The 72,089-nt window shown below is 39.4% G+C and overlaps 1 protein-coding gene across 1 annotated transcript; it reads left to right on the forward strand.

Annotated features, from left to right (window-relative positions):
• Positions 1–18,900: 18,900 nt before the first annotated feature.
• LOC127136421 (ferrochelatase-2, chloroplastic) lies at positions 18,901–57,819 on the forward strand. Its single transcript, XM_051062977.1, has 3 exons — positions 18,901–18,923; positions 19,068–19,132; positions 57,212–57,819. The coding sequence occupies exons 1-3, from the start codon at positions 18,901–18,903 to the stop codon at positions 57,817–57,819; spliced, it is 696 nt and encodes a 231-aa protein (XP_050918934.1).
• The last annotated feature ends 14,270 nt before the right edge of the window (positions 57,820–72,089 follow it).

The raw sequence follows: 72,089 nt of genomic DNA on the forward strand, positions 1-72,089 counted from the left end.
TATCTGAGGTAGCTTCCTCAATTGTGCTTGCCGCAACAACTCATTTTGCGCCTACTATGCCATCCGGGTTCCCGTGGGGGATGCCCGCCAATTTTGTGCCTGAGGGTTTTGCTCTAACTCTCGCTTCTCCGCCGGCATCTAGCCCGGTCCTTTCTGTGCCACCTCCCGTTGTGCACACTTTGCCAAGAGTTGAAGACACCGTCTATCATTCTGAGCCATCTGCGGGCCTAGATGTTTATAAAAAGATGGATGAAATGAAAGACCAATTCCTTGAGCTGCGCAAGGAACTGAAGACTCTGAGGGGTAAGGACCTCTTTGGTAAGAGTGTTGTTGAGTTATGCCTTGTGCCCAACGTGAAGGTCCCTGTAAAGTTCAAAGTACCTGACTTTGAAAAATACAAGGGAAACACATGCCCTCTCAGCCATCTTGTGATGTATGCTCGTAAGATGCCAACACAAACAAATAACGATCAACTTCTTATCCACTACTTCTAGGACAGCATGTCTGGTGCTGCTCTCCGATGGTACATGGGTTTGGAGAGTTCGAACATCTGCTCTTTCAATGATCTTGGCGAGGCCTTCGTCAAGTAATATACGTACAATGTGGATATGGCTCCTGATAGGGACCAACTAAGGGCAGTGTCCTAGAAAGAGAATGAGACTTTCAAAGAGTGCGCCAAGAGATGGCGCGAACTGGCGACTCAGATAGTGTCACCCCTTGAGGATAAAAAATGACAAAGATCTTTTTGAAGACTTTGAGTTCTTTCTATTATGAGAGGATGATAGTCAGCACTCCCTCAGACTTCACCGAGATGGTGAATATGGGAATGAGGCTGGAAGAAGGGGTCCGCGAGGGACGTTTGACTAGAGATGAAGGCTCTTCGGCAAAGAGATATAGGGGCTTTGCGAAGAAGAAGAAGGAGGGAGAGGCACATGTTGTATCCTCCTATATTAAGAGAAGACCCTCTGTGAAGAGGAAGAACGTGCGTCCTGCCGTTAACCAACACCAGGTGGCTCATATAGCACCTGCCTTTCAAGAAGTCCATCATCAACAACAACAACAAAAATATCAACAACAACATCGTCAGTAACAACAGGCCTACCAGCCTCGAAACAACAATAACAGCAGCACCAGTTATGAGAGGAAGGGGGTCACTTTTGATCCAATTCCGATGTCATATGCTGAACTCTATCCATCTCTGATTGACAGAAAATTAATTACTCCATGAGACCCTCCCGCTGTATCGACTAACCCTCAGTGGTGATACAAGCCTGAATTACACTGTGTATATCATTCCGGTGCTCCAGGACATGATGTGGAGAATTGCTATCCCTTGAAGACCAAGGTGCAAGACCTTGCGAGAAGTGGGATTTTGTTTTTCGAGGACGTAGGTCCTAATGTGAAGAAGAACCCATTGCCCGAGCATGGGAAAGCTATTGTGAATATGGTCCAGGGTTGTCCTGGCAAGTATAAAGTCTTGTATGTCAATGATATCAAGCAATCTTTGGTCGAGATGCACAGACTGTTGTATGGATACAATCGTTATGAGCATGACCATGATAGGTGCCAGGTGTGCACTATCAACGAAAGAGGATGCCGACAAGTAAGAAAGGACATCCAAGAGATGCTGGATCAGGGTATGATCGAGATACTTCAAAATCGCAATGAGGATGAAGTTGATGTAATTTCTCCTGTATTCAGGATTCCAGAGCCTGTTGTTGTCAAATATGATGGCAGCAAGAAGAAGGTTTCTCCCACTCTTGTGATAAAGCCAGCGGGCCCTGTCCCGTATTCATCAAACAAGGTTGTTCCCTACAAGTATAATGCAGTTATGCTAGAAGATGGGAAAGAGGTGATGTTCCCCTCGACTTCCGTAGTGAGCATTTCTGATGTCAATGGTGTGACCCATAGTGGTCGTGTTTTCTTAGCGCCGCCGAAACCCCACGAAGATGTCGTGAGAAGAACAGTTGTTAATCCTGCCGGTCCTGTGGGGACTTCTTCTTCTAATCTGGCACTTGTTGTGAAGGGTGCTGACCATGTTGTTGATAAAACTGTTAAAACTCCTGTCCTGGTTGGCCAACATGGCATTTTGAGAGAGGACTGTGATGAGATGATGAGGCTCATCAAGAGGAGTGAATATAATGTTGTTGATCAGCTGCTACAAACTCCATCAAAGATATATGTGTTATCTTTGTTGATGAATTCTGAGCCACACCGCGAAGCTTTACAGAGGGTGTTGGACGTGGCATACGTGGACCACGATGTCACTATTGAACAGTTTGATAGCATTGTTGCAAACATAACTGCTTGTAACAATTTGAGCTTTTGTATTGCTGATCTTCCCGAAGAGGGAAAAGACCACAATTTGGCCTTACACATTTCAATGAACTGTAAGGATGACGCCTTGTCCAATGTGTTGGTGGACACATTATCATCACTTAATGTGTTGCCAAAATCCACTATGGCCAAAATTTCTTACCAGGGGCCTCCCATGAGGCAGAGTGGAGTGGTTGTTAAAGCTTTTGATGGATCGAGGAAAACTGTGAAAAGGTGAAGTAGAACTCTCGATCAAGATTGGACCTAGTGATTTCCAAATCACTTTCTAGGTCATGGATATCCATCCATCATACAGTTGTTTGCTTGGCATACCATGGATTCACGAGGCAGACGCCGTGACATCCACCCTACACCAGAAGTTAAAGTTTGTCAAAAACAAGAAGTTGGTGGTGATAGGGGGAGAGAAGGCTCTCTTGGTTAGCCATTTATTTTCCTTTTCCTATATTGATGATGAGAATGAGGTTGGGACGCCGTTCCCAGCCTTGTCTATTGTTGAGCCTTCAAGGAAAAGACTTTCTTCATTTGTTTCCTACAATGATGCTAAGTTGGCCATTGAGCATGGTGCAACTACTAGTTTGGGGCAAATGATCAAGATGGAAGATAATAAATCCCGAGCTGGCATAGGGTATTCTTCAGGTATTTCCAATGAGCGTGGGCTGTTCCAGAGTGGTGGTTTCATCCACACGGTTGAAGATCAAGAGGTTGTTGCCATAGTGGAAGATGATGAAGAGGAAGACCTGGGCAACTTCGTCATACCTGGTGGAATCTGCAATAATTGGGTCGCGGTTGATGTTCCAATAGTTATTCACAAGTCCACGTAATATGTTCATTTTGTTTAAAAACCCTTCTCCCATTCTAAAAGGAGAAGTGATGACATTGTTGGCACATTTTGATTAATACAATGATATTCATTCAATAATCACATGTTCAATGTTTGTTTTTCCAAATTATTTTCCCTTTTTTCTTTTTGCATGAAATTGGTGATCACCATAAATCCCTAAAAAGAGAATAAAATCAATATTTTCATCTGCATAATGATTTGCCTTGTTTGAATTCTAAAATCTCTTTTATACTTAAAATCATTATGTAGGTTGATCAAACCCATTGAACATAATGACCCAACACCATCTCCCAACTTTGAGTTCCCTGTATTTGAGGCAGAAGAAGATGATGTTGAAGAGATTCCTGATGAGATTACCCGTCTGCTTGAGCACGAGGAGAAGATCATTCAGCCACATCTTGAGAATCTGGAAACAGTCAACTTGGGGTCTGAAGACTGCATTTGTGAAGTGAGGATTGGGACACTCCTTGAAGAGTCTATTAAGAAGGGGTTGATTGAGTTGCTACGAGAATATGTAGACGTCTTTGCCTGGTCGTATGAAGACATGCCTGGTCTAGATACCGATATCGTGTAACATTTCTTGCCGTTGAAGCCTGAGTGTGTGCCTGTGAAGCAAAAGCTCAAAAGAACTCATCCTAATATGGTAGTGAAGATTAAAGAAGAAGTTCAGAAGCAAATTGATGTAGGGTTTCTGGTGACTTCTACATATCCTCAATGGGTGGCCAATATTGTGTCTGTGCCTAAGAAAGATGGAAAAGTCCGAATGTGTGTGGACTACCGTGACTTGAATAAAGCTAGTCCGAAAGATGATTTTCCTCTACCACACATTGATATGTTGGTAGATAATACAAATAAATTCAATGTCTTCTCATTTATGGACGGATTTTCCGGTTATAACCAGATTAAAATGGCACCCGAGGATATGGAGAAGACAACATTCATCACACCTTGGGGAACATTATGTTATCGAGTGATGCCCTTCGGTTTGAAGAACGCCGGAGCCACGTATCAACGTGCTATGACTACCTTGTTTCATGATATGATGCATAAGGAGATCGAGGTGTATGTTGATGATATAATTGCGAAGTCGAGAACGGAAGTTGAACATGTAGAGCACTTGTTGAAGCTTTTCCAGCGTTTGAGGAAGTACAAACTCCGCCTGAATCCGAACAAGTGTACATTTGGAGTCCGTTCCGGAAAGTTATTGGGCTTTATTGTCAGTGAAAGAGGTATTCAATTTGACCCTTCCAAGGTCAAAGCAATACAAGAGATGCATGCGCCCAAAACTGAGAAGCAAGTTCGAGGTTTTCTTGGTCGCTTGAATTATATTTCCAGATTTATATCCCACATGACTGCCACATGTGCGCCTATACTCAAGCTCCTCTGGAAAGATCAACGTCATGATTGGACCGAGGATTGCCAAAAGGCCTTTGATAGTATCAGTGAATATCTGTCCGAGCCTCCGATTTTGTCTCCGCCTGTTGAAGGGAGACCATTGATTATGTACTTGACTGTGCTTGATGACTCCATGGGTTGTGTATTGGGTCAGAAAGATGAATCAGGGAAGAAAGAGTATGCAATAAACTACTTGAGTAAGAAGTTCACTGATTGTGAGTCTCGGTACTCAATGCTTGAGAAAACATGTTGTGCTTTGGCTTGGGCTGCTAAGCGCTTACGCCAGTATATGTGAAATCATACCACTTGGTTGATATCCAAAATGGATCCAATCAAGTATATCTTTGAAAAGCCTGCTTTAACTAGGAGGATTGCCCGTTGGCAGATGCTGTTGTCTGAGTATGATATTAAGTATCGAGCTCAGAAAGCTATTAAAGGTAGTATCTTGGCTGACCACTTGGCACATCAACCAATTGAGGATTATCAGTCTGTTCAGTATGACTTCCCTGATGAGGAGATTCTGTATTTGAAGATGAAATATTGCGATGAGTCTATGCTCGATGAAGGGCCAGAACCTGGTTCTCGATGAGGTATGGTGTTCGATGGCGCTGTTAATCAATATGGAAATAGTATTGGGGCAGTGATTATTACTCCTCATGGCACACATTTTCCTTTCACAGCAAGGCTAACTTTCAAATGCACGAATAATATGGCAGAGTATGAGGCCTGTATTATGGGTTTGGAAGAATGTATTGATCTTAGGGTCAAAGATCTTGATGTTTATGGTGATTCGGCCCTTGTTGTTAATCATATTAAGGGTGAATGGGAGACGAATTAGCCTGGCCTCATTACATACAGAGATTATGCGAGGAGGATTTCAACTTTCTTTATCGAGGTTGACTTCCATCATATTCCTCGAGATGAGAATCGAATGGCAGATGCTCTTGCTACACTTGCTTTAACGATTATGGTGAAATATTGGAATAAAGTCCCTAATATTACGATGATACGCTTGGATAGACCAGCTCATGTATTTGCAAATGAAGAAGTGAAAGATGATAAGCCATGGTATTATGATATCAAATGATTTCTCCAAAGTCAGATTTACCCGCCTGGGGCATCTGTTAAAGACAAGAAGACTTTGAGGAGATTATCTGGCAGTTTCTACCTTAATGATGATATGCTTTATAAGAGCAATTTTGACATGGTTTTGCTCAGATGCGTGGATTGACACGAAGCAGACCTGTTGATGACTGAAGTCCATGAGGGTTCATTTGGTACTCATTCCAATGGACATGCCATGGCAAAGAAGATGTTGAGAGCAGGCTACTCTTGGCTGACAATGGAGTCTGACTACTGCAAATATGTGAAGAAATGCCACAGGTGTCAGATTTATATGGATAAGATTCATGTTCCCCCGACACTTTTGAATGTTATTTCATCACCATGGCCTTTCTCCATGTGGAGAATTGACATGATTGGCATGATAGAGCCAAAGGCGTCGAACGATCACCGTTTTATTCTCGTAGCAATTGATTACTTCACCAAGTGGGTTGAAACGGCATCGTATGCGAATGTGACGAGGCAGGTAGCTGTGAAGTTTATCAAGAATCAACTCATATGCCGTTATGGTGTGCCAGACAAGATCATTACTGATAATGGATCTAACTTGAACAACAAGATGATGAGAGAGCTGTGTAGCGAGTTCAAGATTGCACATCATAATTCTTCTCCCTATAAACCCAAGATGAATGGGGTTGTTGAAGCTGCTAACAAGAACATCAAGAAGATTATCCAGAAGATGGTTGTTACGTACAAAGATTGGCATGAGATGCTGCCATTTGCTTTGCATGGCTATCGTACATCTGTCCGCACTTCAATAGGGGCAACCCCTTTCTCTCTTGTATATAGCATGGAGGTTGTGCTCCCCGTGGAGGTTGAGATCCCATCGATGAGAGTCTTGATGGAAGCTAAGTTGAGTGAGGCTGAATGGGTTCAGAGTCGTTATGACCAACTGAATTTGATAGAAGAGAAGAGATTGACTGCCATGTGCCAAGGTCAGTTGTATCAGTAAAGGATGAAGAAAGCCTTTGATAAGAAGGTCAAGCCTCATGTGTTCTGAGAAGGTGACCTCGTGCTCAAGAAAGTTTTGTCTTTCGCGCCTGATTCCAGGGGCAAGTGGACTCCAAACTATGAAGGTCCATATGTTGTTAAGAGAGCCTTTTCAGGTGGTGCTTTGTTGCTTACAACTATGGATGGGGAGGATTTCACTCATCCTGTGAATTCAGATGCAGTCAAGAAATACTTCGCCTAAAATAAAAACAGAATAGCTCGCTAAGTTGAAAACCCCAAAGGGCGGCTTAGGCAAGAATGAGCGTCTCAATGGATTGAAAACCCGAAAGGGCGGTCCAGACAAAAGTTAGAGACATAAAAAAATGAATATATATCCCGCTAGATTGAGCACCTCACCCTGGGGAAATCTAGGCAAAAATTAGGGATTTGGCAAGTAACTGCATCTTGGCAAGACTTTGTTCTTCAAGTGTCTTCTGTCAAAGATTCTTGCTCAGTCATCGTCAACTGAAGCTTCGATACATTGGATTCAGAGTTGGTGGAGAAATGGTCATTATGTTCAATGTAGTCCTTTTTCTAATATATATCACCAATTTCAAATTTGTAAAGATCCATGGAGTCTCGCCATTTACGGACTACCATTCTATCAAATAAATTTGAGCCTTTATCCAATTCTTTGCACTCTTATTTGTTTCTGCTTAACAAATGTTTGCATGTTTTAATTGATAAATATCATTGTTTTAAACAAATAAAGTTTTTATAAACTGTTTTTAAATAAAGTGAACATTCACAATGACTGAAAGGATAAATGGGATGTCTTCAGTGCTCTCCCAAGGATAGTATGATCTCCCAAAGGGTAAGACATTTGTTCATATTCTGGCATGTTTGTATCCTCTTCATCATCTTTCAGGTTGTCTCCTCAACGAGCGCAGAAGGAACAAAACATTATCAACTCCCGAGTGAGTCTGGAGTTTTGGTCTCGATCTTTTAGAGACGTGTATACCTCTATATTAGGCATTAGCATTTGTGTTTTATCAATCATATGGTTGTCATCCCTTGTGTGGACTGACCTAAAATCCCTTATAAATTGATAAAAGTTAATATGATATCTATTTACAAGGAAGTTTGTCTTTCCCCAGTGAGCATAAATTCTCAGTATGAGTAGAAGTCCTCAGCAGGAGTAAGCATGTGTTCCCTGCAAAGCTATCTTTCAGATATCTCCTCAGCAGTACTTGCTTAGAGCAGTTGGTGAAGGGTTTGTTCCCATTTTCATCCCTAGCATAACACGTGTTGACGAAGGATTCATTTTCGATCCCCTTAGCCCGGACAGTTCCTCCGGAGGCACTTGTAGTTATCCCCAACAGGTTGGCTTACAACTCATCCCCAGTAGGGTTGCTCACAGCAGACTATCCTCAGTATGGTCGCCTGCAGTCTATCCCCAGTGGAGTTGCCTGATCAGAGCCTGGTATTTTGTTTTCCCCTCCTTATTGGAAAGTTTCCTCTAAGTTGAGCTGGTGGTGAAGATGTTGTGTCCTTCCCCGGCGGAGCATTGGTTCTCTCTCCTGTTAGCAGAGATGTCTCTTCAGCAGTTAGAAGAAAATGCGTGATTGATGTGTATCTATTTGGTGGTTGTTCCCCACGGAGTTTCATATCATCCCCTGATAAGTTCCCCAGTAGAGTTTCTTCTATGACAGATCTTATCTGTGTTGATCTCCATAGTAGAGTTTCCTCTACGATGGATCTTATGTCTGTTCAACAACAGATCTTATTGACATCTCTGCATGTTCCCCAGTCGAAACTTTGCCTATCCTCGGCGGTTGATACCTGTGACCTTTGCTTATCCCCAACAATGGTCTTTGTCCCCAACGATGATTGGTGTCTCCTGGTATTCGATGCTTCCCACCAGAGTTGATTTCTCCCGTGGGCCTGGCCTTTCTCTTTTGAGATGTTATACTGGAAGTATGTCCATTGATTCTTGGACTTGTTTGTGTTAGACATGTCTGTTTGTCAGCATTAATCATACATAAACCACGCATATACATGCATAATTATAGCATTAAGATATTCATGTTTCATTCTTTGCCATATATCTTTGCTTGTTATCTCCTGCTGTTGGTGAAATATTCTTCCCCAAGCAGATGTTTGTGTCTGATCTCTCGATATAGAGTCAGCCCCCATAAGCAGAAAGTGTCTATCTTTTCTTCTATATTCCCTACTGAGTTATTTCCTCGTGGATGATTTTTGTTTCAGTTTTCTCCCAGTTGTATATCTGGATAAAATTACTCCCCTTGAGTTATATCCTCATTGGGTTGAGTCTTGTTTTATTGTGTCTTTCTAGTTTGTTCCTAGATTGACTCCTTTCTTGTTATTCCCTGCAGTTCCCTGTGGTTTAGCTGTTCAATTTCTCAATAACCAGTAATTGTTCATCTTTTCCCCAGTGGACTTTGTGGCCTTCTACCCAGTAATCGGTAGTTGTAAGTCATATTTCTGTGGTTTTCTATCCAGTAACCGGTAGATGTAATCCACTCTTTGATGGTTATCTTTATCCAATATTCGGTATTGATATTCCTTTGTTTTTTAGTATACCACCCAGTAACCGGTGATATATCTCTCGGATGATTGCTTTTGCTAAGCAATTCCTTCCCCGCGAGTCATCTTTCATTTACCCTTGTTTGGTAATGATTGTTTCTCCTTTGGATTGGTTATCATTTTATACCCAGTACTCGGTATCCCGATGTCCTTTCTGTTTCTGTCGATTTATCCTTTATTAACCCAGTAACCGATTGTGGGTAATCTTCCATGCGAGTATATTATCTATGTTCTGACGGTAATAGATAATATATCTCATGCGCTCTTCAGTCGAAGTTGTTTTCTTCCCTAGTTGAGTAAGATTCGTATTTCCTTGTGGAATCGAATACCCATCCTGTAAATTGAGTTTGCTTTTTCATCCCTCCTTTTCGGATGATGAGTGTCTTGGATATGTTCCCAAATCACGTCTGGTTGGTCACCTATTATATGCCCAGTAACCGGTATCCCTGGTGTTCCTTCCTTCTGCTCCCTATTATGACTTTTTGTCCCCTGTGGAGTCAGATTTTTCTGAGATGAGATGTGCCTTTTAGGTCCTTCTCGGATGTTCGGATGATTGATATCTCTCACCCTTATACCGGTCTTAGATATTCTTTCTCCCTAAGCATGTTGTTCCCTCACCCAGTAACCAGTGTTTTGATAACATGTCTCTCTTTGAGTTTATTACCCAGTAACCGGTAATATCTCGTTGTTTCTTCCTCAGCTGAGTCCTTTGTGGATTTCCCCGTCTGAGTCCGGATTTTTTATCCGAAGTATCCTTTATGGATAGTTTCGATGTATTGGCATATTCCCCAATACATGCATCTTTGCGTCAACTCGAGTTTTTCCATTGATTTATTTTCATGGAATCCCTTCGTGTCTCCCAGCAAGTTTTTAAGTCGTGACTTGCTCACGCATTTTTACGTTATTCTCCCTAGAGTCTCTGTCTCCTTAGTAAGTGTGCTACTCCTATGGACTTTCGGTCTCTCTCTGATTTCTTTTTCCTTTGTGTCCATATTTCCTCACAGAGTATTAACATTTTCATGCATACATCTGCATCATGAGGTCTCTTAGGGACCAAAATTTGTCTCTTTGTTATTATTTAAGCCCATTCTACCTCGTCGAGACGAAGATTTTAACCTTCATATCTTTGACTAGAATGACCTTAAATAGGGGCATCTGTAAGACCCTAATTTTGACCCTAAGATTCCTCATGGCATCATATCATTGCTCATTGCATTGCCTCAAGGATCATAGCATGTGTGGCTCCTTAACCCTAGGTTGGGACTTGTGTGAGTTAGTTTGAGACCACCAAGCATGCTTGAATTGTATATTATTTCTTTTCTTATTTTTTTTACTCACCAAAAGCACAAAAATATGTCACTAACTCTTTTTGTTTTGAAGCTAAAGTAAACATGTGATCCCCTGCTCCTAGGAGACTCCTAAGCTCAAAGAAGTGGCTAGATGAAGATGAGAACAAGCATGACAATGGTCCACAAAGTTCCCATCATCATACATGTCTCCCAAGTATCTCAATTTTCCAATTTGATCAAGATGAACCAAAGGGCTTGAGGATTGTTTCCCAAGGAAACCCTAATTCAACTATGCATTGACTCTGCCTTGCTCATGAAGCAACCTCAGCCTATGATCAAATTAAATAAAGGTAAGTTCTTTCATTCATTATTTTATGCATATATGAGCCTATGTGAGTATCCTAAATCATTCATTAATCAAGATTTGAAGTTTGGCCTTGAGAAGTTGACCAGTCAAGTCATCTAACCAAACTGAGATCCACTGAGACCTAACATTTTATGTGTTCGTCATATGAAGATTACCCCAAGAGCCAAAATGTTCTTAAGAACCATATGAACAACTTTCATGTTCATCAAAAATTCATTTGAAACTTGTAAGGTCATCATTTATTTCAAAACATTATAGGTCATTTTGACTGAAACCCTAATTTTTGGTCAACTTCCTAAGGACCTAACTTCCTTATTTTTTATGATTTTTAGGTGAGACCAATTGCATTAGAAATCATAATATGTCTACTTCCAATTATATGTTGGACAAAATTTCATAATCCTAAAAGAAACGCATGTGATCATACAAAACATTATAGGTCACTTTGGACCAAAACCATTGAATTAAAAAAATGTCCAACTTCAAGTGCCCATAACTTTCTCATTAAAAATCCAAATGATGCAAAATTTAAGTCTAAACTGATTCTCTTGAAAATATATACAACTTTTATGTTGGAGGTTTTTCCATTTGTGGCTTGCATCACTGAAACAGAAGGGCTTGAAGTTGATCACTTTTGGCAAAAAAATTCAAAGGAAACCTAGACATGTTTTGTACCTCAAGCTTCAAGGCCAATTTTCACAAAATTCCAAGCTCCAGATGGATTTTTGCACAACATAACTTTTGTTCCTTATTCAAAAGTCTTTCCAACCATTACTCACACCACCATGTTTGGATTTTCCATGTGGGACTTTCGAAGAGGTGAAGATTTATGTTCAAATATGCAATTCACTCTGTAACTTCATGCATAAGCTAACAACAAGCTAATTACACGTCCAAACCATCTGCAAATGATCTCAGATTGCAATTACATTCAATTTTGGGCCTCACATATGCATGTACAGGCCTATGCATGGAGGACCCAATTCTCATGCACACGAGTATTGCACATCATTGACTCATCTCCAGCTATAAATACATGGCCTTGCTCATTCAAATCTTAACCTCAAGGTGATCTGAAAGGCTGCTGAAGTGAAAACCCAACCTTACTCAAAGGAATTTTCATTTTCATTTTTCAAATTCAAGCTTGAATTTCAACATAATCAGTTGATCTTTAAGTTTCAATTCCTAAGCCTTGCATCCTCATCATCTCCTGATCAAATTGGAATCAAAAGCTTGAAGGAATCGTGTTGTTCAAAGCCGCTCTTCAAAGGTATAACACCAAACTGTTTTGATCTAAAGCTTGCTATACAATGTGAGTTGCTTGTGTTTGAACTATTTTCTAAAGTCCTCGAGCAAGAGGCATGCCAGTGGTGGTCTTGATTTCATGATTTGAGCCATTTCAGTTTGCATACCTGGATTTTCAAGCTCAGATTTCTCACTTACTAGAAACATTGAGCATAATCCAAGGTTCCAGGGGTGATGTACATCACCCTAGCTTCATTTTGGTACCACGCTTGTTTATTTTCATTGAGGTGCAAAAACCTGCGCGTGGTGGCCGGAGTTTGTTCTCTGGCCGGAGAAGATGGTGGTTTCCACCACCATCCCCACGTGGATGCATCTGAGTCCTTGGATCCCATTAAAATGATCTAATCGTGACCATGCGTTTTGTTTACTTGTTTTAAATACATGTGTGACGCGTTTGACTTGAGACCATGGTGGGAACGCGCTTCTGGACCGCTGGATAAGGCCACGTCATTTAATGAATTAGATCCAAGCGCTCCTGATTTTTCTTATTTTCTATTTTCTGTCTTAATTTCTTTTAATTCCTTTTATTTTCAAAAATTCATAACTATTTTATTTGAAGTCACAAAAATATGAGACCAATGGCAAAAAAATTCTTGAAAAATCTAGTTTCATAATCTAATTTTTAATTATTTTTGTGACTTCATTTATTAATTTTTGTGAATTATTTTGTTTTTAATTCATTTTAAATACTTTTTGATATCTGAAAATTCCAAAAATATTTTCTTAACACATATGGATCATGATAAGTCAATGAAAAATTGTCTCATCAATTTCTTAATTGATTTGAGATTTATTTGAGATTTTAATTCATTTGTGTTATTTTTATTTGTTTTTTTAACTGTTTTAAAATAGTTTCTGTTTTCAAAAATTGTTGAAAATTTTTGTCAAACCTTGTTTGACCATGTTAGACCTATGATGATTCAATTGGACTTGTTGAAGTTAATTTGAATTGAATTTGAGGTTTGACCATATTTTGTCCATTTTAACTTTGCATTTATTTTAAATTCCAAAAATACCAAAAAAATATGTGTGATTTGTTGACTTATAATCTTCATTTCTCTTCTGTTTTACATTGGTTGATGATAATTTGATTCATATTTTGATCATTGTGTTTTGATTACTTCATTTGAATTCTCTTTTTATTCATTTCATCTTCAACTCACTTCTTCTTTTTATTTTGGCCAATGAGTTAATGATTTGTGGTTGGTCTTGACATATGAGAGGCTTAACCTTCTTTGATCCAAATCAAACTCAACTTGATCCATGATCAAGTGAGTTGCTTTGTGTCCAAGATAGATTGCTTCTTGGTCAAGCAAAAAACCTAAAGTCCATACAAGGCTTTCCTTATTTTCTTTTGGCATGGCAAGTTGTAGGAGCTTGGCTTACTAGTCATGATCTCTAACTTGTGTTTATTTGCCTATAGTTTTATTGACCAGCCTCAGATAGGTGTGACTACTACATTAGTCCACTTACGATTGCTTAACATAGCGCTAAATTGTCTTATGACACACTAACATAACCATTAACTACTAACTTTAATTTGAGCATTTAATTTCTTGCAATTTACTTTAATTCAATTTACTTTCTTGCTCATTTATTCATATTGTTTTTCACTTTGCTCACTTGAGCTCATATTTTATGTTTTTGTCATTTTCCATTGTTCATTTAAGCTCATTATTGTATATAAATACATTGTTGCTTTGTGTTTGTTTTGTCTTTGTTTGTGTGAACCCAATGCAAAAAGGAGAAAAGACTTAGAATTAGGACCTTACCTATGCTTAAAGGAGTTCAAGAGCAACTAGGCCTCATGCCTTTAGAATGCTAAACTTGTTGAAGAGCAACTAGGCCTCATGCCTTTAGAATGCTAAATCTTAAAGTTGACTTCAAAGGACCCCTAATCCAAACTCATTCTTTGCCCATTCCTCTTATTGTGTTGTGAACTTTTTGATGTTTGTTCTTGTGTTACAGGGATTCCATCTTGAGATAGTAAGAAGGACCATTGTCATGAGTAGCCAAGTTAAGAGAGACAAGCCAATTGGAGATCCTAGGAGCTTGAATATAATATTTGTTTGATTGCTTGAGTGATTGCTAAGTCCAAAGGAAAGGAGCATCTTGAATCATCTTTATGATTTCAAGAAAAGTAACTGCAAGGGTTTTATCTCTTCTCTTATCTTTGCATGTTTAGGACTAGCCATTCTCTTCTTCTCTACACTCTAAACCAAGCCAAACTCATTTTGTGCAAACTTTGACATTGTTTTCAAATTAGAAACCTAGGCCTTATGCCTTTGATTTTTCAAACTCTTTTCATCAATACTCATTATGAATGAACCTTAAGTCAACTTTGACCTCATTTTGTAAATACTTTTAACTTGTAAATACAACTCACTTCAAGTTGTTTTTATGGTTCCAATGGCCACCTTTGTTAAAAACCTTTTTCATAAACATTAGCCATAGGTTTATCATAGTGGTTGATGTAAACCTCACTTTATCCTTAGTGATTGGACTATAAGTATTCCATACTTATTATAGGGTTAACCCCTCACTAGTATGTTGAAGCTCTCCTCACATGGTGGATTGTTGGTTTAGATTGAGTTTTCTCCCTTTGATAACAAAAGACCTTAAGGCTTTTGACAAATCAATTCACCAATATTTTGAGATTTTTACCCCGAACTACAAGGTTTTGATCCTACCTTTGTGATGGTACGTAGGCAATGGGTTTATCCATTCAAACAACAAATTTGTAAATATAATGTATAATCTCTTATCATCTCCCCAATCTTGTTTGCACAGATATTTTCACAAATACCAACCTACAACACACATTTGCAAAAAGGGCTCCCTGAGAGTACTAAGGATGTTTTGGGTGCTTAAAACCTTCCCATTTCATAACCAACCCCCTTACCCAGATCTCTAGCATTTTTATTAGTTTTTGATTTGATAAACTTCTTACTTGGTTTTTGTTCTCTTTTTAACCTTTCCTTTGAATAAATAAAAGTGCGGTGGCGACTCGAATTGTATGTTTACTTTTGGTTTAATCAATAAGCCATAAGGTAACGAATACCCCGCTACAGGAATTACCACATGTGGATGGTTTATCCTCATCCCATGATACTATCATTATCACTCATGAATGAGGAGTTGCCCCTCATGGAGAAGGAACCATCAATCAAAAGGAGGAAACCCCACTCATGAATACCTAAAACACTTTTATAACAGTAAAAAAAGTTGATGACAAAGGAAGAAATTCACCAATGAATGAAGATAAAAAAAGTAATATAAGACAAAGGTTGAATGAGCAACAACACTACCAATGAATGAAGATAACAAAATAATAAAACACAAAGGTTGAATGAACAACAACATTAGTGTAAGACTTTAGCAGAACTGTCAGAAACAACAAGAGTTTGGAAAAGATAAAAAGCCTAAAAAAACTCATGAGGCAAACAAATTCATAAAGCATAAGAAAATAAAATAATAAAGAAGAAATATTCCTTTATATAATTAAAACGATCAAGATGGATAAGGCAAATAGGCCAGATCCAACAACTAACACACGAGGACTTAAAGGGTCATCAAAAGACCAACATACGAGCACCACATAACAATACCAAAAATTTCACTCCTAAAATGTAATCATCACACATCAAGTTTCGCAAAGACCACTGAATGTGCACCTCAACACATGACCTCTAGACCTAGAGCTAAAAATTATGTGGCAAAAAAGGGAATGCCAAGTGTAAAAGGTATGTTACAATACATCTCATCACCAAACAAGAACTACACTCAACCCTAAAAGCCTAAGTCATATTTAACCTCTTTTGAGGTTCATATAAACCAACCTTATGTGTCCTTGAAAGAATACTAGAAGTTTCTTATCCAACAACCTCCACAATCAATAGTCTGTGAAATATTAGTTTCTTTGTCCCCAATAGAACGTCTTTAACCACCGATTAGAGGGTCGTAACATTTGGATGGATATCACTTCTTGAACAGAGCGTCAAGAAATTTTTGATCCCCAACTTGATATTAAGAATCCCTTTACAGTAGTTACCTAGTTAACACTTAGTCTGTTGGAACAAAATTGTTCATATCCCTTGGGTTTTGATGATAACAAAGTACTTAAAGAACAATTGGGTATACTAACATATGTTCAACTATGCATGACCATAAGATTAAAATTTAACTCATAATTTACCATGATGAAAGCATACATGGATAAGCTAATAATCTCAAATTTTAAAGAATCAGAATCTGATGACTCTGAACGTGGTATTTCAGCTTCCGAAGGATCAGAAATTGAATATAGTATCTCTGCTTCTGGTGACAGCTCAAACTCTAAAGACCACAGCTAAAGGTGCCCAGCCTATGATATTTACTCTTTCTCCATATCATACCAATCTTGTCAACGCCAGACTTATGGAAAAATTCAACTATAGTTTCTTAGTGCAAGGCACAAGAAAAGTTTATGTGTCTTTTAAGTCTGCCATGAAACTAGCAGAAATATACCCGAACGCATCGCACACTCAAACATATAATATAGTCTCTATCAAACTTTATTTATTCCCGAAGGAAAAGGAAAACATCGATAAAACTTGGGAGAAAGAGATAACTGGGTAAGGAAGTCGGTTATGCAAGGGAAAGATATTAGCACCCCTAACATCTGTTGTACTCAATGAGAACCATTTTGAATGTTCTTGCTCGGATGGGTTTTATATCTAAAGGTTACTCGCGAAAGAATAAGGGGAAAGGAAAAAGAAATAAATAGGGTGTTCGATGAGGATTGGGGCCCTCATGCCTACGTATTCTTATAGTGCAATAAGGAATTCATAGCTCAGTAGTTCACAGAACTAATGATGGGAGGTGAAAAGAAGTTGTGATAAAGGTATGGTCTGAACCAAAGGATTATGTGAGTTGAACTCCAAAAAGAGATGAAAACTGAACCTAAGAGTAAAAATGGCATTAACCAATATGTGGGTAGCCAGAGTGTTCGCCACTATATACGGTATGTCCAAAAACAAAGAAAATTAAGTGTTTAGTTTCGTAGCACAAACAACTCTTGGTTCACAAGAAGACACTGAACGGAGCTCAAATAGATAATGTATTTGGCTCAAAGATAACAATATATCTCATGAAGTGAGTGATCTAATGATTAAAGGTAGATGATGGTTCATGAAAGATATGGATGGTGCCCTAAGGCATAAGAAAGAATAATTAGGATTATGCTCACCAAGGATTCGAAGCCTACGTATTCTCATCGTGCAATGATAAAGTCAGAGCACTCGTAGTTCGTGGAACCACAAGAATAAGGAGAGAGATTGACAGTTGTCATACCCCGATTTTGACCCTGAAATTTTTCATTTTTTTTTTATTTTTTTTATTTTTTTATTTGGCACTTGGCCTAAGGTTCATTTGCATACATTCATTCCCAAATCCATATTTATTTATTTTTATAAACATTGGTCATTATTTAGTTTTTCTTTATCATGGTGTTTTGATTATGAAATGGATTCTAAATATTTGACTCTTTTTTATTTTTTCGATTTTAATTTCAAATTAAGTCTAATTCCAAATTTCAATTTAATCTTAATTATATTTTTACTAATGATTCAAATTCTAATTGATTTTTAATATCCAAATAAATGTTAGAATTTGACATCAAAGTAATTTTAGCAAATTATAGATTAATTTGATTTTAATTGGTTTTATTTGGCTTTTTTTGATTTTTAATTGACATTTTGATTAGTCTCGGATTATTCCTAAAAAATCCATTTTATAACCAAACATAATCCATTTCATAATCCATTTCATATCCATTTCATGTCCAAAACCATTTAACCAATCCAATCCTAAACCATACCCAAATTCATTTTTTTAACCATAATCCATTTTTAAATCCAACCCATAATTCATTATCCAAAACATTTTCCATTTATCCAATTCATTTTTCATTAGTACATTTCATGATATTTTATATATCCTAATAAGACAAAATGAAGAAAAAAAACAATTGGAATTGATGAGCAGGATAACATGAGCCCACGATGGTAGCTGGTACGGTGCAAATGCAAGGAATGAAATGGAAAATGCATCATGACAATCCATGCATTTTTGTACATAACAGCATAACAAGGAAGTTTCCATAATAGAATTCATGCTAAATTCACATGATAGACTCATTTCAATAGCCAATTCAAAAAAACAACTGAGCAACCATTAGTTCAATCTTATTTTTATGACAGTATGCTGGTTTTGCCTAAATAGTTTCACAACACCCCAAAATGCCGCACGCCGGCGCCGAAAGCCACAACTTCAAACAGCTGCTACCAAACAACAACATGCCAAGCTGCTATACCAGAAGCATCACAAAAATGGCGGCATCACCGTAACCACAAAGGCTGAACCATTTCACAAATCCAGTTGCATAATGCATGACGGTAGACTGCATATGGCCTGTGATAATACCTGTAGAATCATATCAACCGTGTCATGGAATCTCGCGAAACATAAGGAAATGCTTTGTTGCAATGCAGTCGACCAATCAGATCATAAATCCATACTGCCAGTCAACATATGCTATGCACATTGATTATGAGCCTAAGGCTGCGGACAGTTGCGGAATGAGAGAAATTTTTACCTGTTGCAGACATGTGCTTAACCTCATATCCATAAGCACCAAGCAAACCGTGAAAGGTCTGATGCAAGACAGAATGTTAGCAAATAGCAAGCCAAGGTGAGCCATAAACCAGGATTCAAGACAAGTGATACCAAGTAAGGTAGGGCAGTCATGAGTTTCTATCAAGAGCATGAACAAGCTTACATACCATGAAGTACTAGAGCATAAGTTGTCGAATCCGACCAAGTCTAGGTCGTGAAGCGTGATACTTGCTGCAAGAAAGATAACAAATGCTTACACCCTTGCCTATCAGAGTAAAGTTGGACCTGTGGAATGGTTAAAACCATATACAGACGTGATGATAGTTGAACTTGGAAAAAGGGGAGTGAAAAGTCTGTTGGCTGTTCCAATTAGCTTTGTCAGTGAACATATTGAAATTCTAGAAGAAATTGATGTCGAATACAAAGAATTGGCTCTAGAATCTGGTATAGAAAAATGGGGCCGTGTTCCTGCTCTAGGATGCGAACCTTCCTTCATTTCTGATTTGGCAGATGCCGTGATTGAAAGTCTCCCATATGTTGGTGCCATGGCAGTTTCAAACGTCAATGCTCGACAGTCTTTGGTTCCGCTCGGCAGCGTAGAGGAGTTATTAGCAGCATATAACTCGACAGATATAATAATAAGAGATGCCTCTCCAGTAACTGTTATAACTTCAGAAGCCATCGAGTCTCATCTAACTAAGACAACAAAGGATATTTCCAAGGCAACAAAAGCACCTACAAAAGTAAAGAAAATGGGTGAGGATTTAAAGAGAAAGGCATTGACAGAAGCAACAAATTTTCAACAATCCAATGCTATTGAAATCACAAGGAAAATTTCAAACGAACCTTCCAGAAACTTTGTCTCCAAAACCGATATCCATCCATCTCCTTAGTGTTATCACAAAATGGAGTATATGCCAAAGGTCTTCTTTTTAAATCCATGTCATAGAATTCTCCCATGTCAGTCCTGATAATCTGATCACCATCCACAAAAATGACCTTCTCCAAGGAACAGATAAGCTCCCTTCAAAGAAAGAAAGTTGAGAATATTACTAAAGTTGCTGAAAAGCAATCTGGTTTGACAATAAGCCAACATCATTATATTTCACGCTATCAGTCTCGCAAAGTGACAAACCAGATAGTTTTGGAGATTAAGGATCAACTTATCTTTCAAGGAATGCTTTGCAGAAAATGAGACACATAGAGGGTTCACTGTTTGAGGCCAACTGTGCTTTCTTAGACTGCTCTGCCATGGCTGCTAAGCTCAATGCGTTGAATGATAACACCGAAGAACAAGTTTGTTCTCATCAACGAGAAGCAATCCATCTTGTTCATCTTGCTGCTAAGACAATGGCAGATGCTGCACAACAAACGACCAAAGTGATTAAAGGTGCCAAAGCAGTAGGCTAGGAAATACCAACTCAACCGAAACTGCTTTTGAGTTTTCACTAAAAATTTCACTGCAGTAATATCAGTAACCAGCCAAGCAGTAAGAATCCAAAAATCCCAATTTGGGATTAAGACAAAAGCGAGAAGGAAAAGCGTATGCTCAGTTTACCCGTTCCAATTCCAGGCATCAAAGAGAGCAATCAATTCTGAGCATCAAAAAGCGATTCTGGAAACTTTCTCCTTTCGAACCTTTGAGCATCAATCTGAAACCCTAATCAGAGGAGATAAATAGGAAGCAAAGCGAATTAGTAAAAGGGGGGGAGGCGCATCCACTATTCACAAAAAAAACCCTAGAGAAGAGGGGCGGCCGACGGTTCACAAGAAAAAAACTTTGGGGATAAGAGAAAAGCGGCGAATCCATAAAAATCCAGGAGGTGACGAACCTTAGGGGAAGCAACGAAATCGATCCGGGTGATTCTTGGGAGCTCAAGCAAAGCAGCTAAGGTGTCGATTCCGAAAGAGGAGGAAGAGAGAGAACCACATACTTGTCTATTCGCTTCCAAGGCATACCTGTAGCGGTGTATTCGTCGCTATATGATTTATCGATTAAATCATAAGCTAAGAGATACAATGAAATTTCGAGTCGCCACCGCACTTTTATTTATCCAAAGGACTGGCTAAAAAGCGAACAAAAGCCTAAGAAGTTTTACACGTAGAAAACTAATAAAAAGATCAGAGAGTCTGGGTAAGGGGTAAATTACGCAATGGGAAGGTGTTAGGCACCCACTACGTCCTAGGTACTCCTAGGGAGCCCTTTTCACACTTGTTGTAAAAATTGTTATTTGTTATGACATAAAGATTGTGCAAACATGATTGGGATGATGAGAAAAGAATATACATTTTTTATTGGGTTATTGGGTTTGAACGGATGAACCCGCTGCCTACGTACCTTCCATCAAAGGTAAGGATCAAAACGCCGTAGTTCGGCTAAAAGATTTCCAAAAGTTGGTGGATTCAGTTTTAAACACAAGCACTGAGGCTTTTCATTATCAATGGGAGAACACTCGACCAAAAACAACATCCACCATGCGAGGATAGCTTCGACGTACTAGAGGGGTTAGCCCTGTTTGAAGTACGGAAGTCTTACTGTCGACTCACTAAGGATATGCAAGATTTACATCAACCACAAAGATAATTGAAACCTATGGCTAATGTGAAAAGATTAATGGACAAAGCCAAAACAAGTGAATGAGTGGAGTTAATTGATTGTGATCGTGAAAATGAAGTCAAAGTATGATTAAGATTGATTCAAATAAGTATTATGAAATGAAGTTTGAAAAAAGTCAAGGACTTGGGTCCAGGTTTTTAGTTAGAAAAACATGAAGATGTTTGCACAACACTTATGTCGAGTTTGAAAGTCAAGAGTGTGAAAAGTCTAGGACATAACGAATGATGAATGGATGGAGGATGGATTGTAAAACTTCTTAGAAGGTTCACTTCTTGAGATCATATAGCAGATGATTCAAGTGTGTCCTTTGGAATAGCAATGGATAATAACAAACAAACAAAGCAAAGAAAGGCGGATATCGGATGCCAATCAATGGTCTTATACCAATCTCCTAAAACAAAATGGGATATCAGAGGCCACTCAATGGTCTTACACTAATCTCCTCAAAAGAAAACAAGAATGAAATGTGGAAGTCAACTGCCAATCTATCTGGGCTTAGGTTAACTCCACAGTATGGTCCTAGGAAATCCAATGCCACATTACAGGGACTTACAATGGATCCTCACATACAAGAACAAAAGCAACAATATGATCACAGGAATGCAAATGCCAACTTACAGGGACTTATGATTGCAACCTCTCATACAAACAAATAAAACAAACTATGATCACAGGAAAGCAGATGCCAACTTACAGGGACTTATAACTGCAACCTCACATACAAATCAAACAGATCATATTATGATCACAGGACAACAGATGCCAACTTACAGGGACTTATAACTGTATCCTCACATACAAATCAAACAGATCAAATTATGATCACAGGACAACAGATGCCAACTTACAGGGACTTATAACTGTATCCTCACATACAAACAAAGCAACAGAAGATATGAGTGACCAATGAGGTCTTACACTCTATCCTTCCACATCATAGGAGCAAATGCCAAAGTAATGGACTTACAATTGTCCTCCATGGGCAAACAACAATAATAAAAGTCACACAGACAAATGATATGATCATGCACTAATGGCAATTGATGATGATAAATGCATAACATACAAGCAAGCAAGTGCATATGAAGCAATCAGTCAATCAATGAATATCAAACAGCACACTCTATAGCCAAAACAATGGGGGCTCACACAAGAGGGTTTGACTTTGAAAGTCCACTGTAATAGGTAAATGTCGCTCTTAACCTTGCCATTGAGAGGCTAAGGTGAAGCAGATGAAAAGGAGAATGAGGGGTGTGCCTCATTGCTTCTATCCCTGATCAGGGAGAGCATATATGAAAGTGTGGGAGTTCAGAAAGTAGGAACTCTCTCCACATTATTGACTCGATTAGATCTTGGGTATTTATCTCAATGCTTCAACCATGTAATGGGAGCAAAGAGAGGACACACTGAATAGTGGGGGATAGATTACTTATCCCTACCTTCCACCAATTGCCTTACTTGAAGGACTTTTCCTGCTTGGGACAATATTAAACACACACAGGCATTGCCTCTTAAGGAGGACTTCAGACAGTTTGCCCGGTCAAATAACAGACCGGGTCTCCAGACTACATGAAGAAGAAAGGTTTATACCTCAAAGCAAATGCTAAATAGCAAAGCAAGCAACTAAAGCAACTAAAGTGTACCTGAAAAAGTCAAACTTATTAGTAAACAAGTCAACAGTTCAAAACAAAAGGAATGGATAAACAAAAGTCAACCATAAACAGAGGTGCCAAGGCACAAAGCCAAACTCATATGAGTCACACCTACAAAACAAGGGTTAGCACAATATATAATCCGACTCAATCAAATTTGAATGATCTTTGAGGCATTGGTGCTTAACCTGAAACAATAGCTCAATTGTAAGCTCAAAAGACCACTAGGACTAGCCTAGGGTCAAGGATGAAAGAAAAAGTCAAAACAGCAAAGAAAAGTCAACCAAAGTCAAGGTCAAACATTTAGTAAGCAATCATAATTGGGCCCACATTCAAATCATGCATTATTATCATTTCATGAACATTTGAAGTCAAAGTAAGGCAAATGAAAGCACAAAAAAGTCAACAGAATGACTTGCATCAAAAGTCAACCCAAACAATCTCAAAAATCATCAAATAAATCACATTCAATCCTAACATCTAGCATGACAAGCATGTCAAATTTCATGGCATTTGGATGAGAGGAAGGCAGTCAATAAAAATCATGAAGTCAAACCAAATTCAAGCATGCACAATGAAGGTCAACAAACATGGGTCAACTTCAAAAATTCATATCAAATTGAAAACAGATGAGAAATGAATGAGATTAACACCAATGCAAAGCTCAAGGAGTCTAGTTATCACATATGAAATTTCATGGTCATACAATAAGATTTGAGAATTTCACAAAAGATTTGGCAACATGTAGCACAAAAAGTCAACCATTGACTAGGCAGGGAAGAAAATTCACAATCAAATGGAAAACAGCATGATTAATTCCAGGAAAATTCATACACAAACTAGACATGTGATAGATGATTCATGCAAAATTTCAAGTGATTTGGAGGCCAGGAGATATGTGAACAAAAATCAAGAAAATGCACATCATTGGTGTGACACAAATTGTCACACCCTACTCCAAAAATTCACAACTAGCAAACCACAAATGATAAATGCACAATCTCTATATGGAAACAAAGGTCAATGAGTCTAGTTTCACCACAAAAAATTTCAAGCTCATTGGATACATCATGACAATTTCACAATTGAAATGGCAAAGGGTGTCAAATGTACATACATATCAAGAAAATTCATGCCAATTAAAATCCAGTCAACCAAAAATTAATTAAAAATCAAAATCAAATACTAGACACATTCATGAACATGATGGAAAAAGAATCAGAATTTTTGGAGTTGAAATGAATTAAAAATGAATTGTTGAAGTTGATGAACATTTGGAATGAACATGAACAAGATAACATGAAGTAATGGTCAACAAGGTCAGCGCAGTGGCAATTGTGTAATATTGAACTCACTTACTTAAACTGTGCGTTTTGGGTGAGTGTGAGGAAATGTTCTCATTGGCTCTCAGCCAATGGAACAGTGCACGGGCCAACCAACTCAAATTCTGGGTTTAACAAAACCCTAGGGTTTTAGCAGCCATGGTATTCATCAATCATTCAAACATCAATCATCAAAACATGAACAACAGCATCAACAAATAATCAAGGCCACGAAACATCATCATTAAGCAACATCAACCAGCATTAGAACAAGCATGCTCATGGGAAATTCTGGACAGCTGAAGGTTTAATAGCAGGGCATTTGCTCATCATGTTATTACCAACATCAAAACAACATTCAAACACCAACAGCCAAACAGCATGGCATTCATGGTGATGTTCACACAGCAAACAGACAACAGTAAGACCAAGCAAGTTTCTGGGCAGCTTAAGGTTTAATAGCAGGGCATTATCTTCATGTTCATCAACAAATCGAAATCAAACAACAACATGGAAACCACATGGCAACACACTCATGATGCTCATATAACAAACAGCAACCAACATACATGAGCTGGATTTCTAGAAAAATAACAGGGTTTATCATGGCAGCAACATTCATCACTCCATGCATTGAAATTTTCACATGCCCAGAACTTAAAGTCAAACATGCTAATAGCATCATCAAACATTAAACAAACTAAATCCAGCAATGGTCTTCACTGAATCAACAACAAATAAGCAACTCGATGGAAAATAGGTTTGAGCATGCAAAATAAAATCCAGATTTCTCCCTCATGTCACAACCATATCACATGAAACAAATTGCAGTGGAACAAGCAGTTAAAAAACCTATCTAAAACAACCCATAGTTTGGCAAATGGAAGAGGTCGAATACCTACTTGTTTTTGAAGAAAACTGATGTGCAGTGGTTATTTTGAGGATATAGCCTGAAACAGATGAAGATGATGGTCCCAAATGATGTATCCCAGAAGGAAATGAGCTCAAACTTGCTTGAATCGACTCTAGTTCCAAGCTGCCATAGGAGAGGTCTTTGGAAAACAGAAAATGATGAAGACTGGACAGATGATGAGTTGTGCTCGAAAGAGGTTCCAAAGGATGTCCAGATGAAGGAACAAAGTGGACAGGCTTAAGGTTTTTTGAGTTTTTTTGCAGAAAATTCCTTTATGCCAAAATGCAAGAATGAGAGGAAATGTTTTTTGCTATGGCTGTTGCGATTCTTTTTCTCTAGGGTTGTGAAAAATGAGCAGAAGGATGTTTATATTGTCTGTTTAGAGTTGTTAATCCAAATGATAAGTTGGTTTAACTCAAAATGAACCAAATGCTATTTTTGCTAATTGTGTACAAATGAATCATGGAGGTGCAAAGCTGGTCGAGTTGGGCTTGGAAAGGCTGCAGAAGGACCATTCAATTTGCTGTTTTTGGTTGTACATGAAAGGCTGTACCTTGCTTTGTTTACATGAAGCCATTTTGCAAAGTTTCCAATTTTGTACCTTATGCCAAAAATAGTGATATGATAATGGTATGTGCATGATTTTAGGCTTGGAGAAAGTCACAAATATGATTTAAAACATTTCCCAATTGGCCAAAGTGAGAAAAAGTGTTTAGATCAAAAAGTCAATGGTTGGTCAAACTTGATTTTTAAATGAAATAGGTCCAAAAATGCCATTTTGATTGGTAGGGTTTTGATGAATGAAATTTATATTTTTGGAAAGAGGAGGAAAAATGTGGTTTGTAGGAAAAAACCCCACCAAATTTGGCCTTATGGTTTGAGAGATATGGCTTGTTGAAGTTCACAAATTTCTGAAATTGAATTGATCATATCTTGACAACCACACATGGGATTTGAGAGTTCTTGGACTTTTTGAAAATGGGAGAACAAGATCTTCAACTTTCATGTTGGGCAAAAAATCATTTGGAGCTTGTATCATGATGTAAGTTTAAGATCAAGAAGTTTCCATTTTTGGCAGTTGAAATTACAGGTCCACTTTCTATTTCTGGAAATTTTCTGTTTAACTTGATTTTCTTCCATGATGAGGTTTGACATGATAGATGAGACTTATATAAACATGAATGAGCTTCTTCAGATCAATTCTATCCATCAAATCACTGATTAAATCCACAGTTGACCAAGTTTGACTTTTCTAGGGTTTTGGATGACTGAACCTCCTCTGATGAATTCCAAACCCTAATTCCTTGAGAACTTGATTTCAAATGATGTCCCAAGTCATATGAGCTCTTGATTATTGATCATGGTGCCCAAATTCTGCAAGAATGGCCACCATCCATTGTTTTGACTGACTGTTGACTGACTTTGACCTAATTGCTGATGATTGCTTCAACTGCAAGCAACAAGGTTAGACTGACAATATTTTTGTACTTTTTGGTTAGTAAACATATAAAAGGCAAAGATATACAAATGCAAAGTATGCTTGGTGATCAAGAAATCAACCCACAAGGCAACCAACCCACTAGGAGGAAAGCTAGGGCATGCAGTGATCCTTGAGGCCATGATATGATATGATATGGGCCATGAGGGATCTTAGGGCCCAAAATTGGGGTCTTACAGATGCCCCTATTTAAGGTCATTCTAGCCGGAGAAGTGAAGTTTAGAAATCTTCATCTCGACGCGGTAGAATGGGCTTAAATAACAGTAATGAGACAAATTTTGGTCCCTAAGAGACCTCATGATGCGAATGTATGTATGCAAAAGACACAAATTCTGTGGGGAATATGATTCACACAGAAGAAAAGACGATCCATCGGAGTAGTACACTCACCAGGAACAGAGACTCTAACAAGACTCTATGGGGATAATAAAAGAAAAAGAAATGTGTGAACGATACACGACTCCAAACTGGGGAAGATAAAACTGATATAACGTGAACAAAACACGACTCTGATTAGGAGAAAAAAAACAGAAAACAGACTGGAGAACTCACTGGGGAGTGAAGGACTCACACTGGGAAGAGAATTCCAAATGGAAAATAAATCCATTGGAAAGACACAAGCTGACTCCTGAGGAGAAGCGAAAGAAAACTCCACTGGGGAAGTAACAAAGGAATGAGATGTTACCGGTATAAGGGTAACAAAACAACAGGAAAATCTGACTCCACAGGGGGACCGAGGTCATAATAGGGAGCAGAAAGGAGGGAACACCAAGGATACCGGTTACTGGGTATATAATAGGTGACCGACCAAAGCGTGAATTGGATTTCACTTCCAAAACACTCATCATCCTGAAGAGAGCTAGAAAAGCAAACTTGTTTATAGGATGGACATTCAATTCCACAAGGAAGATGAATCTTACTCTGAGGGGGAAAACAACCAAAAGATTGACTCAAGAGTGAACGAGATATAATATCCATTACCGTCAGAACGTGGATAGAATACTCAGATGAGACATATTATTCATTACCGGCAGACCGTGAATAATATACTCGAAAGGAAAATTATCCTGAACCGGTTACTGGGTTGTTTATAGGATAAAATCCGAAGACGTGAATTGGTTTTCACTTCCAAAACACTCATCATCCGAAAGGAGGGCTTGAAAAAGCAAATCGACTTATAGGATGGACATTCGAATCCACAACGGGAAAACGAATCTTACTCAACTGGGGACACAAACCCAAAGAGTGCATGAGATATAATATCCATTACCGGCAGACCGTGGATAAGATACTCGCATGAGATATATTATCTATTACCGTCAGAACGTAGATAATAAACTCGCATGGTAAGAAACACCAGAGATACCGGTTACTGGGTATATAATAGGTGATCTACCGAAACGTGAATTGGATTTCACTTCCAAAACACTCATCATCCAAAACACAAACTGGTTAAAGGATGGATATTCGATTCTACAAAGAATACGAATCTTGCTCAGTTGGGGAAAATCGACAAAGGATTCCAACTAAAGAGCGCATGAGATATATTATTCATTACCGGCAGACCGTGAATAATACACTCGAAAGGAAAAGACACCAGAGATACCGGTTACTGGGTATATAAAAGGTGACTATCCAAAACAGAGAGACGATAGATACCAAGCATCCGGGTAAACGAAAGACAACTCAAAGGATAAATTGCAAGCATCCGGCAATTATCCAACAACAAGAATATTCGACTCCACAAAGGGAAATAGCGAATCTTACTCGACTGGGGAAACACAAAAAGGCTTCGACTGAAGAGTGCATGAAATATATTATTCATTACCGGCAGACCGTGAATAATATACTCGCATGGAAGATTATCCTTAACCGGTTACTGGGTTAATAAAGGATGAATCAACCGAAAAGAAAGACATCGGGATACCAAACTTGGTATATAATGATAACCAATCAAAAGGGGCAACAGACATTACCGACAAAAGGGTAAATGAAAGGCGATCTGCTGAGGATAAATTGCGAGCATCCGGCAATTATCCACAGAAGACTATCTGGGGATGCATTGATAAAGAATCAATGATCCGGGGGAACAAATCACGAGCATACGATGAAAGGACCCACTGGGGATAAAATTGCTAGCATACGGCAATTATCCACAAAAACTTGCTAGGGATATAAGTGCTGATCTGAGCAACTTATACAAGCAAAGGAAAATCAAAATCAAGAACTAGATGAAGATAACCACAAAATTAGGGTTTACATCTACCGAATACGGGGTAGAAGACCAATCAACTCCGCGTGGGGATAGAACAAATCACAAATCCGCACGGGAAACCAAAATAGGGTTTATAACAAACCACAAACTGCTGAAGCAGGAAAATAGGATTTACAACTACCGGGTAGCAGGTAGAAAACCAAAACTCTGGCTGGAGAATAAAAGGTGTATAACCACAAATTCTGTCAAGAAAGCCAGGAAAGATAGGACTTATAACTACCGGTTATGAGGGTAGAGGCCCAAAATACATTCCGCTGGGGAACAACCCACTGGGAAGCACAAGATATCTGACAAATAGCCAATTCGGGAATGATCCGAAAAGACGGACTGAATCAAGACACGTCCTAATGAGGATGTAACTCAAATAGGAAAATCCATCCCAATATATGTGTTGGGAGGAAACGGAAGAAACCGTCATCCACGAGGGTATATCTCAGTGGGGAACTGCAGAAGGAAAGACAACATTTTCTGCTTATGGGGCTGACTCTATATGGAGAGATTTATAACACCCGACATCTGCTTGGGGAGATCTGTAAAGAGATCTATATCACCATAGCAGGAGACACGACAAACAAAAGATATATGGCAAGAAATGCAACATGAATATCTGAATGTTTATGAATATGCATGAATATGCGTGATTTATGTTTGATGAATGCTGACAAAACAGACAATTCTAACACAAACAGGTTCAGGAACCAAACGTCCGGTATTATACTTCCAGGGGAAAAACCAATTGGAGAGCCAATCTGCGGAGATCTATATGCTGAGAAGCGAAGATCTGCAAGTACTGCTGAAGAAGCAGAGAATCAGAGATATCAGGAAACAACCCAACCAGGGTACAGAAAGTCACAACGGGCAAAACAGCCACCAAGACAAATCTGTAGGGGAACAAGAGAAATTCCAAAGTATCTGCAAGGGATCCCAGTGTTAACTGAGAAACAAAGGGTGCGTTACACAAGCACAAACACGAACTGCTGTAGAAGCAAATCCACATAACTCCGCTGGGGAACAACCCACTGAGGGAGAAAGATATCATCCAGATAGAATCTAACTGCGTAAGCAACTCTACTGGGGAAAACTGTCGGCTACTCTCTTGGGGATCAAACCACTGAGGGAGGATAGATCAAACAAATAGATTCTGCAACGAACCACTCCACTTGGGGAGAATATACATAGCAAACTGATCACAACAAGTAGATCCTGCAATATAAGCTACTCTACTGGGGATCACAAACAATCAGGAAATTAATCCGTTCACTGGAGGCTAGAGCCATCATCCGACCATACTGGGGATTGAAGAAGTATTCAACGGGCGAAACTGCCGCAACAAACATTCCGCAGACTACGCTGAGGAAAAGATAGTTGAAAAACTGGGATGTCAACCCAATCAACCACTGAGTAGGAAAATAAATCCTGCTCTGCTGGAAAGAATAACTCTGATGGAGAGATAGCAACAATTCCGCAGACGACTTCGCCGGGAAAGGGTAAAGTACTGGGTATCAAACCACTGACTTACCGAGTTTTCAAAAAAGAAAGCGATCGTGCTGAGGAAACAGACAAATCCTGCTGGCACACTGCATGGGGAAAAGTGGTAACAACTCCACTTGCAACCCTGGTGGGGATATTAACAACAGTTTTACTCATGACTCCGATGGGGATATCAATAACAGCTATACTCGCGACTCGGAGGGGAATACCAATCAATGGCTATGCTCATGACTGTGCTGAGGAGACAAATAAAGTCTGGGGCATACGACCCACTGGAGAGAGTGACGGGGCACCCGGATGACAAACCATCAACCGCCGAAACTCACGAGAAAACACCCATGCTAGGGGAATACTGCTGCTGGAGAAAACAAGGTCCTCAACAACACTCTGCTTGCGATTGTACTGGGGAACAACCCCAACAAAGATCTGAAGAAAGAAGATACAACCAAGCCAAGAATACGAACGAATGTCTTACCTGTTGGGAATCATGTCACCCTCGGGAGAGCACTGAGATATTCTTGAGTATCCTTTCAATCTTGTGAATGTTCACTTTGTTTAAAACAAAAATTTTGAAAAATTGATTTGTTTAAAACAATGACATTTTATCAATTTAAAACATGCAAAACATTTGTTGAATTGAAACAAATAAGAGTGCAAATAATTGGATAAAAAGCTCAAATTGATTTGATAGAATGGTAGTCTGCAAATGGCAAGACTCCATAGATCTGTACAAATTTGAAATTAGTGATATATATTGGAAGAGGGCTACATTGAACATAATGATCCTTTCTCTACCAATTTGAATTTCGATGTATCCGAAGCTTCAGTTGACGACGAATCGAGAATCTCCTGACGAAATGACGACTGATGAAACAGAAAGTCTTGTCAGAATGCAGTTACTTGCCAAATCCCTAATTTTTGCCTAGATTGCCCCAGAGTGAGGTACTCAATCTAGCGGGATGCAAATATATCTTTTTTTTCAAGTCTCTAATTTTTGCCTGGATTACCCTTGCGGGTTCTCCACCGAGACGCTCATTTTTGCCTAAGCCGCCCTTTCGGGTTTTCAACTTAGCGAGCTATTCTGTTTTTTCATTCTTTTTTTCATTTGCATATACTTTTTTTTCTAGGCAAAGTATCTCTTAACTGCATCTGAATTCACAGGACGAGTGAAATCCTCCCCATCCATTGTTGTAAGCATCAAAGCACCGCCTGAAAAGGCTCTCTTAACAACATATGGACCCTCGTAGTTTGGAGTCCACTTGCCCCTGGAATCGGGCGCGAAAGACAAAACTTTCTTGAGCACGAGGTCACCTTCTCTGAACACGCGAGGCTTGACCTTCTTGTCGAATGCTTTCTTCATTCTTTGCTGATACAACTGACCATGGCACATGGCAGTTAAACGCTTCTCTTCAATTAAATTCAGTTGGTCATAACGACTCTGAATCCATTCAGCATCAGTCAACTTGGCTTCCATCAAGACTCGCATTGATGGGATCTCCACCTCTACTGGGAGAACGGCTTCCATGCCATAAACAAGAGAGAAAAGGGTTGCCCCTGTTGAAGTGCGTACAGACGTACGGTATCCATGCAAAGCAAATGGCAGCATCTCATGCCAATCTTTGTACGTGACAGTCATCTTCTGGATGATTCTCTTGATATTCTTATTAGCAGCTTCAACAGCCCCATTCATCTTAGGTCGGTAAGGAGAGGAGTTATGGTGTGCAATCTTGAATTCAACGCACAACTCATCCATCATCTTATTATTCAGATTGGATCCATTATCAGTAATAATCCTCTCTGGCACACCATAACGGCAAATCAGCTGGTTCTTGATAAACTTCATAACCACCTGTCTGGTTACATTCGCGTACGAAGCGGCTTCAACCCATTTGGTGAAGTAATCAATTGCTACGAGAATAAAACGATGTCCATTGGACGCTTTCGGCTCAATCATGCCGATCATGTCGATTCCCCACATAGAGAAAGGCCATGGTGATGAAATCACATTCAGGAGTGTCGGAGGAATATGAATCTTATCCGCATAAATTTGACACTTGTGACATTTCTTCACATACTTGCAACAGTCAGACTCCATTGTCAGCCAATAGTAGCCTGCTCTCAACATTTTCTTAGCCATGGCATGTCCATTGGAATGAGTACCAAATGAACCCTCATGGACCTCAGTCATCAACAGGTTTGCTTCGTGTCTATCCACGCATCTGAGCAAAACCATATCAAAATTTCTCTTATACAGCACTTCACCACTGAGGTAGAAACTGCCTGACAACCTTCTCAAAGTTTTCCTATCTTTCACAGATGCCCCAGGCGGGTAGACCTGGTTCTGGAGGAAATTCTTGATATCAAAATACCAAGGCTTGTCATCTTTTACTTCTTCGATTGCAAATATGTGAGCGGGTCTGTCCAAGCGCATCACAGTAATGCTGGGGACATCATTCCACCATCTGACAACTATCATAGAAGCAAGCGTAGCAAGGGCATCTGCCATCTGATTATCTTCTCGAGGAATATGATAAAATTCAACTTCTGTGAAGAAAGTTGAAATCCGTCTTGCATAATCTCTGTATGGAATGAGACTTGGTTGATTCGTCTCCCATTCACCCTTGATTTGATTGACAACCAAGGCTGAATCACCATAGACATCAAGATACTTGATCCTTAAGTCAATGCATTCTTCAAGTCCCATAATACAGGCTTCGTACTCCGCCATATTATTCGTGCATTTGAAAGTTAGCCTTGCTGTAAATGGAATGTGTGAACCTTGAGGATTAATGATTACTGCCCCAATTCCATTTCCATATTGATTAACAGCGCCATCAAACACCATCGTCCATCTGGAACCAGGTTCTGGACCTTCATCAAGTGTAGGCTCATCGCAATCTTTCATCTTCAAATACAGAATTTCCTCGTCTGGGAAGTCATACTGAACAGACTGATGATCTTCAATTGGCTGGTGCGCTAGATGGTCAACCAAGATACTACCTTTGATAGCTTTCTGAGCTCGATACTCGATATCATACTCAGACAACAACATCTGCCAACGGGCAATCCTCCCAGTTAAAGCAGGCTTCTCGAAGATATACTTAATTGGATCCATTCTGGATATCAACCAAGTTGTATGATTTATCATGTACTGGCGCAAACGCTTAGCAGCCCAAGCCAAAGCACAGCACGTCTTCTCAAGCATAGAGTACCGAGACTCACAATCAGTAAACTTCTTACTGAGATAGTAGATAGCAAACTCCTTCTTCCCTGATTCGTCTTGTTGACCGAGTACACAACCCATCGAGTCTTCAAGAACTGTCAAGTACATAATCAGAGGTCTTCCTTCTACAGGCGGAGACAAAATCGGAGGTTCGGACAGATAATCTTTGATACTGTCGAAAGCTTTCTGGCAATCCTCGGTCCAATCATGAGACTGATCTTTCCGGAGGAGCTTGAATATAGGCGCACATGTGGCAGTCATGTGGGATATAAATCTGGAAATGTAGTTCAAGCGGCCAAGAAAACCTCGGACTTGCTTCTCAGTTTTGGGTGCAGGCATCTCTTGTATTGCTTTGACCTTTGCAGGATCAACCTCAATACCTCTTTCACTTACCACAAAACCCAACAACTTTCCGGAACGGACTCCAAAGGTACATTTGTTCGGATTCAGGCGAAGTTTGAACTTCCTCAAACGCTGAAAAAGCTTCAACAAATGTTCAATATGCTCAACTTCCGTTCGGGACTTAGCAATCATATCGTCAACATAGACTTCTATCTCCTTGTGCATCATATCATGAAACAAGGTAGTCATAGCTCGTTGATACGTGGCTCCGGCGTTCTTCAAACCGAAGGGCATCACTCGATAACAGAATGTTCCCCAAGGTGTGATGAATGTTGTCTTCTCCATATCCTCTGGTGCCATCTTGATTTGATTATATCCGGAAAATCCATCCATAAAGGAAAAGACTTTGAATTTAGCTGTATTGTCTACCAACATGTCAATGTGTGGTAGAGGAAAATCATCTTTTGGGCTAGCTTTATTCAAATCTCTGTAGTCAACGCACATTCGGACTTTTCCGTCCTTCTTAGGAACAGGCACAATATTGGCCACCCATTGAGGATATGTCGAAGTCACCAGAAACCCCGCATCAATTTGCTTCTGAACTTCCTCTTTGATCTTCACTGCCATATCTGGATGAGTTCTTCTAAGCTTCTGCTTCACAGGCACGCACTCAGGCTTCAAAGGCAGGAAATGTTGCACAATATCTGTATCTAAACCCGGCATGTCTTCATAGGACCAAGCAAAGATATCTGAATATTCTCGTAGCAAGCTGATCAAATCTTCCTTAACAGACCCTTCCAAAAGTGCCCCAATCTTCACCAGGCGAACACAATCCTCAGATCCCAAGTTGACTGTTTCCAAGTCTTCAAGATGCGGCTGAATGATCTTCTCTTCGTGCTCAAGGAGACGGGTGATCTCATCAGGAATCTCTTCAACGTCATCTTCTTCTGCCTCAAATACAGGGAATTCAAAATTGGGAGATGGCGTTGGATCATTATGTTCAATGGGTTTTAGGATCAACCTGCATAATGATTTTGGTTAAGAAAAACTTCAGAATTTAAGCAAACAAATCATTATGCAGATGAAAAATGTTGCTTTTATAGCTTTTATTTTTGTTTTTATGGTTTTTTGTGATCACTGATTTCATAAAGAAAAGCAAAAAGTGAAAACAAAGGAAAAACAAATGTTTAACAATGCAAAAATTGAATGAAGACATCATTGTATATATGCTTTGCCAACAATGTCATCACTTCTCCTTTTGGCATGGGAGAAGGGTTTTAAACAAAAGTGAACAAATTACTCTGATCTATGGATAACTGTAGGAACATCTACAGCGACCCAATTGTGGCAGACACCACCAGGAATAACAAAATTGTCCAAATCTTCTGCGTCTTCTTCTTCAATGATAGCAGCAGCTTCCTCTTCTGCAGGTTGATCAGCATGGATGAATCCTCCACTGGTGAACAGACCTTGCTCGTTGCATGCCCCAGAACCAAAGCCAATGCCAGCCCGGGACCGGTTATCTTCAAGTTCAAGCACTTTCCCTAAACCAGCGACTGCACCACATTCAATGGCCAGCTTCGCACCTTGGTAGGAAGTGAATGAAGGAGACTTCTTCTCAGTTGGTTTATCAATAGATAAAGCTTGGAACTGAGTTCCAACCTCATCCTCAGCATCAATGTACGAGAAAGAAGACAAATTACTGACCAGGAGAGCCTTTTCTCCCCCTACTACGACCAGTTTCTTATTTTTGACAAACTTCAGCTTTTGGTGTAGGGTGGATGTCACGGCGCCAGCCTCGTGAATCCATGGTCTGCCTAAGAGACAGCTGTAAGATGGGTGGATATCCATAACTTGAAAAGTGATCTGGAAATCACTTGGTCCAATCTTGATTGGGAGATCAACTTCCCCAATCACGGTCTTGCGCGACCCATCAAAAGCTTTAACAACAACCCCACTCTGCCTCATAGGAGGACCTTGGTATGACAATCTGGAGAGTGTGGATTTTGGCAATACATTGAGAGACGATCCAGTGTCCACCAGCACATTGGACATTGCATCAGATTTGCAATTCATAGAGATGTGTAAAGCCATGTTGTGGTCTCTTCCCTCCTCAGGGAGATCAGCGTCACAAAAGCTCAGAGTGTTGCAAGCGGTAATGTTTGCAACAATGCTATCAAATTGTTCCAAAGTGACGTCGTGATCGACATACGCCAGGTCCAAAACTTTCTGCAGAGATTCCCGATGGGGTTCTGAATTCAGCAATAAAGAAAGGATGGAAATCTTGGAGGGCGTATGTAGAAGCTGGTCTACAATGTTGTACTCACTCTTTCTGATGAGCCTCAGCATCTCATCAGATTCTTCATCAACAATGCCACTCGGGCCAACAACTGAAGAAACAGGAGTCTTTTGTATAGAGGAGGACGGCTGGGCGACAGCAAGTGCCGGATTCTGAACATTCACAGCATTCCCTACAGGGTGCACAACAGTGTCAGAAGCGGTAGCCTTTGCTGGTGCAGAAATGACGCGACCACTGCGGGTCAACCCACTAACATCAGCGATAGTGGTCACGGAAGTAGACGGCAGAGGTACTTCAACCCCATCCTGGACAGCAACAGGATTGTATCTGAAAGGTACAGCCTTATCGGATGAATACGGCACAGGGCCGGCCGGTTTGATGATCAAAGCAGGTGAAGCCTTAGGCTTGTTGCTATTGTAGCGAATAACAACGGGCTCTGGAAGCTTGAACACCGGGGAGATGACACTCACTTCAGGTTCAACCGTATCAACATTGCGATTCTGGAGAATCTCAATGGTACCCTCATTCAACAGCGTTTGAAGCTCTTTGCGGATCTGGTCGCAACCCAAGCGATTGACCGAGCAGACGCGGCATTTGTCATGGTTATGCTTCAGATAGCTGTGCCGACACAGCATCTTATGTAATCCAACCAATGACTGCCGGATATGACTGATGTACTTCACCTTGTACTTCCCAAGGTCCTCTTGGATCATGTTGACGGATTTTCCATGCGAAGGCAATGGGTTCCTGGTGACATTCGGGTTTGAGTCTTCAAAACTCAGAATTCCGCTTCTCATAAGGTCTTGAACCTTATTCTTCAGCGGGAAACAGTTCTCAACGTTGTGGCCCGGAGCACCGGAATGGTAGATACAATGCTGGTCTGGTTTGTACCACCATTGCGGATTGGCAGGAATAGCAGGAGGATCCCTGGGAGAAACCAACTTTCTCTCCAACAAGGAGGGATACAGCTCTGCATATGTCATCGGAATCGGGTCGAAGCTGACCTTCTTCCTATCATAATCTGCGTTTGCTTGATTACTCGTATTCCCACGAGGCTGATAAGCCTGTTGCTGCGGACGAGCTTGTTGATACTGCGGTTGTGGATATTGCTGCTGATGCTGATACTGTTGAGGTTGATATTGCTGACGTTGAGGAGTGTTGTCCTTGAAAACAGGCGCCACGTGAGCCACCTGGTGCTGATGTCCGGAATGTCGTGCAGGCTTCCTCTGAACAGAGGGTCTTCGATGCTTGGGCTGAGACTGCACAGCATGCGCTTCACCTTCTTTCCTCTTAAACGCTCCATATCGCTTAGAGGAAGAACCATCATCTTTTGCCAATCGTCCTTCCCGGACGCCTTCTTCCAGACGCATCCCCATGTTCACCATCTCGGTGAAATCAGAGGGAGCGCTGGCCACCATTCTCTCATAGTAAAATGACCCAAGAGTCTTCAGAAAGATCTTGGTCATCTCTTTCTCTTCTAATGGTGGAGTGATTTGAGCTGCCAGCTCACGCCATCTCTGGGCGTACTCCTTGAACGATTCCTTGTCCTTTTGGGACATGGCCCTGAGTTGATCTCGGTCAGGCGCCATATCAACATTGTATTTATATTGCTTGACGAAAGCCTCGCCAAGATCGTTGAAAGAGCGGATGTTGACGCTGTCCAGGCTCATGTACCAACGAAGAGCAGCACCAGACAAGCTGTCTTGGAAGTAGTGGATCAAGAGTTGATCGTTGTCGGTCTGCGTGGACATCTTCCTGGCATACATGACCAGGTGTGCCAAAGGGCAAGTGTTCCCTTTATATTTTTCAAAGTCTGGGACTTTGAACTTGACGGGTATCTTTACGCCGGGAACCAGGCAAAGTTCGGCTGCTGACTTGCCGAAGAGATCTTTACCTCTGAGAGTTCTCAATTCCTTCCTCAGCTCGAGGAATTGATCGTTCATTGCATCCATTTTCTCGTGAACATCTGAGCCCTCAGATGCTTCAGAGTGATAAATGGTGTCGTCTACCCTAGGCATGGTATGCACGACAGGAGGAGCAGGTACAGGGACCGGGCTAGATGCCGGCATTTGTGCAAAGGTAGGCGCGGGAATATCTGGCATGAAACCAGGAGGCATGCCCCAAGGAAAACCGGGCGGCATGGCGTTGAGCGCAGGGGCGCTGGCAGGTACTGTTGAAGTAGCTATTTCAGATATAACCGTCCGCTGAACCGGAGTTGCTGGCTGAGGAGCAGGCTGATTCTGGGCAGCAAGAAGTTGCTCCATCAGAGCGCCAAGTCTGGCGACTTCATCTCTCAGACTCTGGTTCTCTTGTGCCAGTTGCTCCATGATCCTTGCAGAGTTGACTCTCGTATAATACCGGTGAGTCAGCTTGTCTTCAAAATAAATGAAGAACAAAGATTAGAACCGGAAGACCAAAAAAATGGGTACCTGTTTATGCAAGAATGATGCATGAAATGCTTGTGCAAATGCTTTGATTTTCAAGGAACCCTTAGGGTGTTGTTCGCAATATTTGAATATTTAAACATTTTGATTTCTCATGGAAAATATTTCATTCAAATATATTGAGACAAAGGAGTACAACGTTCTTTTAAATATTACAAAGAGAAAAGGTAAATGACATCCTATGGATCCCTAAAAGCTCGGGATGCTGGAAGGTGAGAAGTGCACAACTTCTTGATCTCTCTCTCATAGGCAACCTCCATATCAGCCTTCTCCTTTGCAAGTCGATCATACTTCCTCTTCCAGAATTTGGAAGACTGAGGAAGCAGAGAAGTCCAAGCGTCGTTCGGATCGTCGATCACTCGGTGCTCGAGAAATTCAATCATAGCATCCTTCTCCTTGAGCTGCTGCAGCAATTCCTTCCTCTCACGGATCCAGGCACGCGAAAGGTCCTCCTCTCTCAACTCCTCTACACGTTGGGTAGGGAGGGTTGAAGGCCCAGCCACATCCAACAGTGTAGGTCTTGGATAATCGTATGGCATCAAGTAGGTAGCAGCCCTCTGTCTGACCCAAGAGGTGTAGGGCTCCAAAGCAATGCAGTTCTTCGGACCCAATTCATTCCTACTCTTAATGCGGATATTGCGCCAAGCGCGGACAAATCTGGCTTTCAGGCCTTGGGGATCTTTACCCTCCTGAAAGAATACACCTTCTAACAGAATGTTATGGGGTTTATCCTTTAGGGGGAACCCAAGCTGACGACGTGCAAGCGAAGGGTTGTAGCTGATCCCACCACATGTACCAAGAAGAGGCACATTGGGGAACTCACCACAAGAATCGATGATCTGGACGGTATCGTACACGCGATCATACCAGGTGATATCATCATTGGTGAGAGACATGAGTCTCTGAGACCACCGTAGACATCCCTTGTTCTCCTTGAAAGCAATTGTCTGCGGCAAGTGCGAAATAAACCACTTGTACAGCAGGGGTAAACAGCAGACAATGACTCCTCCATTCTTCATATTCCTCAGATGCATGGAGACATATGCATCACCCAACAAGGTCGGAACTGGATTAAGGACTGAAAAGATCCTAATGGCGTTCATGTCGACGAACTTGTCGAAGTTGGGAAACAGCACCAATCCATAGATGAGCAGAACAAATAGAGCCTCAAAGGCATCCTCACTCATGGCCTTCCCATAAAAGGTAGCTTGAGCAATAAGGAACTCGGAAGGAAAACCTTGAATTCCGCCTTTGGTAGTCAGATTAGCTCTAATCAGATCTTCATCTATGTGCAACAAATTGGAAATCTCTCGAGCAGATGGAATACTCTCTAGGCCACTGAACGGCACTTGATCCAGAATAGGAATCCCAATAAGGTGAGAGTATTCTTCCAAAGTCGGCAACAGCTGGAAGTCTGGAAATAAGAAGCAATGATAGAGCGGATCATAGAACTGAGCAAGAGTGCTCATCAATCCCTCATCCACTTGAGTAGTCAACAGCGGCAGAAGCTTCCCATATCGAGCTTTGAAACCCAAGGGATCTAATACATACGATGTCAGATTCCTTAACTCTTTTACATCAGGCTGTCTGAAGCTGTACTTCTTTGTATACCTCTTTGGTCTTTCCATGTCTGAAAATTTTGCAAATAACCCTTTAAGTTCCTTGAAAATTTTCTCTTTTGATGACATGAATGCGGATGAATGCGTGAATGCATGAATGCAACAAACACACTCAAGGATCAAGCAAAGCACACCAAACAAAGGTCGTGGGAAAGCTCATTGTATCCCTAATATCAATCATCCATTTTGGTGGATTTAGGTTTTTCACCTTATCGACACCCAAGTTCCATTGATATTAACGGTACATGAACCGGCTCTAACATTCTTAATATCAACCAGCCGCTTTGGTGGATTTTAGGTTTTACACCTGATCCGGGATCCATTGATATTAACAATGTTTGAACGACTCAACCACGAATCACGGGTTGTTGAGAGTCACGAGCATGGAGTCTCGGTTAAGAACCACCCAAAGGGAGTGTACTAGGGTTTAAACCTGCCAGACATGTTCTATCAGAGGTTCCCATAATCATCGTTCCATCTCTCGAATATTATCGGAGGAACGAATACTCGTATTCCAAGAATATTCTCAAGAGAAACTCTTATGGGTGTAGTATCGCGTAACAATCGTATCAGAACTGACATCTGAACGACCTCCGCACTACGTTCCTAAAAATAGGCCAAGATGGGTTTGGTAATCTAAGGTCCTTGGCTTCTGCGGAACATGATTGAAAGAATAATGCCTATCCACAAATAACTTGTGTGACATTATTAATTCAACATGACCTCCACCAAGTGAATGGTCTCGCAAGTCAACTGGCTAAGGAATACTCCACACCAGTCAACAAGACTATGCCATTCTCCTATCCTAGAGTGCACTCGAGTTCGGGTATAGAACTCGTCTCACAGATCACCAAAGCAAACAACAATTGTATATCAAGCAATTCACACATTACAATCAATACAGTTATCCCAAATTGTACAAAAATATGTCATATAACAAATAATAATATAGCACAACAAGGGTGAAAAGTAGGCAATACCACCAAGGATTCTGGTGAGATATCCCCAGTGGAGTCGCCACTTTTCTGTAGCGGTGTATTCGTCGCTATATGATTTATCGATTAAATCATAAGCTAAGAGATACAATGAAATTTCGAGTCGCCACCGCACTTTTATTTATCCAAAGGACTGGCTAAAAAGCGAACAAAAGCCTAAGAAGTTTTACACGTAGAAAACTAATAAAAAGATCAGAGAGTCTGGGTAAGGGGTAAATTACGCAATGGGAAGGTGTTAGGCACCCACTACGTCCTAGGTACTCCTAGGGAGCCCTTTTCACACTTGTTGTAAACATTGTTATTTGTTATGACATAAAGATTGTGCAAACATGATTGGGATGATGAGAAAAGAATATACATTTTTTATTGGGTTATTGGGTTTGAACGGATGAACCCGCTGCCTACGTACCTTCCATCAAAGGTAAGGATCAAAACGCCGTAGTTCGGCTAAAAGATTTCCAAAAGTTGGTGGATTCAGTTTTAAACACAAGCACTGAGGCTTTTCATTATCAATGGGAGAACACTCGACCAAAAACAACATCCACCATGCGAGGATAGCTTCGACGTACTAGAGGGGTTAGCCCTGTTTGAAGTACGGAAGTCTTACTGTCGACTCACTAAGGATAGGCAAGATTTACATCAACCACAAAGATAATTGAAACCTATGGCTAATGTGAAAAGATTAATGGACAAAGCCAAAACAAGTGAATGAGTGGAGTTAATTGATTGTGATCGTGAAAATGAAGTCAAAGTATGATTAAGATTGATTCAAATAAGTATTATGAAATGAAGTTTGAAAAAAGTCAAGGACTTGGGTCCAGGTTTTTAGTTAGAAAAACATGAAGATGTTTGCACAACACTTATGTCGAGTTTGAAAGTCAAGAGTGTGAAAAGTCTAGGACATAACGAATGATGAATGGATGGAGGATGGATTGTAAAACTTCTTAGAAGGTTCACTTCTTGAGATCATATAGCAGATGATTCAAGTGTGTCCTTTGGAATAGCAATGGATAATAACAAACAAACAAAGCAAAGAAAGGCGGATATCGGATGCCAATCAATGGTCTTATACCAATCTCCTAAAACAAAACGGGATATCAGAGGCCACTCAATGGTCTTACACTAATCTCCTCAAAAGAAAACAAGAATGAAATGTGGAAGTCAACTGCCAATCTATCTGGGCTTAGGTTAACTCCACAGTATGGTCCTAGGAAATCCAATGCCACATTACAGGGACTTACAATGGATCCTCACATACAAGAACAAAAGCAACAATATGATCACAGGAATGCAAATGCCAACTTACAGGGACTTATGATTGCAACCTCTCATACAAACAAATAAAACAAACTATGATCACAGGAAAGCAGATGCCAACTTACAGGGACTTATAACTGCAACCTCACATACAAATCAAACAGATCATATTATGATCACAGGACAACAGATGCCAACTTACAGGGACTTATAACTGTATCCTCACATACAAATCAAACAGATCAAATTATGATCACAGGACAACAGATGCCAACTTACAGGGACTTATAACTGTATCCTCACATACAAACAAAGCAACAGAAGATATGAGTGACCAATGAGGTCTTACACTCTATCCTTCCACATCATAGGAGCAAATGCCAAAGTAATGGACTTACAATTGTCCTCCATGGGCAAACAACAATAATAAAAGTCACACAGACAAATGATATGATCATGCACTAATGGCAATTGATGATGATAAATGCATAACATACAAGCAAGCAAGTGCATATGAAGCAATCAGTCAATCAATGAATATCAAACAGCACACTCTATAGCCAAAACAATGGGGGCTCACACAAGAGGGTTTGACTTTGAAAGTCCACTGTAATAGGTAAATGTCGCTCTTAACCTTGCCATTGAGAGGCTAAGGTGAAGCAGATGAAAAGGAGAATGAGGGGTGTGCCTCATTGCTTCTATCCCTGATCAGGGAGAGCATATATGAAAGTGTGGGAGTTCAGAAAGTAGGAACTCTCTCCACATTATTGACTCGATTAGATCTTGGGTATTTATCTCAATGCTTCAACCATGTAATGGGAGCAAAGAGAGGACACACTGAATAGTGGGGGATAGATTACTTATCCCTACCTTCCACCAATTGCCTTACTTGAAGGACTTTTCCTGCTTGGGACAATATTAAACACACACAGGCATTGCCTCTTAAGGAGGACTTCAGACAGTTTGCCCGGTCAAATAACAGACCGGGTCTCCAGACTACATGAAGAAGAAAGGTTTATACCTCAAAGCAAATGCTAAATAGCAAAGCAAGCAACTAAAGCAACTAAAGTGTACCTGAAAAAGTCAAACTTATTAGTAAACAAGTCAACAGTTCAAAACAAAAGGAATGGATAAACAAAAGTCAACCATAAACAGAGGTGCCAAGGCACAAAGCCAAACTCATATGAGTCACACCTACAAAACAAGGGTTAGCACAATATATAATCCGACTCAATCAAATTTGAATGATCTTTGAGGCATTGGTGCTTAACCTGAAACAATAGCTCAATTGTAAGCTCAAAAGACCACTAGGACTAGCCTAGGGTCAAGGATGAAAGAAAAAGTCAAAACAGCAAAGAAAAGTCAACCAAAGTCAAGGTCAAACATTTAGTAAGCAATCATAATTGGGCCCACATTCAAATCATGCATTATTATCATTTCATGAACATTTGAAGTCAAAGTAAGGCAAATGAAAGCACAAAAAAGTCAACAGAATGACTTGCATCAAAAGTCAACCCAAACAATCTCAAAAATCATCAAATAAATCACATTCAATCCTAACATCTAGCATGACAAGCATGTCAAATTTCATGGCATTTGGATGAGAGGAAGGCAGTCAATAAAAATCATGAAGTCAAACCAAATTCAAGCATGCACAATGAAGGTCAACAAACATGGGTCAACTTCAAAAATTCATATCAAATTGAAAACAGATGAGAAATGAATGAGATTAACACCAATGCAAAGCTCAAGGAGTCTAGTTATCACATATGAAATTTCATGGTCATACAATAAGATTTGAGAATTTCACAAAAGATTTGGCAACATGTAGCACAAAAAGTCAACCATTGACTAGGCAGGGAAGAAAATTCACAATCAAATGGAAAACAGCATGATTAATTCCAGGAAAATTCATACACAAACTAGACATGTGATAGATGATTCATGCAAAATTTCAAGTGATTTGGAGGCCAGGAGATATGTGAACAAAAATCAAGAAAATGCACATCATTGGTGTGACACAAATTGTCACACCCTACTCCAAAAATTCACAACTAGCAAACCACAAATGATAAATGCACAATCTCTATATGGAAACAAAGGTCAATGAGTCTAGTTTCACCACAAAAAATTTCAAGCTCATTGGATACATCATGACAATTTCACAATTGAAATGGCAAAGGGTGTCAAATGTACATACATATCAAGAAAATTCATGCCAATTAAAATCCAGTCAACCAAAAATTAATTAAAAATCAAAATCAAATACTAGACACATTCATGAACATGATGGAAAAAGAATCAGAATTTTTGGAGTTGAAATGAATTAAAAATGAATTGTTGAAGTTGATGAACATTTGGAATGAACATGAACAAGATAACATGAAGTAATGGTCAACAAGGTCAGCGCAGTGGCAATTGTGTAATATTGAACTCACTTACTTAAACTGTGCGTTTTGGGTGAGTGTGAGGAAATGTTCTCATTGGCTCTCAGCCAATGGAACAGTGCACGGGCCAACCAACTCAAATTCTGGGTTTAACAAAACCCTAGGGTTTTAGCAGCCATGGTATTCATCAATCATTCAAACATCAATCATCAAAACATGAACAACAGCATCAACAAATAATCAAGGCCACGAAACATCATCATTAAGCAACATCAACCAGCATTAGAACAAGCATGCTCATGGGAAATTCTGGACAGCTGAAGGTTTAATAGCAGGGCATTTGCTCATCATGTTATTACCAACATCAAAACAACATTCAAACACCAACAGCCAAACAGCATGGCATTCATGGTGATGTTCACACAGCAAACAGACAACAGTAAGACCAAGCAAGTTTCTGGGCAGCTTAAGGTTTAATAGCAGGGCATTATCTTCATGTTCATCAACAAATCGAAATCAAACAACAACATGGAAACCACATGGCAACACACTCATGATGCTCATATAACAAACAGCAACCAACATACATGAGCTGGATTTCTAGAAAAATAACAGGGTTTATCATGGCAGCAACATTCATCACTCCATGCATTGAAATTTTCACATGCCCAGAACTTAAAGTCAAACATGCTAATAGCATCATCAAACATTAAACAAACTAAATCCAGCAATGGTCTTCACTGAATCAACAACAAATAAGCAACTCGATGGAAAATAGGTTTGAGCATGCAAAATAAAATCCAGATTTCTCCCTCATGTCACAACCATATCACATGAAACAAATTGCAGTGGAACAAGCAGTTAAAAAACCTATCTAAAACAACCCATAGTTTGGCAAATGGAAGAGGTCGAATACCTACTTGTTTTTGAAGAAAACTGATGTGCAGTGGTTATTTTGAGGATATAGCCTGAAACAGATGAAGATGATGGTCCCAAATGATGTATCCCAGAAGGAAATGAGCTCAAACTTGCTTGAATCGACTCTAGTTCCAAGCTGCCATAGGAGAGGTCTTTGGAAAACAGAAAATGATGAAGACTGGACAGATGATGAGTTGTGCTCGAAAGAGGTTCCAAAGGATGTCCAGATGAAGGAACAAAGTGGACAGGCTTAAGGTTTTTTGAGTTTTTTTGCAGAAAATTCCTTTATGCCAAAATGCAAGAATGAGAGGAAATGTTTTTTGCTATGGCTGCTGCGATTCTTTTTCTCTAGGGTTGTGAAAAATGAGCAGAAGGATGTTTATATTGTCTGTTTAGAGTTGTTAATCCAAATGATAAGTTGGTTTAACTCAAAATGAACCAAATGCTATTTTTGCTAATTGTGTACAAATGAATCATGGAGGTGCAAAGCTGGTCGAGTTGGGCTTGGAAAGGCTGCAGAAGGACCATTCAATTTGTTGTTTTTGGTTGTACATGAAAGGCTGTACCTTGCTTTGTTTACATGAAGCCATTTTGCAAAGTTTCCAATTTTGTACCTTATGCCAAAAATAGTGATATGATAATGGTATGTGCATGATTTTAGGCTTGGAGCAAGTCACAAATATGATTTAAAACATTTCCCAATTGGCCAAAGTGAGAAAAAGTGTTTAGATCAAAAAGTCAATGGTTGGTCAAACTTGATTTTTAAATGAAATAGGTCCAAAAATGCCATTTTGATTGGTAGGGTTTTGATGAATGAAATTTATATTTTTGGAAAGAGGAGGAAAAATGTGGTTTGTAGGAAAAAACCCCACCAAATTTGGCCTTATGGTTTGAGAGATATGGCTTGTTGAAGTTCACAAATTTCTGAAATTGAATTGATCATATCTTGACAACCACACATGGGATTTGAGAGTTCTTGGACTTTTTGAAAATGGGAGAACAAGATCTTCAACTTTCATGTTGGGCAAAAAATCATTTGGAGCTTATATCATGATGTAAGTTTAAGATCAAGAAGTTTCCATTTTTGGCAGTTGAAATTACAGGTCCACTTTCTATTTCTGGAAATTTTCTGTTTAACTTGATTTTCTTCCATGATGAGGTTTGACATGATAGATGAGACTTATATAAACATGAATGAGCTTCTTCAGATCAATTCTATCCATCAAATCACTGATTAAATCCACAGTTGACCAAGTTTGACTTTTCTAGGGTTTTGGATGACTGAACCTCCTCTGATGAATTCCAAACCCTAATTCCTTGAGAACTTGATTTCAAATGATGTCCCAAGTCATATGAGCTCTTGATTATTGATCATGGTGCCCAAATTCTACAAGAATGGCCACCATCCATTGTTTTGACTGACTGTTGACTGACTTTGACCTAATTGCTGATGATTGCTTCAACTGCAAGCAACAAGGTTAGACTGACAATATTTTTGTACTTTTTGGTTAGTAAACATATAAAAGGCAAAGATATACAAATGCAAAGTATGCTTGGTGATCAAGAAATCAACCCACAAGGCAACCAACCCACTAGGAGGAAAGCTAGGGCATGCAGTGATCCTTGAGGCCATGATATGATATGATATGGGCCATGAGGGATCTTAGGGCCCAAAATTGGGGTCTTACAATACCGACGGTAGATTTCTCGCTCTTTCTTCATCTCATTTTCGGTCTCATAAATGTGTGTATATGTTCTATTTTTTTTTTCTTTCATAACTGTGAATCGTTGCTCTTTGTGAGTTTGGGTTTCGGTTGGGGTGAGGAGAAGTGCTTGCCTTCTTTGATGGAGATGTTTTGTGTGAAGGTATCAGAGTGAAGTGAGGAGAGGAAGTTTGAGGTGGAGGGTTAACTGGATCGAGCTTGTGGATCCGGATAACCCGGTTTGGACCCGGCCCCCTTTTGGGCTTTGTGGGGCGACCACCTCCGTTTCTTTTTGGTTTGCTGGGCCCTGATGGGCCTTAGGGGTATGCAGAGCTTATTTAAATATTTCTTTAATTTGGTCATTTATTTATTTATTTGTTTATGTATTTAAGAGACTGTTATAATAACAATGGGTCGTCCGTGGCCAAGTGGAGGAAGGTTTATCTTGCCTTCCTTGGGGTAGTGGGTTCAATACCCATATATAGCATTTTGTTCTTTAGCATTCATTCTTTTTCTTTTTTTTCTTTTTTTCATGTTTATGTTTTATTATGATTCCTCATACACTCATAGTTTCATCATTACTTAATGACATAAATTTGGTATCCTTTGATTTCACCATCCATTCAAAACCGTTTAAAAAAAATATATATAAAATCACTTAATTCTCGACTCAATGTCGAGCCCGTTTTCATACCCTTGTAAGTCGATTGCTTTTAAGCATCGCCATCAACCTCACATGGCTTACTCTTGGGCCTTCTTACCATGAGCTCTTGAGCAACATCAACTTAACTTTCAATAATTTCAAACCTCGGTACTTTAATTGTTTTAATTTAATATTCAAATCATTTTCTTAATAAAGTTGGAAGAAAAAGATTACCTGGATGGAATGTCCAATCGTAATCCCGAATATTAGGCTCAAGCTGTAAGAGCTTGTAAGTCATAAATATTCGTCTTCTCGCCAAAATATCCGTAAATACCTCAAATCACCTTCTAAATAAAGCGTGAAGAAAAAGGTTACCTGGATGGAATGTCCAGTCGTAATCCCGAATATTAGGCTCAAGCTGTAAGAGCTTGCCAGCCATAAATATTCGTCTTCTCTCCAAAACACTTGTAAATATCTCAAACCATCTTCTTAATAAAGTTGGAAGAAAAAGATTACCTGGAGGGAATATCCAGTTGTAATCCCGAATATTAGGCTCAAGCTGTAAGAGCTTGTAAGTCATAAATATTCGTCTTCTCGCCAAAATATCCGTAAATATCTCAAACCATCTTCTTAATAAAGTTGGAAGAAAAAGATTACCTGGAGGGAATATCCAGTTGTAATCCTGAATATTAGGCTCAAGCTGTAAGAGCTTGCAAGCCATAAATATTCGTCTTCCCTCCAAAACATTCATAAATATTCGAATCATTTTCTTAGCAATATTGGAAAGAAACAGACTGCCTGGGTGGAATGTCCAGACGTAGTCCCGAGTATTAGACCCAAGCTGTAAGAGCTTGTAGGTCACAAGTACTCGTCTTTCAAACTTCAAAATACCTAATTCATACCTTAATACTTTTTCAATAAAGATGGAAATGGAACATGGTGTATACCGTGCACTCCTGAGGCTAGGATTCGAGATGTATATCTCGCTCATCCAAGTTCTCGCCATCACTCAAAATACATCCAACCAATCAAACTATTTCTCGCCGCCGTGCGATTAATCCAAAATCTTTTTCATAAATGAAAGATATATTGTCTTAAGTGACACAAAACAATGTTTCGGCCACGATTGTTGAGTAGAGATAAATGACGCTTTTCCGAATGTAGATTTATAAATCCGTTCGATGTGTGGTATGCGTCCACTCCTCATCTGTTTTGGGTAAAACAATGTTTTTGTCGATTACTAAAATATAGCTCTCGCTAAAATCGACCAACAAACAAACATTTTTCTACCCAGAACTACGTAAGCCTTGATTTCTCTTTTGAGATACGTAGGAGCAGGATTTTTAAATCTTGTCAGGCCCACTAATAAAAAACTTAGGTTTAGTCCTTCGTTAAAAAAATCCAAAAACATTTCTTCTCTCTTCTTCCTTTCTTTCCCACCTAATAATTCGAAAAGCCTAACATTTCAAACTAACATTAATGTACACAACTGACCTAATGGTTCCCGTTGAGTACAACGGACGTGAGGGGTGCTAATACCTTCCCTTTGCGTAACCGACTCCCGAACCCTGATATTGGTTGCGATGACCATATCTTATCCTTTCTTTTGTCTTGGGTTTTATCGATATTTCCCCTTTCCTTTTTAGGAATAAATAAAGTTCGGTGGCGACTCTGTTCAGTCCATCATTGCGAGCGTGCGATCGCGCTTCGCTTTGAAGTCGTATCCCCATTTTTTCGAGGTGTGACAGATGGCGACTCTGCTGGGGAAACAGACATCCCTAAGTGAGTCAAGCCTAGTTAGGTCGTTTGTGTGCCTTTGTTTGTTTACCTATGTGGCTTTTCTTTATTATTTTTACTATCTCTATTGTCACATTGATATGAATCTGTTGTATTGGTTCGACAATGGTTTGGTACTTGGATACTCTGATTGCAAACCTTGTGGGAAAGACTCTGCACCCGAGTCTAGAGTGGAAAAAAACATAAGATAGGACGAGGTTGAGTAGTGCGGGTCCGCGAGATGTATTTCTCGTTGGGTCGGTACGAGAACCTTACTTAGAGTAGATTCTTGAGAGGATGTTGTCGCTCGGCAAGTAAGTTACCGAAAGCTTCAATATTTTCTTTAGGATCCATGACTCTGAGAACCATTTGTAGAACCTTAGTTCTTTGTCCAACTAGGAAAGATGGTTGCGTAGTGTGGGTCTGCGAGATGTATTTCTCGTTGGATCGATGCGAGAACCTCACTTAGAGTAGATTCTTTAGATGAAGTTGATGCCCGGCAAGTAAGTTGCCGCAGGTAGCAAACAGTCTAATGGATCCATGACTCTAGGAACCTTCGTAACCCTATATCCTACCCGGTGAGAACCTATTCTTGGAGAGAAATCTAATTCATCAGTACCTCAGACTTTTGAACCTGTGTATTAAAAAAAACAAATATGCATGGCTTGCATTGCATTCATTCACATTCCCTTGCATCTGCATCTCATCATAATGCATGACATTTTCCAGACAAAATACAAAAAAAACTCATCCATCCTTTGTCCGCGAAGCAAAGTGATTCCCAACACGCGTTTAGAACAAAGAACCATGTCTCAGGAGATGATGGAAGAGCTAAGAAATAGCCAAGAAGCACTGAAGGAGGAACTTAATCTTCTGAAGATCCAAATGAGATGGGTCTTGGAAACCCTGCAAGCCTTATTGAGGAAAGAGGGCCATCCTATACCCATTGCTACAACAGAGGGAGCTACTATCCTACATCCATATGGTGTTACCTCAAGTCAAGAGAAATTCCATGTGGAAGCTCCTCATTTACCAGTATATGGACCTCCCTGAAGACGTCATCATCAACATCCTCTGGCCATTGCTCCTCAAAGTCACCAAATCCAGGTTCAAAACAAAAATCAGAATCAAAACAAGAGGAACAAGGATCACAATGACTCGATTCCGGTGCCATATAGCAAGCTCTATCCGCAACTGATCCAAAATGCTTTGGTGACCCCTCGAGCTCTCACACCTGTGTCACCGTACCTGCCATGGTACAATCCAAATGCAACATGTGAATTCCATAAAGGAGCATTGGGACATGACTTGGATTCTTGCTTAGCGCTGAAAGCCTTGGTGCGAGGGTTGATTAACAAAAAGAGCTTAATCTTTGAAGAAGATCATCCGAAGGTCAAGTGCGAATACCGTACTGGGACAATGGGGCACTCCATCGAGGAATGCAAGAGTTTTAAGCTCAAGCTGCAAGGATTGATTGACATAGGGTCGCTAACACTCAAGGAGGAGGGCTCAGGTACATATACCTTGATTTCTGAGCCAGGTAATGAGAAAGGGAAAGGACCTTTGAAACCCCTCAAGGTTTTGTACCACAAGGAAGATGTCAGGGATGTGGCTAGTGAGCTATCATTGTTTCTTGGTAAGAGCATTGAGATACCGCCTTGGATTTCCAATATCACGACCCATACCAATGAAAGAAAACGAGAAGTGAGTAGTGGATCCAAGAGGGTTGCGTTCAACGATGAGACTGAAGGAAAAGAATTTGAAGATCATCCTGCCAATGTCAAAAAGCTTGTTGATCCCAACCTTCAAGTTTGAAGAAGTCAATTCCCTAGAGCTGGCAATCATTTGGCTGTTTCAGCATTTCTTTGGTAGTTTCTTTGCATGTTGGTTGTTAATTGCTTTTAAGCATTGTTGTTTTCTTTGAATTGGTAAGATTAATGAAAGGTTTATGCATCTTTTGAATTAATCCATTCGTATTCACTCGTTTTTCATTTATGTTAAAAAACAAAAACAAAATACTTCTCTCATTCACTTTTGTTTATCAAACTGTTGTGTTAACAAAGATTGGAAGGAGGATGATGAAAACGAAACACCTGAACGTGTTGTGGTATGCTTTTGAGTAAAACCTTGTCGATGATGTAAGGCATTGTTTCAAATCCCCAAACACTGAAGTTATAAGGAGTTAATCCCTAGACAACCACTTTGAGCCTAGAAGTTGGTGTTTATTTCGGATCTAAAACCCTTAATCTTAACCCGGGGCAGGGTAGTTATGTTCAGATAGTTTGATCGTGCATTCGATCTTTCAAAAAAATCGTCCATATGTACACCCTCCAATTAGGTTCAACCACATGTTATCCTTCACGCACATGTTGAAGTGTCGAAGAAGCTAAGAAAAGCTAAAATTAGTGTTGGTTGATCCTTATCCACTAATAATGTGGCAGTCAATACCTTTAAAAAATAATAGAAAAAAGGCTCGCTAAGTCAAATACCACAAAATGACTTAGGCAAAAGTTAGGGCATCCCGATGGACCGAAAGCTTCAAAAAAGCGGTCCAGGCAAAATTAGGGATAAAGAAAATCAATCAAAAGAGGTCACCAAAATCCTCAACAAAACAAAAAAAATAAGGTGACTGCCATTCAAGAAAATTCGTCTTGAATCCTCATCACACCTTCGAACCCTCTTGGAAGTCGAATGCGTGTATTGAATTAACTGAACATAGGAACTGGAGATCATCAAGAAGAAGGGGTGGGTAAACATAAATTTTGAGCCTTATATCCTTTTGTTTCAAAAAAACCGTGAACCAGACCACGTTACAACCCTTAAAAGACCTAATTGAGGCAGGGTTTATTTTGAAAGCATACTATAACAAGGTTGTGTTAACTTGACTCCAAACGATTTTTGTTTGGTAGCACCAATTTGCATATTGTGAATGACTTGATCACCATTGTGTTCTTATCAATGACTCTTTCATTGTATTTCACCCATTCATATCAATAAACTTTGATTTCAAATTTTGGCATAAGTATTGAATTAAAATTACCATTTTTGAATGAACAATCTTATTTGCGAGTCAACACTTAGCATCAAAGAAGTCCCAACAAAATACAGTTGAGGAACTTGATAAAGTGAAAGAAGTCTAGTCAGGGGCAATCACTTTGAGCATCAGTTAATTCGAGCTAATCACTCTAAGGGTCACCTAGCCAAGAGTAATCTGCTTCAAGAATCAGACCGGAGCAAGCCACCTCAGAGCTCAGTAAGTCCAATCACTCCAAGGTTCAGTTAGCCAAGAGTAATCTGCTTCAAGAATCAGACTGGGGCAAGCCACCTCAAAGCTCAATGAGTCCAACTATCCAAAGGACAGTCAATCAAGAGTCTACCATTCCAACATTTGGTTAGTCAAGTTCAAACCATTGCAAGTTTCAAACACTTGGGGCAAGCCATCTCGAGGTAGTCTCATGGAAAGTTGTTTCCAAATCCACTTTCAAGGTGAACATTTCCAAAGACCCAACAAACTGGGGCAAGATGAGCCACAGAGGGGCAGAACCTTTTTCTTCGTGCTTTCAAACTGCTCAAACAAATTCTGCCATACGTCAACAATTATTGAGTTTAAGACGAGTGCCCGAAAATTATGCTAGCACTATTCATTAATCCTCCAAAAGGATCCATTGGCTAAGCTGTGGCTATCAAACTGGATAGAATCCTCCTTTGACAACATCTATCATAAAATTTTTGGTTGAGTTCTCGGTGTTGAGGAATCATGAGCTTCCATAAAAAGCCTTTACAAACTCCCAGTCTGCCCAGTGTCAGCATCCTCATAATCATGATCATTCATATATCATGCATAAAAGGAAATTCAAATCATGCATAGCTGAAATGTACTTCGTGCTCATTTTGCATTGACCCAGGTCTTGTTGTCGATCCTAGATCTTTTGACCTTTGATTCCAGTTTGTATTTGGTGCCCTTAAACCCACATCCGGTTTTCCCGGTCATTTTCAAGTCCAATTGTAGTTGGCAAAATTCGTTAAAAGCTGGTTGTAGTCCATTGCTTACGGTCAAAGTCCAATTGTTGCTATTCCGGGGTCCGGTCATACTTGAACCTGCTCTGAAGAGTTTTTCCAATTTTTGTTCAATACTATTCAGGTCATGTATGAACCTGTTGTTGAGCCTTATTCCGGTGTCAGGTCATACTTGAACCTGCTCTGAAGATTCTTTGTTCAATCCTATTCAGGTCATATATGAATCTGTTGTTGAACCTTTTTATTCCGGGGTCCGGTCATACTTGAACCTGCTCTGAAGATTCTTTGTTCAATCCTATTCAGGTCATATATGAACTTGTTGTTGAACCTTTTTATTCCGGGGTCCGGTCATACTTGAACCTGCTCTGAAGATTCTTTGTTCAATCCTATTCAGGTCATATGTGAACCTGTTGTTGAACCTTTTTATTCCGGGGTCCGGTCATACTTGAACCCGCTCTGAAGATTCTTTGTTCAATCCTATTCAGGTCATGTCTGAACCTGTTGTTGAACCCTTTTATTCCGGGGTCCGGTCATACTTGAACCTGCTCTGAAGATTCTTTGTTCAATCCTATTCAGGTCATATGTGAACCTGTTGTTGAGCTTCTATTCCGGTGTCAGGTCATACTTGAACCTGCTCTGAAGATTCTTTGTTCAATACCATTCAGGTCATGTATGAACCTGTTGTTGAACCGTTATTCCGGTGTCAGGTCATACTTGAACCTGCTCTGAAGATTTTTCTCTAGTTTGTTCAATACCATTCAGGTCATGTATGAACCTGTTGTTGAACCCTTATTCCGGTGTCAGGTCATACATGAACCTGTTCTGAAGAGTTTTCTCCTTGATTATTCCCCAGCGTTGTCAGGTCATATATGAACCTGTTGTAGCATCTTTTCCTTTATTCGGGTTCGGTAAGTCATGTGTGAACTTACTACCGAAATCCCTTGTATTCTAAGTGTCGTTTATCAAATCTCACTTTGAATACTCCCCAGTGTGTGTTTGATTCTCCAGCAGGACTGTTTCCCCAACAAGTTGTTTCTTACCATTTGTCTGTCTCCCTGTGGATCATCAGTATTCCCCACAGTTTGGTCTGTCTAGTAGCGTCTCCTGTTAAGGGTCCATCATATCCCTAGCAGATGAAAAATTACAAAAAAAGAATCATGCATCCGTGCATATCATATCATATCATATCATATCATATCATATCATATCATATCATATCATATCACATCATGTCATAGGGATTCAGGATCAAAATCCGGGTCTTCTTAGTATTTAACCATCTCCCACTATGATCATATGAAGAGTGTCCTGCTTCATATGATCTAGTAGAAGATACTTAAATAGGGGCAACTGTCATACCCCGATTTTGACCCTGAAATTTTTCATTTTTTATTTTTATTTTTTTATTATTTTTTTATTTGGCACTTGGCCTAAGGTTCATTTGCATACATTCATTCCCAAATCCATATTTATTTATTTTTATAAACATTGGTCATTATTTAGTTTTTCTTTATCATGGTGTTTTGATTATGAAATGGATTCTAAATATTTGACTCTTTTTTATTTTTTCGATTTTAATTTCAAATTAAGTCTAATTCCAAATTTCAATTTAATCTTAATTATATTTTTACTAATGATTCAAATTCTAATTGATTTTTAATATCCAAATAAATGTTAGAATTTGACATCAAAGTAATTTTAGCAAATTATAGATTAATTTGATTTTAATTGGTTTTATTTGGCTTTTTTTGATTTTTTATTGACATTTTGATTAGTCTCGGATTATTCCTAAAAAATCCATTTTATAACCAAACATAATCCATTTCATAATCCATTTCATATCCATTTCATGTCCAAAACCATTTAACCAATCCAATCCTAAACCATACCCAAATTCATTTTTTTAACCATAATCCATTTTTAAATCCAACCCATAATTCATTATCCAAAACATTTTCCATTTATCCAATTCATTTTTCATTAGTACATTTCATGATATTTTATATATCCTAATAAGACAAAATGAAGAAAAAAAAAACAATTGGAATTGATGAGCAGGATAACATGAGCCCACGATGGTAGCTGGTACGGTGCAAATGCAAGGAATGAAATGGAAAATGCATCATGACAATCCATGCATTTTTGTACATAACAGCATAACAAGGAAGTTTCCATAATAGAATTCATGCTAAATTCACATGATAGACTCATTTCAATAGCCAATTCAAAAAAACAACTGAGCAACCATTAGTTCAATCTTATTTTTATGACAGTATGCTGGTTTTGCCTAAATAGTTTCACAACACCCCAAAATGCCGCACGCCGGCGCCGAAAGCCACAACTTCAAACAGCTGCTACCAAACAACAACATGCCAAGCTGCTATACCAGAAGTATCACAAAAATGGCGGCATCACCGTAACCACAAAGGCTGAACCATTTCACAAATCCAGTTGCATAATGCATGACGGTAGACTGCATATGGCCTGTGATAATACCTGCAGAACCATATCAACCGTGTCATGGAATCTCGCGAAACATAAGGAAATGCTTTGTTGCAATGCAGTCGACCAATCAGATCATAAATCCATACTGCCAGTCAACATATGCTATGCACATTGATTATGAGCCTAAGGCTGCGGACAGTTGCGGAATGAGAGAAATTTTTACCTGTTGCAGACATGTGCTTAACCTCATATCCATAAGCACCAAGCAAACCGTGAAAGGTCTGATGCAAGACAGAATGTTAGCAAATAGCAAGCCAAGGTGAGCCATAAACCAGGATTCAAGACAAGTGATACCAAGTAAGGTAGGGCAGTCATGAGTTTCTATCAAGAGCATGAACAAGCTTACATACCATGAAGTACTAGAGCATAAGTTGTCGAATCCGACCAAGTCTAGGTCGTGAAGCGTGATACTTGCTGCAAGAAAGATAACAAATGCTTACACCCTTGCTTATCAGAGTAAAGTTGGACCTGTGGAATGGTTAAAACCATATACAGACGTGACGATAGTTGAACTTGGAAAAAGGGGAGTGAAAAGTCTGTTGGCTGTTCCAATTAGATTTGTCAGTGAACATATTGAAACTCTAGAAGAAATTGATGTCGAATACAAAGAATTGGCTCTAGAATCTGGTATAGAAAAATGGGGCCGTGTTCCTGCTCTAGGATGCGAACCTTCCTTCATTTCTGATTTGGCAGATGCCGTGATTGAAAGTCTCCCATATGTTGGTGCCATGGCAGTTTCAAACGTCAATGCTCGACAGTCTTTGGTTCCGCTCGGCAGCGTAGAGGAGTTATTAGCAGCATATAACTCGACAGATATAATAATAAGAGATGCCTCTCCAGTAACTGTTATAACTTCAGAAGCCATCGAGTCTCATCTAACTAAGACAACAAAGGATATTTCCAAGGCAACAAAAGCACCTACAAAAGTAAAGAAAATGGGTGAGGATTTAAAGAGAAAGGCATTGACAGAAGCAACAAATTTTCAACAATCCAATGCTATTGAAATCACAAGGAAAATTTCAAACGAACCTTCCAGAAACTTTGTCTCCAAAACCGATATCCATCCATCTCCTTAGTGTTATCACAAAATGGAGTATATGCCAAAGGTCTTCTTTTTGAATCCATGTCATAGAATTCTCCCATGTCAGTCCTGATAATCTGATCACCATCCACAAAAATGACCTTCTCCAAGGAACAGATAAGCTCCTTTCAAAGAAAGAAAGTTGAGAATATTACTAAAGTTGCTGAAAAGCAATCTGGTTTGACAATAAGCCAACATCATTATATTTCACGCTATCAGTCTCGCAAAGTGACAAACCAGATAGTTTTGGAGATTAAGGATCAACCTATCTTTCAAGGAATGCTTTGCAGAAAATGAGACACATAGAGGGTTCACTGTTTGAGGCCAACTGTGCTTTCTTAGACTGCTCTGCCATGGCTGCTAAGCTCAATGCGTTGAATGATAACACCGAAGAACAAGTTCGTTCTCATCAACGAGAAGCAATCCATCTTGTTCATCTTGCTGCTAAGACAATGGCAGATGCTGCACAACAAACGACCAAAGTGATTAAAGGTGCCAAAGCAGTAGGCTAGGAAATACCAACTCAACCGAAACTGCTTTTGAGTTTTCACTAAAAATTTCACTGCAGTAATATCAGTAACCAGCCAAGCAGTAAGAATCCAAAAATCCCAATTTGGGATTAAGACAAAAGCGAGAAGGAAAAGCGTATGCTCAGTTTACCCGTTCCAATTCCAGGCATCAAAGAGAGCAATCAATTCTGAGCATCAAAAAGCGATTCTGGAAACTTTCTCCTTTCGAACCTTTGAGCATCAATCTGAAACCCTAATCAGAGGAGATAAATAGGAAGCAAAGCGAATTAGTAAAAGGGGGGGAGGCGCATCCACTATTCACAAAAAAACCCTAGAGAAGAGGGGCGGACGACGGTTCACAAGAAAAAAACTTTGGGGATAAGAGAAAAGCGGCGAATCCATAAAAATCCAGGAGGTGACGAACCTTAGGGGAAGCAACGAAATCGATCCGGGTGATTCTTGGGAGCTCAAGCAAAGCAGCTAAGGCGTCGATTCCGAAAGAGGAGGAAGAGAGAGAACCACATACTTGTCTATTCGCTTCCAAGGCATACCGACGGTAGATTTCTCGCTCTTTCTTCATCTCATTTTCGGTCTCATAAATGTGTGTATATGTTCTATTTTTTTTTCTTTCATAACTGTGAATCGTTGCTCTTTGTGAGTTTGGGTTTCGGTTGGGGTGAGGAGAAGTGCTTGCCTTCTTTGATGGAGATGTTTTGTGTGAAGGTATCAGAGTGAAGTGAGGAGAGGAAGTTTGAGGTGGAGGGTTAACTGGATCGAGCTTGTGGATCCGGATAACCCGGTTTGGACCCGGCCCCCTTTTGGGCTTTGTGGGGCGACCACCTCCGTTTCTTTTTGGTTTGCTGGGCCCTGATGGGCCTTAGGGGTATGCAGAGCTTATTTAAATATTTCTTTAATTTGGTCATTTATTTATTTATTTGTTTATGTATTTAAGAGACTGTTATAATAACAATGGGTCGTCCGTGGCCAAGTGGAGGAAGGTTTATCTTGCCTTCCTTGGGGTAGTGGGTTCAATACCCATATATAGCATTTTGTTCTTTAGCATTCATTCTTTTTCTTTTTTTTCTTTTTTTCATGTTTATGTTTTATTATGATTCCTCATACACTCATAGTTTCATCATTACTTAATGACACAAATTTGGTATCCTTTGATTTCACCATCCATTCAAAACCGTTTAAAAAAAATATATATAAAATCACTTAATTCTCGACTCAATGTCGAGCCCGTTTTCATACCCTTGTAAGTCGATTGCTTTTAAGCATCGCCATCAACCTCACATGGCTTACTCTTGGGCCTTCTTACCATGAGCTCTTGAGCAACATCAACTTAACTTTCAATAATTTCAAACCTCGGTACTTTAATTGTTTTAATTTAATATTCAAATCATTTTCTTAATAAAGTTGGAAGAAAAAGATTACCTGGATGGAATGTCCAATCGTAATCCCGAATATTAGGCTCAAGCTGTAAGAGCTTGTAAGTCATAAATATTCGTCTTCTCGCCAAAATATCCGTAAATACCTCAAATCACCTTCTAAATAAAGCGTGAAGAAAAATGTTACCTGGATGGAATGTCCAGTCGTAATCACGAATATTAGGCTCAAGCTGTAAGAGCTTGCCAGCCATAAATATTCGTCTTCTCTCCAAAACACCTGTAAATATCTCAAACCATCTTCTTAATAAAGTTGGAAGAAAAAGATTACCTGGAGGGAATATCCAGTTGTAATCCCGAATATTAGGCTCAAGCTGTAAGAGCTTGTAAGTCATAAATATTCGTCTTCTCGCCAAAATATCCGTAAATATCTCAAACCATCTTCTTAATAAAGTTGGAAGAAAAAGATTACCTGGAGGGAATATCCAGTTGTAATCCTGAATATTAGGCTCAAGCTGTAAGAGCTTGCAAGCCATAAATATTCGTCTTCCCTCCAAAACATTCATAAATATTCGAATCATTTTCTTAGCAATATTGGAAAGAAACAGACTGCCTGGGTGGAATGTCCAGACGTAGTCCCGAGTATTAGACCCAAGCTGTAAGAGCTTGTAGGTCACAAGTACTCGTCTTTCAAACTTCAAAATACCTAATTCATACCTTAATACTTTTTCAATAAAGATGGAAATGGAACATGGTGTATACCGTGCACTCCTGAGGCTAGGATTCGAGATGTATATCTCGCTCATCCAAGTTCTCGCCATCACTCAAAATACATCCAACCAATCAAACTATTTCTCGCCGCCGTGCGATTAATCCAAAATCTTTTTCATAAATGAAAGATATATTGTCTTAAGTGACACAAAACAATGTTTCGGCCACGATTGTTGAGTAGAGATAAATGACGCTTTTCCGAATGTAGATTTATAAATCCGTTCGATGTGTGGTATGCATCCACTCCTCATCTGTTTTGGGTAAAACAATGTTTTTGTCGATTACTAAAATATAGCTCTCGCTAAAATCGACCAACAAACAAACATTTTTCTACCCAGAACTACGTAAGCCTTGATTTCTCTTTTGAGATACGTAGGAGCAGGATTTTTAAATCTTGTCAGGCCCACTAATAAAAAACTTAGGTTTAGTCCTTCGTTAAAAAAATCCAAAAACATTTCTTCTCTCTTCTTCCTTTCTTTCCCACCTAATAATTCGAAAAGCCTAACATTTCAAACTAACATTAATGTACACAACTGACCTAATGGTTCCCGTTGAGTACAACGGACGTGAGGGGTGCTAATACCTTCCCTTTGCGTAACCGACTCCCGAACCCTGATATTGGTTGCGATGACCATATCTTATCCTTTCTTTTGTCTTGGGTTTTATCGATATTTCCCCTTTCCTTTTTAGGAATAAATAAAGTTCGGTGGCGACTCTGTTCAGTCCATCATTGCGAGCGTGCGATCGCGCTTCGCTTTGAAGTCGTATCCCCATTTTTTCGAGGTGCGACAACAGTGATGAAAAGTATAACTTGTACCAACAAAATGGTGGAAACAAAAAGGTGTTTGCCTAAGAAACAATGACTGATAAGACAAACATAATTTCAAGGGTTAACTGCAGTGGAAGCAGAGAGGTGTTTGCCTAAGCAACATGGACTAATGAGACAAACACAACTTCACTTCAAGGGTTGGCTGCATGGTTATTTAGTTAAGGGAATAATATATCACTGTAGGGAACAAACAATTTGAAACCAAAGAATAATGGTGTATTGGATCCATGAAGGAATAAGCTCTGAACTAAAGAGTAAATAGGAGTGTTGGTCAAAAAAGAAGGAATAAAGTGTTTGGTTTCATAGCCAAACATCGCTTGGTTCACAAGGTGGACTGCCGCTATATCGCCCTAAAAGGATATGCATGAAATCCAAGGGAAAGTATTGTTTGATCTCAAAATGATGGTATTGATTGATGAATGGAGAATAAATAAGGTAGCTTGCGGAGAATTGGAATTCTCGTGCCTACGTATTCTCACAATGCAATGAGAAAGTCAAAGTTTTCATAGTTCAGCCTACTACGGCTGACATCAAGAGACTGATGAGGCAAGAGGTATGATATATTGATTGCCAGGGTACACAACCCTTCGAGGAAGAAAAAGGGGTGCCAAGGTTCATAACCTGTTAGGCAAGGAATCACTACCAAAGTCTATAACTTCTAATGGCAAGGAACTGAACTGCCAATGTCTATAACCCAAAAGGCAAAGAGAATATGTGCCAGAGTCCATAACTCTCAAGGCAAAGGAAAGTATTGTGAATGTCCATAACCTGATAGGAAAGGGGATTTCCAAGAGTCTAGAACTCTACAAGGCCAATCAAAGGGATTATCAAGGTCCATAATTAAGTGCCAAAGTCTATAACTCCACAGGCACATAAAGAACTTGCCAAGGTTCACCACCTCACGGGGCAAAGAAAGATTGCCAAGGTCTACCACCTTGAAGGCAAGAAAGGTTGCCAAGGTCAAAAACCTAATATGCATGAAAGATTTCCAAGGTCCAAAACCTAACAGACAAAGGAATGAATTGATTCAAATAGGGTGTAAAACCATAAGGTACTAATAGCAACAATGCTTCATTATTGAAGTGTTGAATGATTGATGCTTGCTTGAAGAAGACTTATCAATTGTATGATTCAAATTGCACTAAAGTCTATGAAAAAAGGAGAATATCTTGAGCAACTGGGTCATTCGTCCAGTACCCAAGGATACCCTATACAAGGATATGAATTTTCCGTTCTCATCATTCTTTGTTACTTAAGGCTCATGGCATACAAGTTGAATCAGAATTGACAAGTTGTTGGTAGGAGATCCTGATGATTGATCTTGATGATGCAATATTACTTATTGTAGAAGGAGACTTGGCAATCATTTTATTCGAATTATGCTAAAGTCTATGAATAGAGGTGAATACAATGAACAACTGGGTCATTCGTCCCGTACCCAAAGATATTCAGAATGAGTTAATGGAATTATTCACTCTCATTCATTCTCTATTTCTTAAGGCTCGTGCCACGCAATCTGAATTATGATTGACAAGTGTTGATACCTTTGTTGTGATTGAGAAGTAGTCTATTTTATCAGCTATGTTTGATTGATGTTGACTTTGAAGTCTTGATCTTGCGTTTGAACCTTGAGGTCTTGAGCTCCTGAGATTCAGCATATCCAATATATCTTGAGCACAATGGACTTGCCATATCAAGTGATCAAGGATCTTTTGATCACTTGAATAGGCTTGGGGGTTACAACACAATACAAAGGATTTGGTTGACCAAAGTGACCTTTGGTCAACCATAATAAGTGAGATCGAAATGATAGTTGAACTTGGTTATGTACAACCCTAAATGAATTAATCAATTAATTGAATCAAATGGTTTTAAGTAACCCTAAGCTATGAGATCATGCAACAAAATCAGGATTTTTCTACCTATGGGCAAAATGGTCAATATGCCAAAATGAATTAATTTCTAACCAACGAAATTTAATTAAAATTAATTAACTAATCAAACATAATTAATATCTAATTAAATTACAAGATACTCAAAAAAAAAATTAAACTAATCTAAATTAACCTATTTAGAATTCTAATTCTAAAATTAAATTGTTTCTAAAATTTAATCTCAAATAACCTAGGATTCTAATTAACCTAAAAACCTAATTAATTCTAAAATCTTAATGAACCTAAATCCTTAAAATTCAAAATAATTTCTAATACCAATTAATCCTAAAATCTAACTAAAATTAATTAAGAACTAGTTAACCAAACCAAAAGAAATAGTGTAAAAGAATAGGCCTTGAACTGTTTGGACTGGACATATGCCCATAGAAAAAAGAAGTTGAACTAGAGAGGGGTGTGCAGGCTTATGGTAGGGAGTCTTCTTGTGTATTGAAAGATTGCCACTTTTGAATGCTGAATTAATATGTTAAGATGGTGTATGATGTATTTATATTGGGACTGTTAAGGTGGGTTTTGTGCAGTTAGAAAACTTTGTTAGTTAGGGACGGTGCGTTAGAAACAATTAGATGGATTCATATCGTCTTGAGTCGGTTAGATTGACGTTACTGAATGTTAATTAGTGAGGAGAGTTAGGTTATAGAAGGTTAGAATGTTAAATTGTTGTGGTATTTGGTTTTGAATTTTGACATTGGTTTGAATCTAATTGAATGTAACTTGGTTGGAAATAGAGCAGTAACTTAATTTGGCTTTGTTTTTGTGTCTGTTATGCAGCTACTGGAGGTAGTGGCAACAATCACAATGACTAGATCAAGGAGTTTTCCTTTGACTATTGCCCTTTTGTGATGCCAAGCTTCTTGTACTCATGTGGCATTCTGCAACCTTAATACCCGTAGGTAGTTCAACTAACTTGCTTGATTCTTGATGAATAACTTAGACTGTTTGAATTAAATGCTTATTAGTTCTCTCAAATATTCATGAATGGAATTAGTTGGGGTATATTTGAAGGAATTAATCCTGTTATGGTTAGGCTATAGTGTTAGATGAGCTAGCATTAATAAATCTACTTAGAAACATGCTAAGTTAGAAAAATCATATTATGTTAGCTAGAGATTGGAATTAAATTGGTTTTGGCAAGCCATTGATAACTTGTTAGGATGTTAATATATGAATGCCTTAATTATCATCTTATGTTGGATTCTTGCTAGAGTTATTGTTAATGTGTTATGGAACTGTTAGATTAGCTTTTAAATGAAGCTGCAAGTAGTGGACGAAACAACCTATGAGCTTGTTAACTTATTCTTGCAAAGTCAGTAGAAAAATGCTACGAATGTGTTGCTTGTCTGTATGCTTGTCCTGCATTGATGTGGTTTGCAGGTTGTGCATCTTGGTGGATTGCTGAATTGTTTTGGCTAGACTTGTTCAATAAACATGGTTGTGTTTGAATGGTTTTGTTTCATGCCTTTATAGGTGGAGATGCAAAGAGATTCGGGAAGATCATGAGGAACCCAAATTGGAATCAAACTCAAACAAAAGCATATAGTAATGTAGATGTTGTATGGACTTTGTAGAATTTGTATGGATATGTACACTATGTAATGAAATATAACAGGTAGAGTTTCCATATGTAATGAACTATGATCATGTTGTATGCAAAATTGGTTTGTCAATATTAACGTAAACTTGAGTATGTGAAAATGTTGATGAGTGAAATGCATTGAATTGTCTTTGTTAATTCCAAAATGTGTGAAATCAAGTTTTAATGAATGGAATGTACATGGCTTCTACCAAGCATGAATGTAAAGTGAATAGGCATATACTAAACTTAAGATCACCAAGAAATGATATGTTGACTTTGGTCAACTTGGTTGACCAAAAAGTCAACAGCTTACCAAAAGTCAACTTAGGTATAAATGATGCAATTCAAAGTATAATGTTTGTAATGAATCTTAAAATGCAATGCAATGGATGAATGGGTCAAGATAAACAACAAAACTTGTAAACTAAGCAACCAAATGGATTGAATTTTAAAGATGCGCATTACCTTAATGATTATGCTATGCTTATGGATAGAATCAAAGCAAAAACTTGGAAGCAAACTTGTATGTGAAGCAACATGATGACATGGCTAAGAATGTCAAAACAAGCAAACAATCAAGCAAAGAAAAATATATTCAAATTTTAGTCAAGCACAATCAATGTAATGAATAGAACAAAGTCTTGAAGTAAGAAGTGGGGCCTGATGCAATCCCCAAGTGAGTAGATAGTCAAGCAAGATTTGCAAGGGCTAAAGCATGGTGCACCTCTCGAGTTAGGGTTTAAGATCAAGTCACAATGTATGACAAACTTCTTGATAAGTATGAGTTATCTCATCAAGAGTTTTTCATATCTGGATTTAACAAAACCAAGCTTGCATCCATGATTTATGGTGTTAGTAGAAGCAAAGGAGAAGGTTTTGGTTATCATTAAAAACCTTATAATCCAAGTACTGAAGTCTTGAAGAATCCATCTGTCATACCCCAAAATTTGCCCATTAATCCTGCAAAACATTTCTCGAAGCACTCCAACTTATTCTGCAAGGCACTGACCTTAAAGGAACAAAAGTCCAGCTCACAACAGACCCAATCCAGAAAAGGGCCCAAACTAGCTTGCTCGCTAGACGAGCAACTCCTTCGCCTAGCGAACCCTCGCTACACGCTCGCCTAGCGAAGCTTGCGAATATCAGAATTTTTGGGCTTCATTCTGAGCCCATTAGGTCACCACAATCACTATAAATACCGACACTTCAGTCACGAAAATGGACAGAGGAAGACGGACAGAAACCCTGGCATAGAAACCCTGGAGACTAACTCAGAGAATTCCGAGTAAAGAAACCCTGAAGGCCGCTCATCCGCACCGAAGTTACCTCCGCCCAACTCCATCCGATACCAAGAGTGGTCAGTCCCTTCAACATCGCAGCTCAGTTGCAAACAGGTTTGCGCATCACTACTGTTTTATGCTTTTAATCGGTAATCTCTACATACATAAGGCATCATGATTAAATTTTCGGATATGTAATTTGATCTCACATGTGAATTTAAGTATGCCTGAATATCCTGAATGTTTGTCCATGCTATTCCTGTAATTAAATGCCATAAAGTTCAGGGTTCCGGAGATCATGCTGCTATCAAACTCAAAACCCGTAGCCGCTCGCTAGCACATCGCTAAGCGAGCCTGTAGCGAGCACTCGCTAAGCCTTCGCTAGGCGAAGCAGGAGCGAACGGGACAGTGGCTGTTTTGTTCCTTTTCTGTTTTGCCTTATGTTTATCTAATCAAGATTCATTATAATTCTGCATTATTTGGCCTGACTTTATGACTGTTGTGTTTATTTTGTGGTGCAATTTTCAATTGTGCTTTATCTCGATGTTCTAACTCGTGTGCTGAATTGTGTAAAGGCTTACATATTCCCGAGGAAACGGCCAGCTAGGTATTCCACTTTATGTGTGGGATACCCTTATGGAGATGGATTCTGAATTACTTAATTTTAATGTGGAGATTCATCCTAATTGCCTAATTAATTTTAATGTGGAGATTCATCCTAATTACTTAATTAATTTTAATGTGGAGATTCCTCCTAATTGATCATAATGTGGAAATTCATCTTAACTACTTAATTGCAAAATATTGCCTTTGAATATGTGATCTTGGACCTCTCTTTGTTGCCTTACGGTATTACGGTCATGTCCCGCGAATGTGGGGATACCCTTAGCCAAGACCCTTCGATTAAATCATCATGTCCCTCTAAAATAAATCATAGCCCCTCGGGTGTTGCCTTCGAATATGATTTTGTCCCTCGATGACCCTTCGGTGTAGCCTACGGTTAAATGATGATAGTCCCTTCGAATGCTAAGGTATCCTTACAACCGTTGCTTTCAATGACCAATTGATGACCCTACGATGACCCTTTTACATCCAAAGGATAAAACTACCTATTTCTCAATAATAAGGACAGTTTTACCCTCATAAGGATAGGAAATGCCCATAAAGACCTTGGGTAGGTATAACCCTTAATTGCTTACTCACAATTTAAAAATACTTTTCACACTTCACAAATACTAGGAAATCACCACTTGGTATACATTCATACTAGAATCATTACCGAGTTATATTTTTCTAAACAACTTTCAAAACTAAACGAGATAACCACTTTGTATACATTCATACAAGAATCATTACAAAGTTAAATTCTCTTTTCAAAACATTTTCTAAACAATTCACAACCACTTTTTCCAGACAAACATAAGTGATCAAGCAATTAAGAGCCCATGGATAACCATGGATACAAAGGGTGCTAACACCTTCCCTTTGTATAATGTACCTCCCGAACCCAAAATCTAATTAAGGTCTTTCCTGTTCTTTTCCACCTTTCCTTATTGGATAAAAGAAAAGTCGGTGGCGACTCTTGCTAACCGCGACATTTGCTTTCCAAAGCAAAACACACAAAGTCAGTTCACCGTATGACAGAACTGGCGACTCTGCTGGGGAGTAACTTAAAAAGAGAGGTTACCTTAAAAAAAATATCACTTATTTGAATTGTCTTTTAAGGGATTGCTTGGGTATTCTATGCTTGAGTGAAAGATCCTACACCCGGATCTAGTGTACCTTAGGTAAGTAGCAATAGATCATCGCGACTATCCGGCGTATACTGGAATGGTTAAAATGATGGCTACGGTTAATGTGACACTTTGGAGGTCCTGATGTTCCTCATGTTTACTTGAGGAGAAATTTGGCGTCCGCGTGGTGTCATCAAAGCATTAACACAAACCTTTAGAACCCTAATTGACTCATCCTGGCCATTAGAAAGTAGTGAGATAACTGACTTCGGTTCCGACTGGGGTTGGTTGAGACTCGATACTACACTCCTTGAGATTGGACTTTAGGGAAGCTTTAGTCAACCACTTGGTGTTGCACTGAAGTGGACTTAAAGGAAGGTCAATTATTGGAGATCCTGTTAGAACCCGGTTACTATTCTAGGACAGGTTGAACCAACCAAACTTCAGTGGGGAGGGTACTTACCTATGAAACTCATGCAAGCCTTAAAACCTAGGAATGATTGTTGTGCGACTTGCTTGTGCTTGTTATTTACTTAACATCATAACATCATAACATCATAACATCATGGCATTGTACTAACCATTTCAAGGACTTTAAACATTGAAAACATTTCATACATTGCATAGCATGACATAACATTGCATAACAGGTACCCTAAAGGGATCAATGTTCTCACGGTTTTCCTCCAAACAGAAAAATGGACCTCGAATAAACTGTCAAAGATCTCCAGGCTCAAAATGCTCAATTCCAGGAGATGATCTTGAACTTATCCAAGGGGCAGGAGGAACTGAAGGCTCTCTTGCTCGAGAAGAAGAAAGATAAGAAAGCCGTGAGTTATATTAACCCGGGAAGAAGGCTTAAAGGACAGGCTGCAGGAGTCAAAATTAGAATTCCGAAGGATCAAGAAGAGGAGACAGAAAATGATTCGGAAGAGGAAAATGTTGATCCCTTCAACCCTGAGGACGACGACGAAGATTATGAAAATGAACAGTACTCTCCAAAAGATGATAAGTATAAGTTGCTGGAAGAACGCATGCTAGCTATGGAGGGTCAGAAGGTGCCCGGTCTGGATTTCGAAGGCTTAGGACTGGTCTCTGATGTGGTCATTCCCCGCAAATTCAAAGTCCCCGCTTTCACTAAGTATGATGGTGCGTCTTGTCCTCAGATGCATCTGAGAGCTTATGTGAGAAAGATTCAGCCGCATACCACTGATAGGAAGCTATGGATTCATTTCTTCCAAGAGAGTCTGTCTGGCACACAGTTAGAATGGTATTATCAGCTCGAGAGCTCTAACATCCGCACCTGGACTGATTTAGCGACAGCTTTCTACAAGCACTACCAGTATAATTCTGAATTGGCACCTACTCGGCTACAGTTGCAGAATATGACTATGGGATCTAAAGAAAGCTTCAAAGAATATGCTCAGAAATGGAGAGATTTGGCTGGCAGAGTCAAACCCCCTATGACTGATCGAGAATTAGTGGACATGTTCATGAGCACACTGACTGGCCCATTCTACATCCATCTATTGAGAAGTTCCTCATCGGGTTTCACTGAACTTATATTAACAGGTGAACATGTTGAAAGCGGCATTCGAAGTGGAAAGATACAGGCGGCTACCTCTGATCCTCCGAAGACCCCTAATGTCATCATTGCTCCTCTGCCTAATCATGACAAGACTGTTAATGCTGTAGAAGATGCTGATAGCGATTGCAACCTGGATAGCTGGATTTTCCCAACAATTGGTGACAGACTCAATAATTGGAAGGCTGAGGACACTATCCCGATTTCCTTTAGTCAGGAGTAATTGTTATGACTATTTTAGCATTTTAAGGCATTGTGTCTATGCCCGGGGCACAATAGCTAATTTTTCAAGGGTTTTGTCATTTTCATAAGCATATTCGTATTCAATAAATCAATGAACCTTTTTGCATTCAAAGATTGCGCTCTTTATCTTTCCTGTCATCTTTCAAATAAGCTATGTTTTCTTGCACACACTCACGTAACAATTTGCCGATCCATATCCACTCTGGATCCTGTTGGTAATAACTCTTCTACTATTCATTATGACTTTGAAAATCCGATCTACCAAGCCGAGGGTGGAAGTGAGGAAGATTGTGAAGTACCTGAGAACTTGCCAGACTGTTACTGCAAGAAGAAAAGACTATACAGTCGCATGAGGAATCAATTGAAACTGTAAGTCTAGGTACAGAAGTAGACAAGAAAGAAGCCAAAATAGGAGCAGAAAGATTGACTCAGATGTCACGTGACTATGTAGAGGTTTTCACTGGAAAAATCAAGAGATAATATGGAACGACGAATGTCAAGAAGCTTTTGACAAAATCAAGAAGTATCTCCAGGAACCTCCAATCCTGATACCACCAGTTGAAGGAAGACCTCTAATCATGTATTTGACCGTGTTAGAAAATTCAATGGGGTGTGTGCTGGGGCAACATGACGAGTCTGGTCAAAAAGAGCATGCAATATACCACCTTAGCAAAAGTTTACCGACTGTGAAACAAGATACTCACTGCTCGAGAAAACTTGTTGTGCTTTGGCTTGGGCTGCCCGCCGACTAAGACAGTATGTGTTGAATCATACCGCTTTATTGATTTCTAAGATGGATTCTATCAAATATCTATTTGAGAAACCTGCTGTCTCCTGAAAGAGCTATCACTGATAATGGTGCTAATTTGAACAACAAGATGATTACTGAACTCTGCACGCAGTTCAAAATAAAACACCATAATTCCGAAGTGGCGACTTGGTAATAAAGCGTATCATTCTACCACAAGGTGATTCTAGAGGCAAATGGATTCCCACATACGAAGGGCCATTTGTAGTTAAGAAGGTATTCTCTGGTGGAGCCATGATGCTTGCTACAATGGATGACGAAGAGTCCCCGCATCCCGTGAACACGGACATGGTTAAAAAATACTACGCATGTACACCCGGCAAGTCGAAAACCTGAAAAGGCGGCTTGGGCAAAAAAGGGTATCCTGGTGGACTGAAAACCTGAAAAGGCGGTCCAGGCAAAAATTAGGGATTAAAGCGTATGACTATGTCCCGTTCTCGGTCAGCTTCACCCAAGTTCAAGGGACTGAACAAGCCAATCACTTTTATCCGACAGCAGGAGATGAGAGGCTTGAAGATATAATGACAATAGTGGAATTAAAATCAATAGGACTTTTTCTGCATAGCTTTCTCTTCGTTTTCTTGGCAATTTCCTCTTACTAGGATTTCTGTCTCCTTGTACACAAATTGCCTGTTTATAGGCCCTCTTTCAAAATCAATACAATTTTGTTTTAAAAAAAATGCTTTTGTTTTACTTTCTCTGTTTTGTTCGCATAAACGTCCATTGATTTAGATTGAATTGATATATGCATTTGAATATGATCGATGTTTATCAAAAATACCTGCATAAAACGGAAATAGCAATTACAAAAGACTTCAGGATCGAGGAGAAGGTCTAACCATGCGTTCCAATGAATCCGGTTGCTAATTCTATTCCCCAACAAAAACCAGCTATTTCCCAGAAGAGGTTGGCATCACCAGACAGACTGGTCATCTCTTCCATCCCCAGCCAGGCTCTGTTGAGTGTTTCCACCATCAGACAGAAATCAAGTATCCCAGCTAAGAAAGGGTCATCAATACAAGTATCTCCAACCAGAAGATAGGGATTTATTTTCCCCAGTGGAGTCGCCAGGAACAACTTTTCAGATGCATAATTCATTCATTACATCATTTCACAACATACGCATGCATACATTGTTCGCATTTATTTTCATAGGCATAAAATATCTCATGCATCATAACATGGCATGAAGCTAACTTTATTTTTCAGGTTAATTATCCTCCTGATATAGTCAAGACAAAGGTCCATTCAGACGGACATCTTTATCAATTACAGTCAGGATTCAACTATATCTTTCAGATATACTCCATGTCAACATTCATTCTGACATCCTCCTAACGGTGGCATCTATAAGCCCATCCCAGACATTTATTGCAAACACAACATATACAAATACTATCAGATATAGCCTAGCATACGGTTCATTCTGATTCAGCTCAACATATGACTCCTTCAACTCAAATGCGATCTAACGTACGATCCATTCTGACCTTCAAATCCTCAGATACTGCCTAGCGTACGGTACATTTCGGGATGTAGTCTAGCGTACAACTACTTTCTTCTTCAGATACAGCCTAACGTACGGTTCATT

This window comes from Lathyrus oleraceus, chromosome 4 (assembly GCF_024323335.1).
Source record: "Lathyrus oleraceus cultivar Zhongwan6 chromosome 4, CAAS_Psat_ZW6_1.0, whole genome shotgun sequence".
Classification (NCBI taxonomy): domain Eukaryota; kingdom Viridiplantae; phylum Streptophyta; class Magnoliopsida; order Fabales; family Fabaceae; genus Lathyrus; species Lathyrus oleraceus.

What these genes read in the sequence shown, in the direction of transcription:
- LOC127136421 (XM_051062977.1), top strand. Translation starts at nt 18,901, where the DNA reads ATGTTAGCAAATAGCAAGCCAAG. An exon ending in TTAGCAAATAGCAAGCCAAG is followed by an intron (nt 18,924 to 19,067) that starts GTGAGCCATAAA and finishes TAGGTCGTGAAG; the next exon opens with CGTGATACTTGCTGCAAGAA. An exon ending in CTATCAGAGTAAAGTTGGAC is followed by an intron (nt 19,133 to 57,211) that starts CTGTGGAATGGT and finishes GTAAAGTTGGAC; the next exon opens with CTGTGGAATGGTTAAAACCA.